The sequence below is a fragment of the Sphaerodactylus townsendi genome, linkage group LG17 (genome assembly GCF_021028975.2).
Source record: "Sphaerodactylus townsendi isolate TG3544 linkage group LG17, MPM_Stown_v2.3, whole genome shotgun sequence".
Taxonomy (NCBI): Eukaryota; Metazoa; Chordata; class Lepidosauria; order Squamata; family Sphaerodactylidae; genus Sphaerodactylus; species Sphaerodactylus townsendi.
This window is the reverse complement of record NC_059441.1, coordinates 2592706-2662632: the sequence shown is the minus strand read 5'-3', so window position 1 is coordinate 2662632 and position 69927 is coordinate 2592706. Positions and strand designations below refer to the sequence as shown.

Here is a 69927-nt window from a genome sequence, read left to right as displayed (position 1 = left end):
AAATGAACACCAGCAGGTCACTCTGCTCTTCCTGGCCAAGTCTCTTCTGCTGCTTTTATGCCTATTGCATTTGAATTTTGTGTTGTCCGCCGCCCAGAGCCCTTCGGGGGTTGGGCGGGATATAAATTTGAAAAATAAATAAATAAATAAATAAATAAATAAATAAATAGAAGAAGAAGAAGAAGAAGAAGAAGAAGAAGAAGAAGAAGAAGAAGAAGAAGAAGAAGAAGAAGAAGAAGAAGAAGAAGAAGAAGAAGAGTTTGGATTTATATCCCCCCTTTCTCTCCTGTAGGAGACTCAAAGGGGCTGACAATCTCCTTGCCCTTCCCCTCTCACAACACCCTGTGAGGTAGGTGGGGCTGAGAGAGCTCCGAGAAGCTGTGACTAGCCCAAGGTCACCCAGTTGGCGTGTGTGGGAGTGTACAGGCTAATCTGAATTCCCCAGATAAGCCTCCACAACTCAAGCGGCAGAGCGGGGAATCAAACCCGGTTCTTCCAGATCAGAGTGCACCTGCTCTTAGCCACTGCTCTTAGCCACTACGCCACTGCTACTACCAGATCCTTTGTAGCTGGGTATTGAACCTGGGACCGTTTGAATGCCATGTGGATGCTCTGGTGCTGAGCCACATCCCCTTCTCTGCCTGTCAGTGTTTGGGTCCCTGGTTTACAGAGGGAGTGGCTGTTGCCTGCCCTGCATGGGGCAAGGGGCAACCAATACCTGGTTCCTCCAGCAGAGCTTTGCCTGAGGACCTAAATTTGTTGAGGTTTTCCAGGACAAACAGCAGCCTGACTTGTTTTCACGGTCCGTTACTTCCAAGTAGTGTGCACTCTGTGCATGCTTTTGTATTTGTCTTCTTGTGGCACAAATATCTGCCTGCCCTAGGGCTTCAGCCCTGGGTACTGATCTCTGGAAACCGCAGCGCAGCAGACTTGAAGCTTCAGACATTCGTCTTTGACGGAAACAACACTGCAGTATCTTAAACTAGACGTGATGTTCCAAGAAACGACGTGGAGCCCTCAACAAGGACCGAAGTCGTCTGAAATGGATGAGTCTGGAAAGTAGCCGACAAAGGAGAGAAGAAAGCTTTCTTAGCGAGTGACAAACACCACTTTGTCGTATGTTTGTTATGGATGTGATGTTCCAAAACAAGTACAACTTAGCAAGCCGGGAACTCTGGCAGGAGATTTATTGGTGGCGTTATTTTTTCAAACAGATCACTTCATTTCAGCAAACAGTTGAGCAAATTCTATAGACACAGATCGGAGACTTGTGGGCCGCCAAAACAGAGTTTTCAAAGAACCGTTGTTCACCAGTGTTCAAGCTGTACAGACAAAAGCTCAATTTGTTTACCTCCAATTTGCTCTGAGACTCACTCGATTCATGGATTGATTTTTGCTTATTAACCACAATACCTCAGTCAAACATCCATGTACAGAGGCAGTATATCTCTGAATAGCATATGCTTGGGACAAGCAAGAGGAGACTTCTATTATGCTTGTGAGTTTCTCAGGGGCATTTGGAAACAATATTTGGAAATGCCCTTCTGGATTAGATGCAGTTTTATTCTGTTCCTTTTGTAGGGTACATCTTCAATGCACAGATCCTGCAGATCGGTACACTCTAAGAATATTGAAAAATATGGAGCAGAAGGGATTCTGACAGAAAAACTATTTACATTACCAAGGCCAAACTTGCTCCTGCTGCAAACTTGATCATTTTTATCACCTTGCCAAAGCTGTGGAATCGGACCCATTGCCCAGGACTGGCACAGTTATCTATAGTTGGCAATTTTCCTGCTTCTTGTTCCTCAGATTCCGTGCCACCTTTGTACATTTTTCTGTTTTATGCCAACCGCCCTGATTTCTTCCTTGGGGACATCTGATCTTGCTGCCCTTTCTCAGATGTATCTTCACAATGGGGCTAAGATAATGTTGGTTTGGTGTTCGATCCGTGCGAATGGGAACAAAGCCCTCAATGAAAAGAAGTTGACTGGGGTGCTGTGTGGTTTCCGGGCTGTAGAAGTTGACATTTCTAAGCAATTGCAGACATTTCGGTCATCGTGTAAGGCGAACCCCAAAAAGGTGATTTTAAAGGCCTCTCTGCTGAAGCTAAAACCTACAGAGTTAAAAACTCTGAAAACATTTATTTCTCTGAAAGCATTGTCCTTGCAAACGTGCCAAGATGCATGTAGCCCTAACCGCAAACTGATTGTCTTGTAGAAACCAAGATAAGCTATGTCCTGTACCCAAAAAGAACTTGCCAAAACCACCAAGGTTTCTCTGAGAAATACGCCTTGGTGTTATGTCCTTGTGATTCTCAGAAAAGCCACCTGCCTCTCTTCTCCTCCTGACCCCCTCCTCAGGTAGCTTTGCTTCATGGTTATCTGTGACATGTAACTACCTCAAACTATAGCTGGAGCCAACAAACTGGTCGTCAACCGCGTATACCGAAACGCATCCAAATTTAGACAAGACATAGACAGGAGGAAGGAGGAGGTGAAATATCAATTAACCAATCATTAATTCAATGCTGCTTGTTGACGTATCATAAAAATGAATGTATCGCTTGCAAAAGTCGTCCTGGACCCAGTTAAGTTTAACTGTTAAGAGCTCTGGTAATAAACTTTCACTGATTTTTCAACCATTTGCCTTTTTGCAACTGAATCGCGTGGTCTTGTGACTGATACTCAAGGGGCAGAGTTGTCAATCGTGGGCAGTGATCCCCAATATTGCTCTGGCAAATGGTTGACAATTTGGGGAGGGTGCTTGGGGAGGGTGGAGATTGGGGAGGATAGGATGTTACTTCCAGGTGACGCTCAAGGCTGCCTCCCCTCGTTTCTATGGTCAGCCATAGAAAGCAGGAGAAATTCCTAGAGCATCCCTATGGTGAAGCTTTCCTCTCCACCACCTCAGTTTCTCAGGGCAGGGAAATTGGGGCTGGGGTTGGGTAAGTCCCCATCCCAACAAAGTAAATAGGAGGCACCAGGGCACCCACTGACAGGTATCCTGGCCCCCATTTGCTTATTTCACAAAGCATCTCTTCTGCAAAGCAAAGAGTCAGTTCTAGCTTTCTTCTGCCTCAGTGGCACAGGAAATGTTTCCAAAGGGCCCAGGAAGCACCCATTCAGGAGCAGCGGCCTCAAGGATGGAAGCTTGGGCCTGGAACCTCCCAAAATTTTGTGACTGGCCCTACTGCTCTGGGGCAGCCATTTTGTGGTGTTCTCAAAATGGCCACATCCTCCAAACGGCCAAGAACCTCTGGGGTAGGAGATGGCTTTTCATGTGAAGAAGAAGAAGAAGAGTTTGGATTTATATCCCCCCTTTCTCTCCTGTAGGAGACTCAAAGGGGCTGACAATCTCCTTGCCCTTCCCCCCTCACAACAAACATCCTGTGAGGTAGGTGGGGCTGAGAGAGCTCTGAGAAGCTGTGACTAGCCCAAGGTCACCCAGTTGGCCTCCACAGCTCAGAAGGCAGACCTGGGAATCAAACCCAGTTCCTCCAGATTAGATACACGAGCTCTTAACCTCCTACGCCACTGCTGCTCTTTTCCTACCACCAGATTCTTGCTGTGAAGTGGCCTTGCGATAAGAGGAAGACGCAGGCGTTGCTGGAGGACGTTACTGCCTGCAGAGCCGATGTGTAGCTTGCTTTCTAGCAGCAGAATAATGTCTGAGGGTTAAGTGCTACGAAGGAATTCAAACAACCTGATCCTGGTGCGTTTATTGCAAAAAAACCCCCACATATTTACTGAATAAGTGCCACAGGCCCCTTCCGCACACGCAAAATAATGCGTTTTCAAACCACTTCCACAACTGTTTGCAAGTGGATTTTGCCATTCTGCACAGCTTCAAAGAGCACTGAAAGCAGTTTGAAAGTGCATTATTCTGCATGTGCGGAATGAGCCTCAGACTTCCATGGAACTTATTTCTTCAGCGCAGGGTAGATAGTCATTCTGATCCCAAACAACGCAGTATAGGAGAAAAGGGCCTAACATGATCGGGATACAGTGGAAAAGGGGAGAAGGAGATATCATTGTCTTTTAAAAACCACGCATACTGCCCGAAGAACCTTGTGATCTAAAGCAGGGGTTGGATCCACTCAAATAAATAAAATCAGGGTTCAACAGAGGGAAACAACCCATGCATTTATGCTGTTTTATCCCCCCCCCCTTTCTGCAAATAAGAAAAAAAATTCACAAGTCTCATCTGGTTGGAGAGATGTTGTAAATGTGTGCATTCCCAGCCACGGGTCTGCGCCAGCTTTCCCAAATTTGAGAGGTGGCATCTTTAATTTAGCTTTCAGAGGATCCAACTGCGCCCTTTTGGTTCTTTGTGCAACCAAAACAGTCGAAAGAGCTCTTGCCTCTTCTGATGCATCTTCCAGCTGTGTCAAATGAATTATGCAGATGTTAAGTTCAGCCCCGATTCCTCTCTCACACACATTTGAAAATCCCAATTTAATGTTTTCTTCAGTAACGGTCGGGGCGAGTCGATGGGATGGACGGCTGCCAACTCTGAATTAGAAAATTCCTGATGATTTCGGGATGGACCTTGGGGAAGGACCACGGCAAAACTTCCACCCTCCAAAACTGCCATTTTCTCCAGAGGAATTGGTCTCCAGAGTCCGGTGATGAGTTGTAATTTTGGGAAATCACCTGGAGTGTGGTAACCATGACAGCGGAAGTGTGTCTCAAGCCAGACTGATCCAGGCCCCTTCCGCATTGTAGGAGTCGACCTTAGATCAACTTGAGTCCAACCCGAGTCCTCCGCACAGACGTAGCGTCGGACTCGTGTCTGACTCGACTCATCCCCCTCTTGCCGTTGAATTTCTGAGCTCGACTGGGGGGTTGAGTCGATCGGCGTCTTGGTGCCGCGCTCGCATTTCAAAGCCGGGCGGAGTGTGGAAATCCGTCACACTTTGACTCTCTGCCATCTCCAGCCAATCACAACTCAGTATTTACCTGGCGCGCGAACGGGAGACTCGTGGCGGCGGCGATACGCTTTGGCTGCATGCGCAGAACGGGGACCTGCTGTAACCAATCGGAATTCAGCGCAAGGAGGTGGTCCCGCCCTCGTTTTCCTCCGCTCCGGTATGACGAGTCAGTTGCTGTGCGGAGAAATGCAGCGCATCAAGCTGCAATGATTCCGGCCACCTGAAGTTGAACCTGAGTCACCTCGTGTGTCCGGAAGGGGCCCCAGACTCAAATGTTGCACAAATGATCACGACAAAGCTTAGTTAGAGCAGCAACCCCCCAGATGAATGAAGGTCAGGTCGCGCAGGCAACAGAAATGTGTTAAATGAACCTGTGTTGCTAGTCCTGGTCGATTTCCCACTCACCATTTGATGCGGGTTACTCGCGGCAAATAACCCGGGGTCCCGCAGCACTCCCCACTACCCCAGCGGTGACAACGCAGTCACACCGATTCTGCTGCTCTCCCACCCCTTCATCGTGCATCATTTTGGATCCTGGTCGGAAGAGCACCTTTTTGGAAACCCCGTGCCGAGTGCGGAGCAGTGGGGAAGTCTGGGGGTGTGTGTGACTCTGGGTTTGGGTTTCCCGCCGCTGAGTGACGTGATTCTCCTGTCCAATCAGGCCACGGTGGGGTGCGCACGATCCTGTTTGCTCCACTATGAACAGGCAAGCAAGACGCGTGTGAAGGCTGATGGGAATTATAGTCCACGAACATCTGGACAGCTGTAGTTTGCAGACCCCTGGCCTAGAGAATATCCTACACCAGCAGACTCGTCTTCTGATGGCTTTCTGTTGCTGCCTGGAGTAAGATTCTTAGGGATTTATTTTCCACACATTTCTGGCACTGCTTTGGGTTTAATGTGGTCTGTTGCTCTCCTGAACTTTTGTGCTGGAAAAAAAAATTGCATCCAGAACTCTGGACTAGACAGGGAATCAGAGCAAATTTACACAGTGGGCTTAAGATGGTGACCGTAGGATGCCATGCCAAGTGGCAATTTTTTCCCTGAAGGACTGGGTTCCGGATCAAACTGGGGAAACGATTCACCCTGGAGTAGCCAGAGGAGTAACCAGGAACTGACTTTCACTGGTTCTCTGGATTACCCGTGTGGCGTAGTAGTTAAAAGCAGTTAAAAGACTCTAATCTGGAGAACCTGGTTTGATTCCCCCTCTTCCACATGAGCGGCAGACTCTTATCTGGGGGACCAGATTTGTTTCCCCGCCACTCCTACACATGAAGCCTGCTGGGTGACCTTGGGCCAGTCATAGTTCTCTCCAAACTTTCTCAGCCTCAGCGATCTCACAAGGAATGTGTTTTGGGGAGTGGAAGGGAAAGGAATTTGTAAGCCGTCTTGAGTCTCCTTACAGAAGAGAAAGGCGGAGTATAAAGCAAACTCGTGACTCTCTGAACATGCTAACCCTTACTGAGACATTTGCCCTCATCAAAGAGCGGCTACTAGCAATGGATTATCAACAACTGCAGAGCTTGGCCAACAAATCCTGCTCGCCAATGAACGTGGCAATTCCATTTGTGCAGGGAAACCCAGCCTAATATATTGCAGCGCTTACCAACCCTATATATAGGAGAGCCTACATGCTGGCTAGATTTAACATTATGCCATCCCCGCTCCATAGAGGTAGACTCGAGGGTCTACCAAACGATAAGAGGCTTTGCCCCTGCAGTCCAGGGCAGCTGGATTCCATTGCGCCCATTCTCCTCCACTGCCCACTTTACCAGAATCCAAGATCCAGCTTATTAGTACAAATCATTGACTCTATGAAAACCCTGACAGAGCTTGATAAAGTAAACATGCTCTTAAACTGTAATGACCTTGACTGTTGTCTCGCAGTGGCAAAGTTTCTGGCTGAGGTTTGCGAACTGAACTTATGATCCAGTGTGAAGTTTTATCTAGTAATTTAAACTGTATTCATATTGTATGTTCTGTATGCCAATGAAGGCTTATTGAAATTGAAATTGATAAAGCAAACTCTTCTTCTACCAGCTCTGGCTTGGGAAATTCGTGGAGATTTGAAGGCAACGCTTAGAGAGGGTGGCGTTTGGAGAGGAGAGGAAGATCAGCTGGGATCCACTGCCCCAAACTGCTATTTGCTCCAGGAGAATTGATCTCTGGGGTCTGGAGAGCAGACGTAAACTCCAGGCCCCGGCTGGAGGTTGGCAACTCCATTGAGAATGAGCTGCAGCAACATTTCCCACCTTATTGCCCTCCCCCTCCTCCTTCCCTTTTCCTGCATATTACTGTAACATCCTTCTTGGATTCTCTATTCCCTACCTCACAGGGTGTTTGTTGTGAGGGGGGAAGGGAAAGGACTTTGTAAGCCCCTTTGAGTCTCCTGCAGGAGAGAAAGGGGGGATATAAATCCAAACTCCTCCTCCTCCTCCTCCTCCTCCTCCTCCTCCTTCTTCTTAATTGAGCTCCTCGCTGCGTTTGGTGCCGTTCAGTTTTTAGTTCTGGCTTTTATCATTGGGTTTTTCCATGTATCTATATATTTAAATGATGTATTGTTGCATTGTTGGAAGCCCTCTGGAGCCAGACTTGTCGGGACAGGCCAATTTATAGATCTATTAAACGAATAAATAAATAGGTTACCATAAGTATCTTTTGTTTTCTCAAAAAAAAACCTTTTGTCCATAATCAGCTCCGAGGCTTTGAGAAGGAAACATCTGAACTGTACCCAACTGCGCTGCAAAGAAGGAGAGCTATGAAGTCATCTACCTGGGAGGCCTCTCTCTGGCTCCAGCTCGTTCCACACGAATGCAAATGTATATATGCTACTTCCATGATTTTGCAAGCTGAACATAAACACTCTCCTCAGAGTGGCTGGCCGTGGGAAAAGAATATTTCTTCCAAAGCATAATTGAATCGCAGTTGCTTTTCTCTGCTGCAGAACGGCCAAATGTCCCCCCTCTTATGACCACACATGTGCAGAGATAATTGGCGAAATCTGATTATCGAGAAGGCCGGCGATAAATATGCCCCCCACCAATGTTTTAATTCCCCCCCCCCAGGTAGGTCAAAGAGAAGTGACTCACACTCAGAGGTGGGATCGAGCAGGTTCTCACCAGTTCCCGAGAGTGGGTTACTAATTATTTGTGTGTGCCGAGAGGGGGTTACTAATTGGGTCTGCTTTTCCGTTAGAAATTCCATTCGGTCCAAAAATCATAAAGTCCTGTTGTTTCCTATGTGGCTGGTTAGTGAAGGTAGAAAACGGGATCATTCTCCCTGTTGGGCTGTTTTAAAAACATGATTTAGAAATATGGTAAAGTTCCTTGTTTAAGGAAAGTATCCTTCTTTTGATTTCTAGAAACAAAATTAAGTATTTGAAAGTATTAAGTATTTGACAGGCAGTCAATTAGAGGAGAAGTAGTTGTTTCTGTTGGCAGTGGACGACAGGACTTGCTATAATGAGTTTAAATTATGGACAGAAAGATACCAGCTGGAAATTAGGAACTTTGTTTTTTACAGTAACAGAGAAATTATTAATGCCCCGCCCCCGGAATGCCCGGCCATGCCCCCATCGTGCCCCGCCCAGCCCCATTGGCGCTACACCACTGTTTGAATCCCACCACCATGGGAACCTGTAACTAAAATTGTTGGATCCCACCACTGTTCACACTCTTGGGTCAGAAGGAATGCCTCAAACAATACCCAATGGTGTATAGCAGATAAGTTCCAACACAAAAACCTCCTGCTAATACACGAGCCTCAATATACAGTGCACAGTGCGTTTACTGGGCTCATGTGATACCTAAACATCCACTTATCACTGTACCTAACAGACTACCACTATATTCTACTGCCTAATTCTAACACATAACAAATACCTATCGCCAAACATACAATCACACAACTCTTATTCATAACATACAATTAACTATCCAAGAATCATTAAAGATGTTGAGGTTGGGGGTGTTGCATCTTGGACCATGAGAACAATTGTCCAGAACAAAGTAGCAATTAGGTAAAAGCCTTGGAGGTCTCCCCCCCAAAATAGGCTTCTCTTATCTCTCCGCCTGATCATCTAAAACGAGCTGCGCGTGTACTCCATGTTTTCCAAAGGAATCTTCTTCAGTAGAAGCTCAGGATAAAGTAGGTAGTCAATCATTTGATAAGGGTATCATGGGCAGCCAAACTACCTTTCCCTCTTGACTCGAATCCGAGTTACCAGAAGAAGACGAAGAAGAAGAGTTTGGATTTATATCCCCCCTTTCTCTCCTGCAGGAGACTCAAAGGGGCTTACAATCTCCTTGCTCATGTATCTAATCTGGAGGAACCGGGTTTGATTCCCAGCTCTGCCACCTGAGCTGTGGAGGCTTCTCTGGGGAATTCAGGTTTGCCTGTACGCTCCCACACATGCCAGCTGGGTGACCTTGGGCGAGTCACAGCTCTTCTGAGCTCTCTCAGTCCCACCCACCTCACAGGGTGTTTGTTTTGAGGGGGGAAGGGCAAGGAGATTGTCAGCCCCTTTGAGTCTCCTGCAGGAGAGAAAGGGGGGATATAAATCCAAACTCTTCTTCTTCTTCTTCTTCTTCTTCTTCTTCTTCTCTTCTTCTTTCTCATACCAGATTCAGATTTTGAGCTTCAATCTGTAGGTCTTTGCACCTACCTACCTACCTACCTACCTAGGCCTTTACTGGCATCAAAAATATAATCCATTATAATAATTAAAAAGGTCTTTGCAGAGGGGAAAAGCAAGTATTGCCAGCTCGGGGTGGGGGGATTCTTGGAGTTTTTTGGGGGGGTGAAACCTGGGGAAGACAACGTTTGGAAACAGGAGAGAGTGAGATATAATACCTAGAGTCCACCCTCCAAAGCAGCCATTTTGTCCAGGAGAAGTGATGTTCATAGTCTGGAAATCAGTGGTAATTCCAGAAATAGGGGCCATGTACGGCAAGCCCAAGACTCACATCAGGGGACCCCATTTCCCCTTTTAGTTGGGTTCAGTGGCACCTCTAGCCGAACACTGTAATTTCCTGTCTGAGGGCCAGTAAACAAACGACTCTGCAGTTACACTTTTAATGCCAAGGAGCTTTAAGAAACACTCTCGTTTTTGTCCTCGCAATGACATGTTCATGATCTCATCTGTTTTTGTTCTTTTCCTCAGCAAACATAAATCGAGCGCGAGGCGGTCGGAGGACGGTTGTTATTTGTGCGACAACGTAGCAAACAATTTTTTGTCTCTTTGCTTTGGCCCTGTCCTCTACCAAGAGTCGGACGAGCTTTGAACTCTCAACCTCCCGGGCCTTCAGAATCCGGGCTTGCTGCCTCCTCCTCGAGTCCAAATGCCGCTCTTCAGGTAGCGCCTCAATTAATTCCCCAGAATTAAAGCTGATTTTCAGAGCAGAGAGATAAACTCCCCTAGAGAAAACGACAACCCCACCTGAGGTTAGCAACCCAGGAACCCCTCCTTGTTCTGACCATTTATTGTCCCGGCAAGGCTTGCTTGAGTTCAAGGTGGTTTTAGATGAGTTGGCTGGGCATCTGGAGCACATCTGGAACCAGGCAGCAGCAGCAGCAGCTGTAACACAGGAAGAGACAACAACGTACCTTGGAAGGCTTGGGGTTGCCAGCTATCTGGAAACAGCCTTATGCCGACTGCTCTTTACTAGTGGGGCCCCCCACGCCCATCTGTGGATGGGGGTGGGGGTGGGGAATCAATTTATCTTTAGTGGTTCCAGTAATTGTGATGGAGCTTTGGGGCAACAGATGGTAATGATGAAATTCATCCAATTATATCTGAATCTAGTAGCACTTTAGAGACCGGAAAAGTTTCCAGGATAGGAGCTTCTTGGGCCCTTTCCACCGGGGCGGAGCAAGGGGAAACTGCGCCTAGGGCAGTGGTGGCGAACCTATGGCACTCCAGACGTTCATGGACTACAATCCCCATCAGCCAATTGGCCATGCTGGCAGGGGCTGATGGGAATTGTAGTCGGTGAACATCTGGAGTGCCATAGGTTCGCCATCACTGCATAACACCATCAAATCTTAGAGAGTGTCAATGTGGTATAGTGGTTAGGGTCAGTGGTGGGATTCAGCCTATTTGCACTGGTCCGGCTAATTTTTTGTCAAGTTCAGAGAACTGATTGTAATCCCACCACTGAGTCCTTTCGGAACCGGTTGTTACATTATTTGAATCCTGATGGGAATTGTAGTCCATGAACATCTGGAGTGCCATAGGTTCGCCACCACTGCCCTAGGGCATGCCTGCATCCTCCACCCCTGCCACGCCCCCGCCCACCATGCCTTCACACAGGCACGTGCCCGGGGTGTCGCGCCCCACCCTGTCCCATTGGCGCTACGCCACTGCTTTCTGCACAGCAAATTCTGAGCGGGTTGCAGGTCTGTTAAACAAACCCAATATAACCCCAACCCCTTTACATGGGTGGCTGTCCTGTGGATGGCCAGCGCATCTTTCGGGGCGTGCGCCTTCTCATGGAGGCGCTTTTTAAAAAAACCGTTTACAAAACTTACCTCTTCGAAGCGTAGCTATGCAGGCAAGCGCACGGGCTCCCCCAGAGCCTTGCTGAGGTCATTAGTGCCTGCGTGGCTCTGCATTTGGAGCCAGGAGGGTTCAGAAGAAAACAAAACATAGCCGTGCAACGTTCCTTCCAGCCGCAGCCCTTTGCAAAGCGACATAAAACAAAAGAATCGCACAAACGAAAGAATCGCACAATCCCCCTATGTCCCATATAGGCCGCTGCGATTGATGGTGGCAGACATGCTAGTGATCCCTGGCCCTGCAACAATGTGGCTGGCCTCAACCCGGGCCAGGGCCTTTACGGCTCTGGCCCCTGCCTGGTGGAATGCCCTACCTCCAGCTGTCCAGGCCCTGCGGGACCTTGGTGAGTTCCGCAGGGCCTGTAAGACGGAGCTATTCCACCGGGCTTTTGGAGGGGCTGGCCGTGGTTCTACTGCCCCCCATTGAAACTAAAGCTGCTTGTTTTTTCCCATCTTGGTTGGGCCCTGACTCCATCTTGGGCTTTGCCTATTCCCTCCCCTTTCTTTTGGCCTTTAGATCAGGCGCCTGTGTGTGTGTTTTTACACAACCTTGTTTTAATCTATATTTATTGTTGAGTTTTAATGGGTTAAGTTTTAATGTTGTATTAATTTGCTGTCTTGGAAAACAGCCATGTTGTGAGCCGCCTCGAGCCCTTCGGGGATGAGGCGGCCTATAAATTTAATAAATAAACAGATAGATAGATAGATAGATAGATAGATAGATAGATAGATAGATAGATAGATAGATAGATAGATAGATAGATAGATAGATAGATAGATAGATAGATAGATAGATAGATAGATAGATAGATAAAATATTGCGATTGTTGAAAAACCCAGGTTGAGGGGAGAAACTCAGAGTGGATCTGCATTAGGATCAGGATCCATGAGAAGTTCTCCCCCAACCCTGTTTTTTTACTAGTGGGGTCCCGGTTTAACTGGCCCATCCGGAAAGGGCCCGAGAGTCAAAACCTTGAGAATCAAAACCTTGACTCTCAGAAGTTCATGCCGCAACAATCTCCTTGGTCTCTAAGGTGCAACAAGAGTGGAACCTAAGTGTTCCACTGCAGATTGACATTGCTACCATAATCCAAATCCGCTTACGAATCTCTCAAAGTCTAAAAAAGGTCCTGCAATTGAAATAACGGGATCTGGTCGTACAGAGGGAACCCAATTCCGCCTGGACTGAAATATTTTGGAGGCTTTTTGATTTACACAGAGCTCGTACTCAGTTTAAAAATATGTCACCCCTCCTGTATGGAAATGGGGAGTGCGTTGGCAGGACCCTCCGCGGGAGGCTTTGGAGAATGTTTCTCGAGTAACAGCTCCTCACCCCTTTGACCAAAAGGCAAACCAATTTTGGAGAGGACGTTTGAAAGTAATTTGCGAGATGACCGTGGGAGTCTGCCATAAATAGGCGTATCCAAAAGTCACAAATGTCGGCTGACTAATGTCCTTGGCCTATATTTCTTGTTGATGCCAGATTCCTAATTGCTAAGAGGAAGGACCGATGTCTACTTACTTGTTCCTCCTTTTTCTCCATGATGGAGACCCAAATCACCTTCCATCTTCATTCTTTTTCCTCTTATCCTCACAACAACATCTCTGGAAGGCAAGTTAAAGGCGTATTGTAAATCTGGCTCAAGGCAACCCAGCAAGCTTCCATGGAAGAACAGGGATTTGAACCCAGGTCTGGCAAATCCTAACAGAACACCCTAATCAGGGGTAAGAACATAAGAGCAGAAGAACAAGCCAGATGGATCAGACCAGAGTCCATCTAGTCCAGCTTTCTGCTACTCGCAGTAGGATTCAAATAATGTAACAACCGGTTCCGAAAGGACTCAGTGGCGGGATTACAATCAGTTCTCTGAACTTGACAAAAAAATTAGCCGGACTAGTGCAAATAGGCTGAATCCCACCACTGACCCTAACCACTAACCACACTGACACTCTCTAAGATTTGATGGTGTTATGCTGTGGTGGCGAACCTATGGCACTCCAGATGTTCACCGACTACAATTCTCATCAGCCCCTGCCAGCATGGCCAATTGGCTGATGGGAATTGTAGTCCGTGAACCCACCCCCCCCCGCCCCCCCCCCCCCCCCCCCCCACCCCCCCCCCCCCCCACCAACCCCCCCCCCCTCCCTCCCCCCCCCCCCCCCCCCCCCCACCCTTTACCCCCTCCCCCCCCCCCCCCCCCCCCCCCCCCCCCCCCCCCCCCCCCCCCCCCCCCCCCCCACCCGCCCCCCCTCTCCCCACCCCGGCCCCCCCCCCCACCCCTCCCCCCCCCCCCCCACCCCCCCCCCCACCCCCAGCCCCCCCCCCCCCCCGCACCCCCCCCGCCCCCCCCCCCCCCCACCCCCCCCCCCCCCCACCCCCCCCCCCCCCCACCCCCCCCCCCCCCCACCCCCCCCCCCCCCCACCCCCCCCCCCCCCCACCCCCCCCCCCCCCCACCCCCCCCCCCCCCCACCCCCCCCCCCCCCCACCCCCCCCCCCCCCCACCCCCCCCCCCCCCCACCCCCCCCCCCCCCCACCCCCCCCCCCCCCCACCCCCCCCCCCCCCCACCCCCCCCCCCCCCCACCCCCCCCCCCCCCCACCCCCCCCCCCCCCCACCCCCCCCCCCCCCCACCCCCCCCCCCCCCCACCCCCCCCCCCCCCCACCCCCCCCCCCCCCCACCCCCCCCCCCCCCCACCCCCCCCCCCCCCCACCCCCCCCCCCCCCCACCCCCCCCCCCCCCCACCCCCCCCCCCCCCCACCCCCCCCCCCCCCCACCCCCCCCCCCCCCCACCCCCCCCCCCCCCCACCCCCCCCCCCCCCCACCCCCCCCCCCCCCCACCCCCCCCCCCCCCCACCCCCCCCCCCCCCCACCCCCCCCCCCCCCCACCCCCCCCCCCCCCCACCCCCCCCCCCCCCCACCCCCCCCCCCCCCCACCCCCCCCCCCCCCCACCCCCCCCCCCCCCCACCCCCCCCCCCCCCCACCCCCCCCCCCCCCCACCCCCCCCCCCCCCCACCCCCCCCCCCCCCCACCCCCCCCCCCCCCCACCCCCCCCCCCCCCCACCCCCCCCCCCCCCCACCCCCCCCCCCCCCCACCCCCCCCCCCCCCCACCCCCCCCCCCCCCCACCCCCCCCCCCCCCCACCCCCCCCCCCCCCCACCCCCCCCCCCCCCCACCCCCCCCCCCCCCCACCCCCCCCCCCCCCCACCCCCCCCCCCCCCCACCCCCCCCCCCCCCCACCCCCCCCCCCCCCCACCCCCCCCCCCCCCCACCCCCCCCCCCCCCCACCCCCCCCCCCCCCCACCCCCCCCCCCCCCCACCCCCCCCCCCCCCCACCCCCCCCCCCCCCCACCCCCCCCCCCCCCCACCCCCCCCCCCCCCCACCCCCCCCCCCCCCCACCCCCCCCCCCCCCCACCCCCCCCCCCCCCCACCCCCCCCCCCCCCCACCCCCCCCCCCCCCCACCCCCCCCCCCCCCCACCCCCCCCCCCCCCCACCCCCCCCCCCCCCCACCCCCCCCCCCCCCCACCCCCCCCCCCCCCCACCCCCCCCCCCCCCCACCCCCCCCCCCCCCCACCCCCCCCCCCCCCCACCCCCCCCCCCCCCCACCCCCCCCCCCCCCCACCCCCCCCCCCCCCCACCCCCCCCCCCCCCCACCCCCCCCCCCCCCCACCCCCCCCCCCCCCCACCCCCCCCCCCCCCCACCCCCCCCCCCCCCCACCCCCCCCCCCCCCCACCCCCCCCCCCCCCCACCCCCCCCCCCCCCCACCCCCCCCCCCCCCCACCCCCCCCCCCCCCCACCCCCCCCCCCCCCCACCCCCCCCCCCCCCCACCCCCCCCCCCCCCCACCCCCCCCCCCCCCCACCCCCCCCCCCCCCCACCCCCCCCCCCCCCCACCCCCCCCCCCCCCCACCCCCCCCCCCCCCCACCCCCCCCCCCCCCCACCCCCCCCCCCCCCCACCCCCCCCCCCCCCCACCCCCCCCCCCCCCCACCCCCCCCCCCCCCCACCCCCCCCCCCCCCCACCCCCCCCCCCCCCCACCCCCCCCCCCCCCCACCCCCCCCCCCCCCCACCCCCCCCCCCCCCCACCCCCCCCCCCCCCCACCCCCCCCCCCCCCCACCCCCCCCCCCCCCCACCCCCCCCCCCCCCCACCCCCCCCCCCCCCCACCCCCCCCCCCCCCCACCCCCCCCCCCCCCCACCCCCCCCCCCCCCCACCCCCCCCCCCCCCCACCCCCCCCCCCCCCCACCCCCCCCCCCCCCCACCCCCCCCCCCCCCCACCCCCCCCCCCCCCCACCCCCCCCCCCCCCCACCCCCCCCCCCCCCCACCCCCCCCCCCCCCCACCCCCCCCCCCCCCCACCCCCCCCCCCCCCCACCCCCCCCCCCCCCCACCCCCCCCCCCCCCCACCCCCCCCCCCCCCCACCCCCCCCCCCCCCCACCCCCCCCCCCCCCCACCCCCCCCCCCCCCCACCCCCCCCCCCCCCCACCCCCCCCCCCCCCCACCCCCCCCCCCCCCCACCCCCCCCCCCCCCCACCCCCCCCCCCCCCCACCCCCCCCCCCCCCCACCCCCCCCCCCCCCCACCCCCCCCCCCCCCCACCCCCCCCCCCCCCCACCCCCCCCCCCCCCCACCCCCCCCCCCCCCCACCCCCCCCCCCCCCCACCCCCCCCCCCCCCCACCCCCCCCCCCCCCCACCCCCCCCCCCCCCCACCCCCCCCCCCCCCCACCCCCCCCCCCCCCCACCCCCCCCCCCCCCCACCCCCCCCCCCCCCCACCCCCCCCCCCCCCCACCCCCCCCCCCCCCCACCCCCCCCCCCCCCCACCCCCCCCCCCCCCCACCCCCCCCCCCCCCCACCCCCCCCCCCCCCCACCCCCCCCCCCCCCCACCCCCCCCCCCCCCCACCCCCCCCCCCCCCCACCCCCCCCCCCCCCCACCCCCCCCCCCCCCCACCCCCCCCCCCCCCCACCCCCCCCCCCCCCCACCCCCCCCCCCCCCCACCCCCCCCCCCCCCCACCCCCCCCCCCCCCCACCCCCCCCCCCCCCCACCCCCCCCCCCCCCCACCCCCCCCCCCCCCCACCCCCCCCCCCCCCCACCCCCCCCCCCCCCCACCCCCCCCCCCCCCCACCCCCCCCCCCCCCCACCCCCCCCCCCCCCCACCCCCCCCCCCCCCCACCCCCCCCCCCCCCCACCCCCCCCCCCCCCCACCCCCCCCCCCCCCCACCCCCCCCCCCCCCCACCCCCCCCCCCCCCCACCCCCCCCCCCCCCCACCCCCCCCCCCCCCCACCCCCCCCCCCCCCCACCCCCCCCCCCCCCCACCCCCCCCCCCCCCCACCCCCCCCCCCCCCCACCCCCCCCCCCCCCCACCCCCCCCCCCCCCCACCCCCCCCCCCCCCCACCCCCCCCCCCCCCCACCCCCCCCCCCCCCCACCCCCCCCCCCCCCCACCCCCCCCCCCCCCCACCCCCCCCCCCCCCCACCCCCCCCCCCCCCCACCCCCCCCCCCCCCCACCCCCCCCCCCCCCCACCCCCCCCCCCCCCCACCCCCCCCCCCCCCCACCCCCCCCCCCCCCCACCCCCCCCCCCCCCCACCCCCCCCCCCCCCCACCCCCCCCCCCCCCCACCCCCCCCCCCCCCCACCCCCCCCCCCCCCCACCCCCCCCCCCCCCCACCCCCCCCCCCCCCCACCCCCCCCCCCCCCCACCCCCCCCCCCCCCCACCCCCCCCCCCCCCCACCCCCCCCCCCCCCCACCCCCCCCCCCCCCCACCCCCCCCCCCCCCCACCCCCCCCCCCCCCCACCCCCCCCCCCCCCCACCCCCCCCCCCCCCCACCCCCCCCCCCCCCCACCCCCCCCCCCCCCCACCCCCCCCCCCCCCCACCCCCCCCCCCCCCCACCCCCCCCCCCCCCCACCCCCCCCCCCCCCCACCCCCCCCCCCCCCCACCCCCCCCCCCCCCCACCCCCCCCCCCCCCCACCCCCCCCCCCCCCCACCCCCCCCCCCCCCCACCCCCCCCCCCCCCCACCCCCCCCCCCCCCCACCCCCCCCCCCCCCCACCCCCCCCCCCCCCCACCCCCCCCCCCCCCCACCCCCCCCCCCCCCCACCCCCCCCCCCCCCCACCCCCCCCCCCCCCCACCCCCCCCCCCCCCCACCCCCCCCCCCCCCCACCCCCCCCCCCCCCCACCCCCCCCCCCCCCCACCCCCCCCCCCCCCCACCCCCCCCCCCCCCCACCCCCCCCCCCCCCCACCCCCCCCCCCCCCCACCCCCCCCCCCCCCCACCCCCCCCCCCCCCCACCCCCCCCCCCCCCCACCCCCCCCCCCCCCCACCCCCCCCCCCCCCCACCCCCCCCCCCCCCCACCCCCCCCCCCCCCCACCCCCCCCCCCCCCCACCCCCCCCCCCCCCCACCCCCCCCCCCCCCCACCCCCCCCCCCCCCCACCCCCCCCCCCCCCCACCCCCCCCCCCCCCCACCCCCCCCCCCCCCCACCCCCCCCCCCCCCCACCCCCCCCCCCCCCCACCCCCCCCCCCCCCCACCCCCCCCCCCCCCCACCCCCCCCCCCCCCCACCCCCCCCCCCCCCCACCCCCCCCCCCCCCCACCCCCCCCCCCCCCCACCCCCCCCCCCCCCCACCCCCCCCCCCCCCCACCCCCCCCCCCCCCCACCCCCCCCCCCCCCCACCCCCCCCCCCCCCCACCCCCCCCCCCCCCCACCCCCCCCCCCCCCCACCCCCCCCCCCCCCCACCCCCCCCCCCCCCCACCCCCCCCCCCCCCCACCCCCCCCCCCCCCCACCCCCCCCCCCCCCCACCCCCCCCCCCCCCCACCCCCCCCCCCCCCCACCCCCCCCCCCCCCCACCCCCCCCCCCCCCCACCCCCCCCCCCCCCCACCCCCCCCCCCCCCCACCCCCCCCCCCCCCCACCCCCCCCCCCCCCCACCCCCCCCCCCCCCCACCCCCCCCCCCCCCCACCCCCCCCCCCCCCCACCCCCCCCCCCCCCCACCCCCCCCCCCCCCCACCCCCCCCCCCCCCCACCCCCCCCCCCCCCCACCCCCCCCCCCCCCCACCCCCCCCCCCCCCCACCCCCCCCCCCCCCCACCCCCCCCCCCCCCCACCCCCCCCCCCCCCCACCCCCCCCCCCCCCCACCCCCCCCCCCCCCCACCCCCCCCCCCCCCCACCCCCCCCCCCCCCCACCCCCCCCCCCCCCCACCCCCCCCCCCCCCCACCCCCCCCCCCCCCCACCCCCCCCCCCCCCCACCCCCCCCCCCCCCCACCCCCCCCCCCCCCCACCCCCCCCCCCCCCCACCCCCCCCCCCCCCCACCCCCCCCCCCCCCCACCCCCCCCCCCCCCCACCCCCCCCCCCCCCCACCCCCCCCCCCCCCCACCCCCCCCCCCCCCCACCCCCCCCCCCCCCCACCCCCCCCCCCCCCCACCCCCCCCCCCCCCCACCCCCCCCCCCCCCCACCCCCCCCCCCCCCCACCCCCCCCCCCCCCCACCCCCCCCCCCCCCCACCCCCCCCCCCCCCCACCCCCCCCCCCCCCCACCCCCCCCCCCCCCCACCCCCCCCCCCCCCCACCCCCCCCCCCCCCCACCCCCCCCCCCCCCCACCCCCCCCCCCCCCCACCCCCCCCCCCCCCCACCCCCCCCCCCCCCCACCCCCCCCCCCCCCCACCCCCCCCCCCCCCCACCCCCCCCCCCCCCCACCCCCCCCCCCCCCCACCCCCCCCCCCCCCCACCCCCCCCCCCCCCCACCCCCCCCCCCCCCCACCCCCCCCCCCCCCCACCCCCCCCCCCCCCCACCCCCCCCCCCCCCCACCCCCCCCCCCCCCCACCCCCCCCCCCCCCCACCCCCCCCCCCCCCCACCCCCCCCCCCCCCCACCCCCCCCCCCCCCCACCCCCCCCCCCCCCCACCCCCCCCCCCCCCCACCCCCCCCCCCCCCCACCCCCCCCCCCCCCCACCCCCCCCCCCCCCCACCCCCCCCCCCCCCCACCCCCCCCCCCCCCCACCCCCCCCCCCCCCCACCCCCCCCCCCCCCCACCCCCCCCCCCCCCCACCCCCCCCCCCCCCCACCCCCCCCCCCCCCCACCCCCCCCCCCCCCCACCCCCCCCCCCCCCCACCCCCCCCCCCCCCCACCCCCCCCCCCCCCCACCCCCCCCCCCCCCCACCCCCCCCCCCCCCCACCCCCCCCCCCCCCCACCCCCCCCCCCCCCCACCCCCCCCCCCCCCCACCCCCCCCCCCCCCCACCCCCCCCCCCCCCCACCCCCCCCCCCCCCCACCCCCCCCCCCCCCCACCCCCCCCCCCCCCCACCCCCCCCCCCCCCCACCCCCCCCCCCCCCCACCCCCCCCCCCCCCCACCCCCCCCCCCCCCCACCCCCCCCCCCCCCCACCCCCCCCCCCCCCCACCCCCCCCCCCCCCCACCCCCCCCCCCCCCCACCCCCCCCCCCCCCCACCCCCCCCCCCCCCCACCCCCCCCCCCCCCCACCCCCCCCCCCCCCCACCCCCCCCCCCCCCCACCCCCCCCCCCCCCCACCCCCCCCCCCCCCCACCCCCCCCCCCCCCCACCCCCCCCCCCCCCCACCCCCCCCCCCCCCCACCCCCCCCCCCCCCCACCCCCCCCCCCCCCCACCCCCCCCCCCCCCCACCCCCCCCCCCCCCCACCCCCCCCCCCCCCCACCCCCCCCCCCCCCCACCCCCCCCCCCCCCCACCCCCCCCCCCCCCCACCCCCCCCCCCCCCCACCCCCCCCCCCCCCCACCCCCCCCCCCCCCCACCCCCCCCCCCCCCCACCCCCCCCCCCCCCCACCCCCCCCCCCCCCCACCCCCCCCCCCCCCCACCCCCCCCCCCCCCCACCCCCCCCCCCCCCCACCCCCCCCCCCCCCCACCCCCCCCCCCCCCCACCCCCCCCCCCCCCCACCCCCCCCCCCCCCCACCCCCCCCCCCCCCCACCCCCCCCCCCCCCCACCCCCCCCCCCCCCCACCCCCCCCCCCCCCCACCCCCCCCCCCCCCCACCCCCCCCCCCCCCCACCCCCCCCCCCCCCCACCCCCCCCCCCCCCCACCCCCCCCCCCCCCCACCCCCCCCCCCCCCCACCCCCCCCCCCCCCCACCCCCCCCCCCCCCCACCCCCCCCCCCCCCCACCCCCCCCCCCCCCCACCCCCCCCCCCCCCCACCCCCCCCCCCCCCCACCCCCCCCCCCCCCCACCCCCCCCCCCCCCCACCCCCCCCCCCCCCCACCCCCCCCCCCCCCCACCCCCCCCCCCCCCCACCCCCCCCCCCCCCCACCCCCCCCCCCCCCCACCCCCCCCCCCCCCCACCCCCCCCCCCCCCCACCCCCCCCCCCCCCCACCCCCCCCCCCCCCCACCCCCCCCCCCCCCCACCCCCCCCCCCCCCCACCCCCCCCCCCCCCCACCCCCCCCCCCCCCCACCCCCCCCCCCCCCCACCCCCCCCCCCCCCCACCCCCCCCCCCCCCCACCCCCCCCCCCCCCCACCCCCCCCCCCCCCCACCCCCCCCCCCCCCCACCCCCCCCCCCCCCCACCCCCCCCCCCCCCCACCCCCCCCCCCCCCCACCCCCCCCCCCCCCCACCCCCCCCCCCCCCCACCCCCCCCCCCCCCCACCCCCCCCCCCCCCCACCCCCCCCCCCCCCCACCCCCCCCCCCCCCCACCCCCCCCCCCCCCCACCCCCCCCCCCCCCCACCCCCCCCCCCCCCCACCCCCCCCCCCCCCCACCCCCCCCCCCCCCCACCCCCCCCCCCCCCCACCCCCCCCCCCCCCCACCCCCCCCCCCCCCCACCCCCCCCCCCCCCCACCCCCCCCCCCCCCCACCCCCCCCCCCCCCCACCCCCCCCCCCCCCCACCCCCCCCCCCCCCCACCCCCCCCCCCCCCCACCCCCCCCCCCCCCCACCCCCCCCCCCCCCCACCCCCCCCCCCCCCCACCCCCCCCCCCCCCCACCCCCCCCCCCCCCCACCCCCCCCCCCCCCCACCCCCCCCCCCCCCCACCCCCCCCCCCCCCCACCCCCCCCCCCCCCCACCCCCCCCCCCCCCCACCCCCCCCCCCCCCCACCCCCCCCCCCCCCCACCCCCCCCCCCCCCCACCCCCCCCCCCCCCCACCCCCCCCCCCCCCCACCCCCCCCCCCCCCCACCCCCCCCCCCCCCCACCCCCCCCCCCCCCCACCCCCCCCCCCCCCCACCCCCCCCCCCCCCCACCCCCCCCCCCCCCCACCCCCCCCCCCCCCCACCCCCCCCCCCCCCCACCCCCCCCCCCCCCCACCCCCCCCCCCCCCCACCCCCCCCCCCCCCCACCCCCCCCCCCCCCCACCCCCCCCCCCCCCCACCCCCCCCCCCCCCCACCCCCCCCCCCCCCCACCCCCCCCCCCCCCCACCCCCCCCCCCCCCCACCCCCCCCCCCCCCCACCCCCCCCCCCCCCCACCCCCCCCCCCCCCCACCCCCCCCCCCCCCCACCCCCCCCCCCCCCCACCCCCCCCCCCCCCCACCCCCCCCCCCCCCCACCCCCCCCCCCCCCCACCCCCCCCCCCCCCCACCCCCCCCCCCCCCCACCCCCCCCCCCCCCCACCCCCCCCCCCCCCCACCCCCCCCCCCCCCCACCCCCCCCCCCCCCCACCCCCCCCCCCCCCCACCCCCCCCCCCCCCCACCCCCCCCCCCCCCCACCCCCCCCCCCCCCCACCCCCCCCCCCCCCCACCCCCCCCCCCCCCCACCCCCCCCCCCCCCCACCCCCCCCCCCCCCCACCCCCCCCCCCCCCCACCCCCCCCCCCCCCCACCCCCCCCCCCCCCCACCCCCCCCCCCCCCCACCCCCCCCCCCCCCCACCCCCCCCCCCCCCCACCCCCCCCCCCCCCCACCCCCCCCCCCCCCCACCCCCCCCCCCCCCCACCCCCCCCCCCCCCCACCCCCCCCCCCCCCCACCCCCCCCCCCCCCCACCCCCCCCCCCCCCCACCCCCCCCCCCCCCCACCCCCCCCCCCCCCCACCCCCCCCCCCCCCCACCCCCCCCCCCCCCCACCCCCCCCCCCCCCCACCCCCCCCCCCCCCCACCCCCCCCCCCCCCCACCCCCCCCCCCCCCCACCCCCCCCCCCCCCCACCCCCCCCCCCCCCCACCCCCCCCCCCCCCCACCCCCCCCCCCCCCCACCCCCCCCCCCCCCCACCCCCCCCCCCCCCCACCCCCCCCCCCCCCCACCCCCCCCCCCCCCCACCCCCCCCCCCCCCCACCCCCCCCCCCCCCCACCCCCCCCCCCCCCCACCCCCCCCCCCCCCCACCCCCCCCCCCCCCCACCCCCCCCCCCCCCCACCCCCCCCCCCCCCCACCCCCCCCCCCCCCCACCCCCCCCCCCCCCCACCCCCCCCCCCCCCCACCCCCCCCCCCCCCCACCCCCCCCCCCCCCCACCCCCCCCCCCCCCCACCCCCCCCCCCCCCCACCCCCCCCCCCCCCCACCCCCCCCCCCCCCCACCCCCCCCCCCCCCCACCCCCCCCCCCCCCCACCCCCCCCCCCCCCCACCCCCCCCCCCCCCCACCCCCCCCCCCCCCCACCCCCCCCCCCCCCCACCCCCCCCCCCCCCCACCCCCCCCCCCCCCCACCCCCCCCCCCCCCCACCCCCCCCCCCCCCCACCCCCCCCCCCCCCCACCCCCCCCCCCCCCCACCCCCCCCCCCCCCCACCCCCCCCCCCCCCCACCCCCCCCCCCCCCCACCCCCCCCCCCCCCCACCCCCCCCCCCCCCCACCCCCCCCCCCCCCCACCCCCCCCCCCCCCCACCCCCCCCCCCCCCCACCCCCCCCCCCCCCCACCCCCCCCCCCCCCCACCCCCCCCCCCCCCCACCCCCCCCCCCCCCCACCCCCCCCCCCCCCCACCCCCCCCCCCCCCCACCCCCCCCCCCCCCCACCCCCCCCCCCCCCCACCCCCCCCCCCCCCCACCCCCCCCCCCCCCCACCCCCCCCCCCCCCCACCCCCCCCCCCCCCCACCCCCCCCCCCCCCCACCCCCCCCCCCCCCCACCCCCCCCCCCCCCCACCCCCCCCCCCCCCCACCCCCCCCCCCCCCCACCCCCCCCCCCCCCCACCCCCCCCCCCCCCCACCCCCCCCCCCCCCCACCCCCCCCCCCCCCCACCCCCCCCCCCCCCCACCCCCCCCCCCCCCCACCCCCCCCCCCCCCCACCCCCCCCCCCCCCCACCCCCCCCCCCCCCCACCCCCCCCCCCCCCCACCCCCCCCCCCCCCCACCCCCCCCCCCCCCCACCCCCCCCCCCCCCCACCCCCCCCCCCCCCCACCCCCCCCCCCCCCCACCCCCCCCCCCCCCCACCCCCCCCCCCCCCCACCCCCCCCCCCCCCCACCCCCCCCCCCCCCCACCCCCCCCCCCCCCCACCCCCCCCCCCCCCCACCCCCCCCCCCCCCCACCCCCCCCCCCCCCCACCCCCCCCCCCCCCCACCCCCCCCCCCCCCCACCCCCCCCCCCCCCCACCCCCCCCCCCCCCCACCCCCCCCCCCCCCCACCCCCCCCCCCCCCCACCCCCCCCCCCCCCCACCCCCCCCCCCCCCCACCCCCCCCCCCCCCCACCCCCCCCCCCCCCCACCCCCCCCCCCCCCCACCCCCCCCCCCCCCCACCCCCCCCCCCCCCCACCCCCCCCCCCCCCCACCCCCCCCCCCCCCCACCCCCCCCCCCCCCCACCCCCCCCCCCCCCCACCCCCCCCCCCCCCCACCCCCCCCCCCCCCCACCCCCCCCCCCCCCCACCCCCCCCCCCCCCCACCCCCCCCCCCCCCCACCCCCCCCCCCCCCCACCCCCCCCCCCCCCCACCCCCCCCCCCCCCCACCCCCCCCCCCCCCCACCCCCCCCCCCCCCCACCCCCCCCCCCCCCCACCCCCCCCCCCCCCCACCCCCCCCCCCCCCCACCCCCCCCCCCCCCCACCCCCCCCCCCCCCCACCCCCCCCCCCCCCCACCCCCCCCCCCCCCCACCCCCCCCCCCCCCCACCCCCCCCCCCCCCCACCCCCCCCCCCCCCCACCCCCCCCCCCCCCCACCCCCCCCCCCCCCCACCCCCCCCCCCCCCCACCCCCCCCCCCCCCCACCCCCCCCCCCCCCCACCCCCCCCCCCCCCCACCCCCCCCCCCCCCCACCCCCCCCCCCCCCCACCCCCCCCCCCCCCCACCCCCCCCCCCCCCCACCCCCCCCCCCCCCCACCCCCCCCCCCCCCCACCCCCCCCCCCCCCCACCCCCCCCCCCCCCCACCCCCCCCCCCCCCCACCCCCCCCCCCCCCCACCCCCCCCCCCCCCCACCCCCCCCCCCCCCCACCCCCCCCCCCCCCCACCCCCCCCCCCCCCCACCCCCCCCCCCCCCCACCCCCCCCCCCCCCCACCCCCCCCCCCCCCCACCCCCCCCCCCCCCCACCCCCCCCCCCCCCCACCCCCCCCCCCCCCCACCCCCCCCCCCCCCCACCCCCCCCCCCCCCCACCCCCCCCCCCCCCCACCCCCCCCCCCCCCCACCCCCCCCCCCCCCCACCCCCCCCCCCCCCCACCCCCCCCCCCCCCCACCCCCCCCCCCCCCCACCCCCCCCCCCCCCCACCCCCCCCCCCCCCCACCCCCCCCCCCCCCCACCCCCCCCCCCCCCCACCCCCCCCCCCCCCCACCCCCCCCCCCCCCCACCCCCCCCCCCCCCCACCCCCCCCCCCCCCCACCCCCCCCCCCCCCCACCCCCCCCCCCCCCCACCCCCCCCCCCCCCCACCCCCCCCCCCCCCCACCCCCCCCCCCCCCCACCCCCCCCCCCCCCCACCCCCCCCCCCCCCCACCCCCCCCCCCCCCCACCCCCCCCCCCCCCCACCCCCCCCCCCCCCCACCCCCCCCCCCCCCCACCCCCCCCCCCCCCCACCCCCCCCCCCCCCCACCCCCCCCCCCCCCCACCCCCCCCCCCCCCCACCCCCCCCCCCCCCCACCCCCCCCCCCCCCCACCCCCCCCCCCCCCCACCCCCCCCCCCCCCCACCCCCCCCCCCCCCCACCCCCCCCCCCCCCCACCCCCCCCCCCCCCCACCCCCCCCCCCCCCCACCCCCCCCCCCCCCCACCCCCCCCCCCCCCCACCCCCCCCCCCCCCCACCCCCCCCCCCCCCCACCCCCCCCCCCCCCCACCCCCCCCCCCCCCCACCCCCCCCCCCCCCCACCCCCCCCCCCCCCCACCCCCCCCCCCCCCCACCCCCCCCCCCCCCCACCCCCCCCCCCCCCCACCCCCCCCCCCCCCCACCCCCCCCCCCCCCCACCCCCCCCCCCCCCCACCCCCCCCCCCCCCCACCCCCCCCCCCCCCCACCCCCCCCCCCCCCCACCCCCCCCCCCCCCCACCCCCCCCCCCCCCCACCCCCCCCCCCCCCCACCCCCCCCCCCCCCCACCCCCCCCCCCCCCCACCCCCCCCCCCCCCCACCCCCCCCCCCCCCCACCCCCCCCCCCCCCCACCCCCCCCCCCCCCCACCCCCCCCCCCCCCCACCCCCCCCCCCCCCCACCCCCCCCCCCCCCCACCCCCCCCCCCCCCCACCCCCCCCCCCCCCCACCCCCCCCCCCCCCCACCCCCCCCCCCCCCCACCCCCCCCCCCCCCCACCCCCCCCCCCCCCCACCCCCCCCCCCCCCCACCCCCCCCCCCCCCCACCCCCCCCCCCCCCCACCCCCCCCCCCCCCCACCCCCCCCCCCCCCCACCCCCCCCCCCCCCCACCCCCCCCCCCCCCCACCCCCCCCCCCCCCCACCCCCCCCCCCCCCCACCCCCCCCCCCCCCCACCCCCCCCCCCCCCCACCCCCCCCCCCCCCCACCCCCCCCCCCCCCCACCCCCCCCCCCCCCCACCCCCCCCCCCCCCCACCCCCCCCCCCCCCCACCCCCCCCCCCCCCCACCCCCCCCCCCCCCCACCCCCCCCCCCCCCCACCCCCCCCCCCCCCCACCCCCCCCCCCCCCCACCCCCCCCCCCCCCCACCCCCCCCCCCCCCCACCCCCCCCCCCCCCCACCCCCCCCCCCCCCCACCCCCCCCCCCCCCCACCCCCCCCCCCCCCCACCCCCCCCCCCCCCCACCCCCCCCCCCCCCCACCCCCCCCCCCCCCCACCCCCCCCCCCCCCCACCCCCCCCCCCCCCCACCCCCCCCCCCCCCCACCCCCCCCCCCCCCCACCCCCCCCCCCCCCCACCCCCCCCCCCCCCCACCCCCCCCCCCCCCCACCCCCCCCCCCCCCCACCCCCCCCCCCCCCCACCCCCCCCCCCCCCCACCCCCCCCCCCCCCCACCCCCCCCCCCCCCCACCCCCCCCCCCCCCCACCCCCCCCCCCCCCCACCCCCCCCCCCCCCCACCCCCCCCCCCCCCCACCCCCCCCCCCCCCCACCCCCCCCCCCCCCCACCCCCCCCCCCCCCCACCCCCCCCCCCCCCCACCCCCCCCCCCCCCCACCCCCCCCCCCCCCCACCCCCCCCCCCCCCCACCCCCCCCCCCCCCCACCCCCCCCCCCCCCCACCCCCCCCCCCCCCCACCCCCCCCCCCCCCCACCCCCCCCCCCCCCCACCCCCCCCCCCCCCCACCCCCCCCCCCCCCCACCCCCCCCCCCCCCCACCCCCCCCCCCCCCCACCCCCCCCCCCCCCCACCCCCCCCCCCCCCCACCCCCCCCCCCCCCCACCCCCCCCCCCCCCCACCCCCCCCCCCCCCCACCCCCCCCCCCCCCCACCCCCCCCCCCCCCCACCCCCCCCCCCCCCCACCCCCCCCCCCCCCCACCCCCCCCCCCCCCCACCCCCCCCCCCCCCCACCCCCCCCCCCCCCCACCCCCCCCCCCCCCCACCCCCCCCCCCCCCCACCCCCCCCCCCCCCCACCCCCCCCCCCCCCCACCCCCCCCCCCCCCCACCCCCCCCCCCCCCCACCCCCCCCCCCCCCCACCCCCCCCCCCCCCCACCCCCCCCCCCCCCCACCCCCCCCCCCCCCCACCCCCCCCCCCCCCCACCCCCCCCCCCCCCCACCCCCCCCCCCCCCCACCCCCCCCCCCCCCCACCCCCCCCCCCCCCCACCCCCCCCCCCCCCCACCCCCCCCCCCCCCCACCCCCCCCCCCCCCCACCCCCCCCCCCCCCCACCCCCCCCCCCCCCCACCCCCCCCCCCCCCCACCCCCCCCCCCCCCCACCCCCCCCCCCCCCCACCCCCCCCCCCCCCCACCCCCCCCCCCCCCCACCCCCCCCCCCCCCCACCCCCCCCCCCCCCCACCCCCCCCCCCCCCCACCCCCCCCCCCCCCCACCCCCCCCCCCCCCCACCCCCCCCCCCCCCCACCCCCCCCCCCCCCCACCCCCCCCCCCCCCCACCCCCCCCCCCCCCCACCCCCCCCCCCCCCCACCCCCCCCCCCCCCCACCCCCCCCCCCCCCCACCCCCCCCCCCCCCCACCCCCCCCCCCCCCCACCCCCCCCCCCCCCCACCCCCCCCCCCCCCCACCCCCCCCCCCCCCCACCCCCCCCCCCCCCCACCCCCCCCCCCCCCCACCCCCCCCCCCCCCCACCCCCCCCCCCCCCCACCCCCCCCCCCCCCCACCCCCCCCCCCCCCCACCCCCCCCCCCCCCCACCCCCCCCCCCCCCCACCCCCCCCCCCCCCCACCCCCCCCCCCCCCCACCCCCCCCCCCCCCCACCCCCCCCCCCCCCCACCCCCCCCCCCCCCCACCCCCCCCCCCCCCCACCCCCCCCCCCCCCCACCCCCCCCCCCCCCCACCCCCCCCCCCCCCCACCCCCCCCCCCCCCCACCCCCCCCCCCCCCCACCCCCCCCCCCCCCCACCCCCCCCCCCCCCCACCCCCCCCCCCCCCCACCCCCCCCCCCCCCCACCCCCCCCCCCCCCCACCCCCCCCCCCCCCCACCCCCCCCCCCCCCCACCCCCCCCCCCCCCCACCCCCCCCCCCCCCCACCCCCCCCCCCCCCCACCCCCCCCCCCCCCCACCCCCCCCCCCCCCCACCCCCCCCCCCCCCCACCCCCCCCCCCCCCCACCCCCCCCCCCCCCCACCCCCCCCCCCCCCCACCCCCCCCCCCCCCCACCCCCCCCCCCCCCCACCCCCCCCCCCCCCCACCCCCCCCCCCCCCCACCCCCCCCCCCCCCCACCCCCCCCCCCCCCCACCCCCCCCCCCCCCCACCCCCCCCCCCCCCCACCCCCCCCCCCCCCCACCCCCCCCCCCCCCCACCCCCCCCCCCCCCCACCCCCCCCCCCCCCCACCCCCCCCCCCCCCCACCCCCCCCCCCCCCCACCCCCCCCCCCCCCCACCCCCCCCCCCCCCCACCCCCCCCCCCCCCCACCCCCCCCCCCCCCCACCCCCCCCCCCCCCCACCCCCCCCCCCCCCCACCCCCCCCCCCCCCCACCCCCCCCCCCCCCCACCCCCCCCCCCCCCCACCCCCCCCCCCCCCCACCCCCCCCCCCCCCCACCCCCCCCCCCCCCCACCCCCCCCCCCCCCCACCCCCCCCCCCCCCCACCCCCCCCCCCCCCCACCCCCCCCCCCCCCCACCCCCCCCCCCCCCCACCCCCCCCCCCCCCCACCCCCCCCCCCCCCCACCCCCCCCCCCCCCCACCCCCCCCCCCCCCCACCCCCCCCCCCCCCCACCCCCCCCCCCCCCCACCCCCCCCCCCCCCCACCCCCCCCCCCCCCCACCCCCCCCCCCCCCCACCCCCCCCCCCCCCCACCCCCCCCCCCCCCCACCCCCCCCCCCCCCCACCCCCCCCCCCCCCCACCCCCCCCCCCCCCCACCCCCCCCCCCCCCCACCCCCCCCCCCCCCCACCCCCCCCCCCCCCCACCCCCCCCCCCCCCCACCCCCCCCCCCCCCCACCCCCCCCCCCCCCCACCCCCCCCCCCCCCCACCCCCCCCCCCCCCCACCCCCCCCCCCCCCCACCCCCCCCCCCCCCCACCCCCCCCCCCCCCCACCCCCCCCCCCCCCCACCCCCCCCCCCCCCCACCCCCCCCCCCCCCCACCCCCCCCCCCCCCCACCCCCCCCCCCCCCCACCCCCCCCCCCCCCCACCCCCCCCCCCCCCCACCCCCCCCCCCCCCCACCCCCCCCCCCCCCCACCCCCCCCCCCCCCCACCCCCCCCCCCCCCCACCCCCCCCCCCCCCCACCCCCCCCCCCCCCCACCCCCCCCCCCCCCCACCCCCCCCCCCCCCCACCCCCCCCCCCCCCCACCCCCCCCCCCCCCCACCCCCCCCCCCCCCCACCCCCCCCCCCCCCCACCCCCCCCCCCCCCCACCCCCCCCCCCCCCCACCCCCCCCCCCCCCCACCCCCCCCCCCCCCCACCCCCCCCCCCCCCCACCCCCCCCCCCCCCCACCCCCCCCCCCCCCCACCCCCCCCCCCCCCCACCCCCCCCCCCCCCCACCCCCCCCCCCCCCCACCCCCCCCCCCCCCCACCCCCCCCCCCCCCCACCCCCCCCCCCCCCCACCCCCCCCCCCCCCCACCCCCCCCCCCCCCCACCCCCCCCCCCCCCCACCCCCCCCCCCCCCCACCCCCCCCCCCCCCCACCCCCCCCCCCCCCCACCCCCCCCCCCCCCCACCCCCCCCCCCCCCCACCCCCCCCCCCCCCCACCCCCCCCCCCCCCCACCCCCCCCCCCCCCCACCCCCCCCCCCCCCCACCCCCCCCCCCCCCCACCCCCCCCCCCCCCCACCCCCCCCCCCCCCCACCCCCCCCCCCCCCCACCCCCCCCCCCCCCCACCCCCCCCCCCCCCCACCCCCCCCCCCCCCCACCCCCCCCCCCCCCCACCCCCCCCCCCCCCCACCCCCCCCCCCCCCCACCCCCCCCCCCCCCCACCCCCCCCCCCCCCCACCCCCCCCCCCCCCCACCCCCCCCCCCCCCCACCCCCCCCCCCCCCCACCCCCCCCCCCCCCCACCCCCCCCCCCCCCCACCCCCCCCCCCCCCCACCCCCCCCCCCCCCCACCCCCCCCCCCCCCCACCCCCCCCCCCCCCCACCCCCCCCCCCCCCCACCCCCCCCCCCCCCCACCCCCCCCCCCCCCCACCCCCCCCCCCCCCCACCCCCCCCCCCCCCCACCCCCCCCCCCCCCCACCCCCCCCCCCCCCCACCCCCCCCCCCCCCCACCCCCCCCCCCCCCCACCCCCCCCCCCCCCCACCCCCCCCCCCCCCCACCCCCCCCCCCCCCCACCCCCCCCCCCCCCCACCCCCCCCCCCCCCCACCCCCCCCCCCCCCCACCCCCCCCCCCCCCCACCCCCCCCCCCCCCCACCCCCCCCCCCCCCCACCCCCCCCCCCCCCCACCCCCCCCCCCCCCCACCCCCCCCCCCCCCCACCCCCCCCCCCCCCCACCCCCCCCCCCCCCCACCCCCCCCCCCCCCCACCCCCCCCCCCCCCCACCCCCCCCCCCCCCCACCCCCCCCCCCCCCCACCCCCCCCCCCCCCCACCCCCCCCCCCCCCCACCCCCCCCCCCCCCCACCCCCCCCCCCCCCCACCCCCCCCCCCCCCCACCCCCCCCCCCCCCCACCCCCCCCCCCCCCCACCCCCCCCCCCCCCCACCCCCCCCCCCCCCCACCCCCCCCCCCCCCCACCCCCCCCCCCCCCCACCCCCCCCCCCCCCCACCCCCCCCCCCCCCCACCCCCCCCCCCCCCCACCCCCCCCCCCCCCCACCCCCCCCCCCCCCCACCCCCCCCCCCCCCCACCCCCCCCCCCCCCCACCCCCCCCCCCCCCCACCCCCCCCCCCCCCCACCCCCCCCCCCCCCCACCCCCCCCCCCCCCCACCCCCCCCCCCCCCCACCCCCCCCCCCCCCCACCCCCCCCCCCCCCCACCCCCCCCCCCCCCCACCCCCCCCCCCCCCCACCCCCCCCCCCCCCCACCCCCCCCCCCCCCCACCCCCCCCCCCCCCCACCCCCCCCCCCCCCCACCCCCCCCCCCCCCCACCCCCCCCCCCCCCCACCCCCCCCCCCCCCCACCCCCCCCCCCCCCCACCCCCCCCCCCCCCCACCCCCCCCCCCCCCCACCCCCCCCCCCCCCCACCCCCCCCCCCCCCCACCCCCCCCCCCCCCCACCCCCCCCCCCCCCCACCCCCCCCCCCCCCCACCCCCCCCCCCCCCCACCCCCCCCCCCCCCCACCCCCCCCCCCCCCCACCCCCCCCCCCCCCCACCCCCCCCCCCCCCCACCCCCCCCCCCCCCCACCCCCCCCCCCCCCCACCCCCCCCCCCCCCCACCCCCCCCCCCCCCCACCCCCCCCCCCCCCCACCCCCCCCCCCCCCCACCCCCCCCCCCCCCCACCCCCCCCCCCCCCCACCCCCCCCCCCCCCCACCCCCCCCCCCCCCCACCCCCCCCCCCCCCCACCCCCCCCCCCCCCCACCCCCCCCCCCCCCCACCCCCCCCCCCCCCCACCCCCCCCCCCCCCCACCCCCCCCCCCCCCCACCCCCCCCCCCCCCCACCCCCCCCCCCCCCCACCCCCCCCCCCCCCCACCCCCCCCCCCCCCCACCCCCCCCCCCCCCCACCCCCCCCCCCCCCCACCCCCCCCCCCCCCCACCCCCCCCCCCCCCCACCCCCCCCCCCCCCCACCCCCCCCCCCCCCCACCCCCCCCCCCCCCCACCCCCCCCCCCCCCCACCCCCCCCCCCCCCCACCCCCCCCCCCCCCCACCCCCCCCCCCCCCCACCCCCCCCCCCCCCCACCCCCCCCCCCCCCCACCCCCCCCCCCCCCCACCCCCCCCCCCCCCCACCCCCCCCCCCCCCCACCCCCCCCCCCCCCCACCCCCCCCCCCCCCCACCCCCCCCCCCCCCCACCCCCCCCCCCCCCCACCCCCCCCCCCCCCCACCCCCCCCCCCCCCCACCCCCCCCCCCCCCCACCCCCCCCCCCCCCCACCCCCCCCCCCCCCCACCCCCCCCCCCCCCCACCCCCCCCCCCCCCCACCCCCCCCCCCCCCCACCCCCCCCCCCCCCCACCCCCCCCCCCCCCCACCCCCCCCCCCCCCCACCCCCCCCCCCCCCCACCCCCCCCCCCCCCCACCCCCCCCCCCCCCCACCCCCCCCCCCCCCCACCCCCCCCCCCCCCCACCCCCCCCCCCCCCCACCCCCCCCCCCCCCCACCCCCCCCCCCCCCCACCCCCCCCCCCCCCCACCCCCCCCCCCCCCCACCCCCCCCCCCCCCCACCCCCCCCCCCCCCCACCCCCCCCCCCCCCCACCCCCCCCCCCCCCCACCCCCCCCCCCCCCCACCCCCCCCCCCCCCCACCCCCCCCCCCCCCCACCCCCCCCCCCCCCCACCCCCCCCCCCCCCCACCCCCCCCCCCCCCCACCCCCCCCCCCCCCCACCCCCCCCCCCCCCCACCCCCCCCCCCCCCCACCCCCCCCCCCCCCCACCCCCCCCCCCCCCCACCCCCCCCCCCCCCCACCCCCCCCCCCCCCCACCCCCCCCCCCCCCCACCCCCCCCCCCCCCCACCCCCCCCCCCCCCCACCCCCCCCCCCCCCCACCCCCCCCCCCCCCCACCCCCCCCCCCCCCCACCCCCCCCCCCCCCCACCCCCCCCCCCCCCCACCCCCCCCCCCCCCCACCCCCCCCCCCCCCCACCCCCCCCCCCCCCCACCCCCCCCCCCCCCCACCCCCCCCCCCCCCCACCCCCCCCCCCCCCCACCCCCCCCCCCCCCCACCCCCCCCCCCCCCCACCCCCCCCCCCCCCCACCCCCCCCCCCCCCCACCCCCCCCCCCCCCCACCCCCCCCCCCCCCCACCCCCCCCCCCCCCCACCCCCCCCCCCCCCCACCCCCCCCCCCCCCCACCCCCCCCCCCCCCCACCCCCCCCCCCCCCCACCCCCCCCCCCCCCCACCCCCCCCCCCCCCCACCCCCCCCCCCCCCCACCCCCCCCCCCCCCCACCCCCCCCCCCCCCCACCCCCCCCCCCCCCCACCCCCCCCCCCCCCCACCCCCCCCCCCCCCCACCCCCCCCCCCCCCCACCCCCCCCCCCCCCCACCCCCCCCCCCCCCCACCCCCCCCCCCCCCCACCCCCCCCCCCCCCCACCCCCCCCCCCCCCCACCCCCCCCCCCCCCCACCCCCCCCCCCCCCCACCCCCCCCCCCCCCCACCCCCCCCCCCCCCCACCCCCCCCCCCCCCCACCCCCCCCCCCCCCCACCCCCCCCCCCCCCCACCCCCCCCCCCCCCCACCCCCCCCCCCCCCCACCCCCCCCCCCCCCCACCCCCCCCCCCCCCCACCCCCCCCCCCCCCCACCCCCCCCCCCCCCCACCCCCCCCCCCCCCCACCCCCCCCCCCCCCCACCCCCCCCCCCCCCCACCCCCCCCCCCCCCCACCCCCCCCCCCCCCCACCCCCCCCCCCCCCCACCCCCCCCCCCCCCCACCCCCCCCCCCCCCCACCCCCCCCCCCCCCCACCCCCCCCCCCCCCCACCCCCCCCCCCCCCCACCCCCCCCCCCCCCCACCCCCCCCCCCCCCCACCCCCCCCCCCCCCCACCCCCCCCCCCCCCCACCCCCCCCCCCCCCCACCCCCCCCCCCCCCCACCCCCCCCCCCCCCCACCCCCCCCCCCCCCCACCCCCCCCCCCCCCCACCCCCCCCCCCCCCCACCCCCCCCCCCCCCCACCCCCCCCCCCCCCCACCCCCCCCCCCCCCCACCCCCCCCCCCCCCCACCCCCCCCCCCCCCCACCCCCCCCCCCCCCCACCCCCCCCCCCCCCCACCCCCCCCCCCCCCCACCCCCCCCCCCCCCCACCCCCCCCCCCCCCCACCCCCCCCCCCCCCCACCCCCCCCCCCCCCCACCCCCCCCCCCCCCCACCCCCCCCCCCCCCCACCCCCCCCCCCCCCCACCCCCCCCCCCCCCCACCCCCCCCCCCCCCCACCCCCCCCCCCCCCCACCCCCCCCCCCCCCCACCCCCCCCCCCCCCCACCCCCCCCCCCCCCCACCCCCCCCCCCCCCCACCCCCCCCCCCCCCCACCCCCCCCCCCCCCCACCCCCCCCCCCCCCCACCCCCCCCCCCCCCCACCCCCCCCCCCCCCCACCCCCCCCCCCCCCCACCCCCCCCCCCCCCCACCCCCCCCCCCCCCCACCCCCCCCCCCCCCCACCCCCCCCCCCCCCCACCCCCCCCCCCCCCCACCCCCCCCCCCCCCCACCCCCCCCCCCCCCCACCCCCCCCCCCCCCCACCCCCCCCCCCCCCCACCCCCCCCCCCCCCCACCCCCCCCCCCCCCCACCCCCCCCCCCCCCCACCCCCCCCCCCCCCCACCCCCCCCCCCCCCCACCCCCCCCCCCCCCCACCCCCCCCCCCCCCCACCCCCCCCCCCCCCCACCCCCCCCCCCCCCCACCCCCCCCCCCCCCCACCCCCCCCCCCCCCCACCCCCCCCCCCCCCCACCCCCCCCCCCCCCCACCCCCCCCCCCCCCCACCCCCCCCCCCCCCCACCCCCCCCCCCCCCCACCCCCCCCCCCCCCCACCCCCCCCCCCCCCCACCCCCCCCCCCCCCCACCCCCCCCCCCCCCCACCCCCCCCCCCCCCCACCCCCCCCCCCCCCCACCCCCCCCCCCCCCCACCCCCCCCCCCCCCCACCCCCCCCCCCCCCCACCCCCCCCCCCCCCCACCCCCCCCCCCCCCCACCCCCCCCCCCCCCCACCCCCCCCCCCCCCCACCCCCCCCCCCCCCCACCCCCCCCCCCCCCCACCCCCCCCCCCCCCCACCCCCCCCCCCCCCCACCCCCCCCCCCCCCCACCCCCCCCCCCCCCCACCCCCCCCCCCCCCCACCCCCCCCCCCCCCCACCCCCCCCCCCCCCCACCCCCCCCCCCCCCCACCCCCCCCCCCCCCCACCCCCCCCCCCCCCCACCCCCCCCCCCCCCCACCCCCCCCCCCCCCCACCCCCCCCCCCCCCCACCCCCCCCCCCCCCCACCCCCCCCCCCCCCCACCCCCCCCCCCCCCCACCCCCCCCCCCCCCCACCCCCCCCCCCCCCCACCCCCCCCCCCCCCCACCCCCCCCCCCCCCCACCCCCCCCCCCCCCCACCCCCCCCCCCCCCCACCCCCCCCCCCCCCCACCCCCCCCCCCCCCCACCCCCCCCCCCCCCCACCCCCCCCCCCCCCCACCCCCCCCCCCCCCCACCCCCCCCCCCCCCCACCCCCCCCCCCCCCCACCCCCCCCCCCCCCCACCCCCCCCCCCCCCCACCCCCCCCCCCCCCCACCCCCCCCCCCCCCCACCCCCCCCCCCCCCCACCCCCCCCCCCCCCCACCCCCCCCCCCCCCCACCCCCCCCCCCCCCCACCCCCCCCCCCCCCCACCCCCCCCCCCCCCCACCCCCCCCCCCCCCCACCCCCCCCCCCCCCCACCCCCCCCCCCCCCCACCCCCCCCCCCCCCCACCCCCCCCCCCCCCCACCCCCCCCCCCCCCCACCCCCCCCCCCCCCCACCCCCCCCCCCCCCCACCCCCCCCCCCCCCCACCCCCCCCCCCCCCCACCCCCCCCCCCCCCCACCCCCCCCCCCCCCCACCCCCCCCCCCCCCCACCCCCCCCCCCCCCCACCCCCCCCCCCCCCCACCCCCCCCCCCCCCCACCCCCCCCCCCCCCCACCCCCCCCCCCCCCCACCCCCCCCCCCCCCCACCCCCCCCCCCCCCCACCCCCCCCCCCCCCCACCCCCCCCCCCCCCCACCCCCCCCCCCCCCCACCCCCCCCCCCCCCCACCCCCCCCCCCCCCCACCCCCCCCCCCCCCCACCCCCCCCCCCCCCCACCCCCCCCCCCCCCCACCCCCCCCCCCCCCCACCCCCCCCCCCCCCCACCCCCCCCCCCCCCCACCCCCCCCCCCCCCCACCCCCCCCCCCCCCCACCCCCCCCCCCCCCCACCCCCCCCCCCCCCCACCCCCCCCCCCCCCCACCCCCCCCCCCCCCCACCCCCCCCCCCCCCCACCCCCCCCCCCCCCCACCCCCCCCCCCCCCCACCCCCCCCCCCCCCCACCCCCCCCCCCCCCCACCCCCCCCCCCCCCCACCCCCCCCCCCCCCCACCCCCCCCCCCCCCCACCCCCCCCCCCCCCCACCCCCCCCCCCCCCCACCCCCCCCCCCCCCCACCCCCCCCCCCCCCCACCCCCCCCCCCCCCCACCCCCCCCCCCCCCCACCCCCCCCCCCCCCCACCCCCCCCCCCCCCCACCCCCCCCCCCCCCCACCCCCCCCCCCCCCCACCCCCCCCCCCCCCCACCCCCCCCCCCCCCCACCCCCCCCCCCCCCCACCCCCCCCCCCCCCCACCCCCCCCCCCCCCCACCCCCCCCCCCCCCCACCCCCCCCCCCCCCCACCCCCCCCCCCCCCCACCCCCCCCCCCCCCCACCCCCCCCCCCCCCCACCCCCCCCCCCCCCCACCCCCCCCCCCCCCCACCCCCCCCCCCCCCCACCCCCCCCCCCCCCCACCCCCCCCCCCCCCCACCCCCCCCCCCCCCCACCCCCCCCCCCCCCCACCCCCCCCCCCCCCCACCCCCCCCCCCCCCCACCCCCCCCCCCCCCCACCCCCCCCCCCCCCCACCCCCCCCCCCCCCCACCCCCCCCCCCCCCCACCCCCCCCCCCCCCCACCCCCCCCCCCCCCCACCCCCCCCCCCCCCCACCCCCCCCCCCCCCCACCCCCCCCCCCCCCCACCCCCCCCCCCCCCCACCCCCCCCCCCCCCCACCCCCCCCCCCCCCCACCCCCCCCCCCCCCCACCCCCCCCCCCCCCCACCCCCCCCCCCCCCCACCCCCCCCCCCCCCCACCCCCCCCCCCCCCCACCCCCCCCCCCCCCCACCCCCCCCCCCCCCCACCCCCCCCCCCCCCCACCCCCCCCCCCCCCCACCCCCCCCCCCCCCCACCCCCCCCCCCCCCCACCCCCCCCCCCCCCCACCCCCCCCCCCCCCCACCCCCCCCCCCCCCCACCCCCCCCCCCCCCCACCCCCCCCCCCCCCCACCCCCCCCCCCCCCCACCCCCCCCCCCCCCCACCCCCCCCCCCCCCCACCCCCCCCCCCCCCCACCCCCCCCCCCCCCCACCCCCCCCCCCCCCCACCCCCCCCCCCCCCCACCCCCCCCCCCCCCCACCCCCCCCCCCCCCCACCCCCCCCCCCCCCCACCCCCCCCCCCCCCCACCCCCCCCCCCCCCCACCCCCCCCCCCCCCCACCCCCCCCCCCCCCCACCCCCCCCCCCCCCCACCCCCCCCCCCCCCCACCCCCCCCCCCCCCCACCCCCCCCCCCCCCCACCCCCCCCCCCCCCCACCCCCCCCCCCCCCCACCCCCCCCCCCCCCCACCCCCCCCCCCCCCCACCCCCCCCCCCCCCCACCCCCCCCCCCCCCCACCCCCCCCCCCCCCCACCCCCCCCCCCCCCCACCCCCCCCCCCCCCCACCCCCCCCCCCCCCCACCCCCCCCCCCCCCCACCCCCCCCCCCCCCCACCCCCCCCCCCCCCCACCCCCCCCCCCCCCCACCCCCCCCCCCCCCCACCCCCCCCCCCCCCCACCCCCCCCCCCCCCCACCCCCCCCCCCCCCCACCCCCCCCCCCCCCCACCCCCCCCCCCCCCCACCCCCCCCCCCCCCCACCCCCCCCCCCCCCCACCCCCCCCCCCCCCCACCCCCCCCCCCCCCCACCCCCCCCCCCCCCCACCCCCCCCCCCCCCCACCCCCCCCCCCCCCCACCCCCCCCCCCCCCCACCCCCCCCCCCCCCCACCCCCCCCCCCCCCCACCCCCCCCCCCCCCCACCCCCCCCCCCCCCCACCCCCCCCCCCCCCCACCCCCCCCCCCCCCCACCCCCCCCCCCCCCCACCCCCCCCCCCCCCCACCCCCCCCCCCCCCCACCCCCCCCCCCCCCCACCCCCCCCCCCCCCCACCCCCCCCCCCCCCCACCCCCCCCCCCCCCCACCCCCCCCCCCCCCCACCCCCCCCCCCCCCCACCCCCCCCCCCCCCCACCCCCCCCCCCCCCCACCCCCCCCCCCCCCCACCCCCCCCCCCCCCCACCCCCCCCCCCCCCCACCCCCCCCCCCCCCCACCCCCCCCCCCCCCCACCCCCCCCCCCCCCCACCCCCCCCCCCCCCCACCCCCCCCCCCCCCCACCCCCCCCCCCCCCCACCCCCCCCCCCCCCCACCCCCCCCCCCCCCCACCCCCCCCCCCCCCCACCCCCCCCCCCCCCCACCCCCCCCCCCCCCCACCCCCCCCCCCCCCCACCCCCCCCCCCCCCCACCCCCCCCCCCCCCCACCCCCCCCCCCCCCCACCCCCCCCCCCCCCCACCCCCCCCCCCCCCCACCCCCCCCCCCCCCCACCCCCCCCCCCCCCCACCCCCCCCCCCCCCCACCCCCCCCCCCCCCCACCCCCCCCCCCCCCCACCCCCCCCCCCCCCCACCCCCCCCCCCCCCCACCCCCCCCCCCCCCCACCCCCCCCCCCCCCCACCCCCCCCCCCCCCCACCCCCCCCCCCCCCCACCCCCCCCCCCCCCCACCCCCCCCCCCCCCCACCCCCCCCCCCCCCCACCCCCCCCCCCCCCCACCCCCCCCCCCCCCCACCCCCCCCCCCCCCCACCCCCCCCCCCCCCCACCCCCCCCCCCCCCCACCCCCCCCCCCCCCCACCCCCCCCCCCCCCCACCCCCCCCCCCCCCCACCCCCCCCCCCCCCCACCCCCCCCCCCCCCCACCCCCCCCCCCCCCCACCCCCCCCCCCCCCCACCCCCCCCCCCCCCCACCCCCCCCCCCCCCCACCCCCCCCCCCCCCCACCCCCCCCCCCCCCCACCCCCCCCCCCCCCCACCCCCCCCCCCCCCCACCCCCCCCCCCCCCCACCCCCCCCCCCCCCCACCCCCCCCCCCCCCCACCCCCCCCCCCCCCCACCCCCCCCCCCCCCCACCCCCCCCCCCCCCCACCCCCCCCCCCCCCCACCCCCCCCCCCCCCCACCCCCCCCCCCCCCCACCCCCCCCCCCCCCCACCCCCCCCCCCCCCCACCCCCCCCCCCCCCCACCCCCCCCCCCCCCCACCCCCCCCCCCCCCCACCCCCCCCCCCCCCCACCCCCCCCCCCCCCCACCCCCCCCCCCCCCCACCCCCCCCCCCCCCCACCCCCCCCCCCCCCCACCCCCCCCCCCCCCCACCCCCCCCCCCCCCCACCCCCCCCCCCCCCCACCCCCCCCCCCCCCCACCCCCCCCCCCCCCCACCCCCCCCCCCCCCCACCCCCCCCCCCCCCCACCCCCCCCCCCCCCCACCCCCCCCCCCCCCCACCCCCCCCCCCCCCCACCCCCCCCCCCCCCCACCCCCCCCCCCCCCCACCCCCCCCCCCCCCCACCCCCCCCCCCCCCCACCCCCCCCCCCCCCCACCCCCCCCCCCCCCCACCCCCCCCCCCCCCCACCCCCCCCCCCCCCCACCCCCCCCCCCCCCCACCCCCCCCCCCCCCCACCCCCCCCCCCCCCCACCCCCCCCCCCCCCCACCCCCCCCCCCCCCCACCCCCCCCCCCCCCCACCCCCCCCCCCCCCCACCCCCCCCCCCCCCCACCCCCCCCCCCCCCCACCCCCCCCCCCCCCCACCCCCCCCCCCCCCCACCCCCCCCCCCCCCCACCCCCCCCCCCCCCCACCCCCCCCCCCCCCCACCCCCCCCCCCCCCCACCCCCCCCCCCCCCCACCCCCCCCCCCCCCCACCCCCCCCCCCCCCCACCCCCCCCCCCCCCCACCCCCCCCCCCCCCCACCCCCCCCCCCCCCCACCCCCCCCCCCCCCCACCCCCCCCCCCCCCCACCCCCCCCCCCCCCCACCCCCCCCCCCCCCCACCCCCCCCCCCCCCCACCCCCCCCCCCCCCCACCCCCCCCCCCCCCCACCCCCCCCCCCCCCCACCCCCCCCCCCCCCCACCCCCCCCCCCCCCCACCCCCCCCCCCCCCCACCCCCCCCCCCCCCCACCCCCCCCCCCCCCCACCCCCCCCCCCCCCCACCCCCCCCCCCCCCCACCCCCCCCCCCCCCCACCCCCCCCCCCCCCCACCCCCCCCCCCCCCCACCCCCCCCCCCCCCCACCCCCCCCCCCCCCCACCCCCCCCCCCCCCCACCCCCCCCCCCCCCCACCCCCCCCCCCCCCCACCCCCCCCCCCCCCCACCCCCCCCCCCCCCCACCCCCCCCCCCCCCCACCCCCCCCCCCCCCCACCCCCCCCCCCCCCCACCCCCCCCCCCCCCCACCCCCCCCCCCCCCCACCCCCCCCCCCCCCCACCCCCCCCCCCCCCCACCCCCCCCCCCCCCCACCCCCCCCCCCCCCCACCCCCCCCCCCCCCCACCCCCCCCCCCCCCCACCCCCCCCCCCCCCCACCCCCCCCCCCCCCCACCCCCCCCCCCCCCCACCCCCCCCCCCCCCCACCCCCCCCCCCCCCCACCCCCCCCCCCCCCCACCCCCCCCCCCCCCCACCCCCCCCCCCCCCCACCCCCCCCCCCCCCCACCCCCCCCCCCCCCCACCCCCCCCCCCCCCCACCCCCCCCCCCCCCCACCCCCCCCCCCCCCCACCCCCCCCCCCCCCCACCCCCCCCCCCCCCCACCCCCCCCCCCCCCCACCCCCCCCCCCCCCCACCCCCCCCCCCCCCCACCCCCCCCCCCCCCCACCCCCCCCCCCCCCCACCCCCCCCCCCCCCCACCCCCCCCCCCCCCCACCCCCCCCCCCCCCCACCCCCCCCCCCCCCCACCCCCCCCCCCCCCCACCCCCCCCCCCCCCCACCCCCCCCCCCCCCCACCCCCCCCCCCCCCCACCCCCCCCCCCCCCCACCCCCCCCCCCCCCCACCCCCCCCCCCCCCCACCCCCCCCCCCCCCCACCCCCCCCCCCCCCCACCCCCCCCCCCCCCCACCCCCCCCCCCCCCCACCCCCCCCCCCCCCCACCCCCCCCCCCCCCCACCCCCCCCCCCCCCCACCCCCCCCCCCCCCCACCCCCCCCCCCCCCCACCCCCCCCCCCCCCCACCCCCCCCCCCCCCCACCCCCCCCCCCCCCCACCCCCCCCCCCCCCCACCCCCCCCCCCCCCCACCCCCCCCCCCCCCCACCCCCCCCCCCCCCCACCCCCCCCCCCCCCCACCCCCCCCCCCCCCCACCCCCCCCCCCCCCCACCCCCCCCCCCCCCCACCCCCCCCCCCCCCCACCCCCCCCCCCCCCCACCCCCCCCCCCCCCCACCCCCCCCCCCCCCCACCCCCCCCCCCCCCCACCCCCCCCCCCCCCCACCCCCCCCCCCCCCCACCCCCCCCCCCCCCCACCCCCCCCCCCCCCCACCCCCCCCCCCCCCCACCCCCCCCCCCCCCCACCCCCCCCCCCCCCCACCCCCCCCCCCCCCCACCCCCCCCCCCCCCCACCCCCCCCCCCCCCCACCCCCCCCCCCCCCCACCCCCCCCCCCCCCCACCCCCCCCCCCCCCCACCCCCCCCCCCCCCCACCCCCCCCCCCCCCCACCCCCCCCCCCCCCCACCCCCCCCCCCCCCCACCCCCCCCCCCCCCCACCCCCCCCCCCCCCCACCCCCCCCCCCCCCCACCCCCCCCCCCCCCCACCCCCCCCCCCCCCCACCCCCCCCCCCCCCCACCCCCCCCCCCCCCCACCCCCCCCCCCCCCCACCCCCCCCCCCCCCCACCCCCCCCCCCCCCCACCCCCCCCCCCCCCCACCCCCCCCCCCCCCCACCCCCCCCCCCCCCCACCCCCCCCCCCCCCCACCCCCCCCCCCCCCCACCCCCCCCCCCCCCCACCCCCCCCCCCCCCCACCCCCCCCCCCCCCCACCCCCCCCCCCCCCCACCCCCCCCCCCCCCCACCCCCCCCCCCCCCCACCCCCCCCCCCCCCCACCCCCCCCCCCCCCCACCCCCCCCCCCCCCCACCCCCCCCCCCCCCCACCCCCCCCCCCCCCCACCCCCCCCCCCCCCCACCCCCCCCCCCCCCCACCCCCCCCCCCCCCCACCCCCCCCCCCCCCCACCCCCCCCCCCCCCCACCCCCCCCCCCCCCCACCCCCCCCCCCCCCCACCCCCCCCCCCCCCCACCCCCCCCCCCCCCCACCCCCCCCCCCCCCCACCCCCCCCCCCCCCCACCCCCCCCCCCCCCCACCCCCCCCCCCCCCCACCCCCCCCCCCCCCCACCCCCCCCCCCCCCCACCCCCCCCCCCCCCCACCCCCCCCCCCCCCCACCCCCCCCCCCCCCCACCCCCCCCCCCCCCCACCCCCCCCCCCCCCCACCCCCCCCCCCCCCCACCCCCCCCCCCCCCCACCCCCCCCCCCCCCCACCCCCCCCCCCCCCCACCCCCCCCCCCCCCCACCCCCCCCCCCCCCCACCCCCCCCCCCCCCCACCCCCCCCCCCCCCCACCCCCCCCCCCCCCCACCCCCCCCCCCCCCCACCCCCCCCCCCCCCCACCCCCCCCCCCCCCCACCCCCCCCCCCCCCCACCCCCCCCCCCCCCCACCCCCCCCCCCCCCCACCCCCCCCCCCCCCCACCCCCCCCCCCCCCCACCCCCCCCCCCCCCCACCCCCCCCCCCCCCCACCCCCCCCCCCCCCCACCCCCCCCCCCCCCCACCCCCCCCCCCCCCCACCCCCCCCCCCCCCCACCCCCCCCCCCCCCCACCCCCCCCCCCCCCCACCCCCCCCCCCCCCCACCCCCCCCCCCCCCCACCCCCCCCCCCCCCCACCCCCCCCCCCCCCCACCCCCCCCCCCCCCCACCCCCCCCCCCCCCCACCCCCCCCCCCCCCCACCCCCCCCCCCCCCCACCCCCCCCCCCCCCCACCCCCCCCCCCCCCCACCCCCCCCCCCCCCCACCCCCCCCCCCCCCCCCCCCCCCCCCCCCCCCCCCCCCCCCCCCCCCACCACCTCCCCCCCCCACCCCCCCCCACCTCTCCCCCCCCCCACCCCCCCCCCCCCCCACCCCCCCCCCCCCCCCCCCCCCTCCCCACCCCCCCCCCCCCCCAACCCCCCCCCCCACCACACAACCCCCCCCCCCCACACCCCCCCCCCCCCCCCCACCCCCCCCCACCCAACCCAACCCCACCCCACCACCACCCCCACCCACCCCCCCCCCCCCCCTCTCCCCCCCCCCCCCTCCCCCTCCCACCCCCGCCCCCTACACCCCCCCCCCCCACCCCCCCCCCCCATACAGCCCGGAAACCACACAGCACCCAACTCACTGATTGGTTCCCCACCCTGGGACATGGACAATATATACCCCACTAAACATTCCCTTCTCACTAGACACAGACTTCCCTCTGTGATACACCTCTGAAGACGCCAGCCACAGATGCAGGCAAAACGTTAGGAACAAGATCTACCAGACCACGGCCAAACGGCCCGGAAAACCCACCAGAACCAATCTAGACCAGGGCTCGTTCCCCGGCTGTTTCCGATTCTGCCTTTCGGACAAGCTTTCCAGCACGTGCTTGCAGAAACAAACAAGCTGGATGAAATCTTAGAAATGCAGGGATATGAGCAGCCGTGGGGGGTATGCACAGTTATTTGGTTCTCTTTACAGACTCCAGAAGCAACTAATATGTACAATTGATCAAGTTCAATGCCAGTCATTTCCTTGCTCACAATAAGACAGAGCAGCGAAGCCAAGGAGCAAACCTACCTTGCAACAAACCATCAACGTCTGCAACCGCTTATGGTAGACCACTGATCCAGGGGTTGCTCCATGTTCAGCTGCTAAACGATCTGAATGCAAAAAGCACAGGTTCTATGCGCTGCTTTTCACTACCAGGCAATCATTAAGTTATTTCCACCTGCCTCCAATTTAGCCACCTAAAGTCATCCCAGAGGAAAAGATCGGGCGACGCTTCCAAAAAGCTGTGGTTTGGGGCAGCTCTCCAAGGAAGCAACTCAGAAGTATGCAGTTTGGAGACTAAGCCTCGAAAATGATTCCCCACTGAGCCTGAATAATCCAAATTTATTTCAGAGGGCAAACCCAAGAGGACATTTTATATTGCATTTGTAGTGTGGGGCCTTAAGTATCATGGCGGGGCCCAATAGCACTTATGCAAGTTTGCGTACTAACCCTTCCAAGAGCTTACAGACTCCTTAATGATCTGATCCTGAATCTTTCCTGGTATTGCTGTCAAGAAGACTGGGGTGGTAGTTGTTGGGGTCCTCTTCCCCCCCCCCTTTTTGAAGATGGGGACAACATTAGCTCTCCCCCAGTCCGCTGGGACTTCTCCTGTTCTGTCTCCACTGGGACTTCTCCTGTTCTCCTGCTCTGTCATAGGGAGGGGGTCCAGCATCTGGACATGGCCCACCCACCCTAGTGGAGGGAGAGGGAAGGGTGGCATGCAAGGGAAGGGCCGAGAGGGAGGGGAGGGGATGGAATGAGGGGTGGCATGCAAAGGAGGGGAGGGAGGGGGAGGGGGCCAGGCATCTGGACATGGCCCACCCACATTAGCAGAGGGAGAGGGAGGGGTGGTATGCAAGGGAAGGGGAGAGACACAGGGGATGGAGTTAGGAGTGGCATCAAGGGAGGGGAGGGAAGGGGGCCCCCCCGGCATCTGGACATCTCAGTACGCAAGTTTGATCCCTTGCTCATCATTTCAAAAAAGCCTCCGGCACATCAAAGGCATTGCCCGGAGTTGTGCTGAAAGGCAGTAGGGAGCCAACTCAAAAGAAATCCTCATGAAAACATGAAAAGCAAGTGAAGGGCAAAAGGCCCTTTCGTTTTATCTAACCTCCTCCAGAGCTCTGCTTAACCACCTGCTGCACAACACCTTGACGCTTGTGTGCCAACTGCGTTGTTCAGGCTACCTCCGGGGATGCGCATCGAAAAAAAATCAGGGCTTCCCGCTTCTTTTTAAGATTTGGATTTTGGGAAGGTGCTACCTAAATGCTGGTAGTTAGGTTCCCCAATACCATTCTGGGATTTGGGTTCAGGTTTTTGGAGGGGGAGTTCTGGATATACTTGTGTTCCATGATTCCCCACGGATGACTCTTTTCAGGCCTAGCTGTTCTGCCAGGCACATGCTTGAAGACAGCAACGGTGCCGTCTCGTTGGCCTGCCTTTCCCCTTCCTTCCTTTCCCCGTCTCTAGTACGGAATGACTGAGTCGTATAACAACCACAACATCAGAAGATCTTTATGAGGCACACGTATCCAGGATAAAATCCCAAGAGAAAGCAAATATAGCAAGACGTATTGGGTTTCTCTTGCCAAGAAAACCAGCAGCAAATATTGGGCTATGTTCCCAAGCATCAAGGGTTCGTTGCTGTTGAGTAGTTTTAAGGTAAGAACATAAGAACATAAGAACTAGCCTGCTGGATCAGACCAGAGTCCATCTAGTCCAGCTCTCTGCTACTCGCATTGACCCACCAGGTGCCTTTGGGAGCTCACAGGCAGGATGTGAAAGCAATGGCCTTCTGCTGCTGCTGCTCCTGAGCACCTGGTCTGCTAAGGCATTTGCAATCTCAGATCAAGGAGGATCAAGATTGGTAGCCATAGATCGACTTCTCCTCCATAAATCTGTCCAAGCCCTTTTAAAAGCTATCCAGGTTAGTGGCCACCACCACCTCCTGTGGCAGCATATTCCAAACACCAATCACACGTTGCGTGAAGAAGTGTTTCCTTTTATTAGTCCTAATTCTTCCCCCCAGCATTTTCAATGAATGCCCCCTGGTTCTAGTATTGTGAGAAAGAGAGAAAAATTTCTCTCTGTCCACATTTTCTACCCCTGCATAATTTTATAGACTTCAATCATATCCCCCCTCAGACGTCTCCTCTCCAAACTAAAGAGTCCCAAACGCTGCAGCCTCTCCTCATAAGGAAGGTGCTGCAATCCCTCAATCATCCTCGTTGCCCTTCTCTGTACTTTTTCTATCTCTTTGATATCCCTTTTGAGATGTGGCGACCAGAACTGAACACAGGACTCCAAGTGCGGTCGCACCACGGCTTTGTATAAGGGCATGACAATCTTTGCAGTTTTATTCTCAATTCCTTTCCTAATGATCCCCAGCATGGAGTTTGCCTTTTTCACAGCTGCCATGCATTGAGTTGACATTCCCATGGAACTATCAACTAAGACGCCCAAATCCCTTTCCTGGTCTGTGACTGATAGCACTGATCCTTGTAGTGTGTATGTGAAGTTTGGATTTGGTGCTAGCTTTAGGCGTATAAACCGAGACAATAAGGCTCCCCTGCGAGGCTTATATTTTGGGCAGTGGAACAAGATGTGTTTCGATGCAAGTTGGGCAATGTGGACATACACTGCCCAAAAGCGGGGAATTCCAAACCGACCCTGTAGCAAGGCTGGAGAGAAAACGTTGCATCGGGCTCCTGCGAGGACCCGGCGTTGCCTAGGATCGGCAAGATGCAATAGGTATGTGGCCATCTTGCCAGCCGCTGGATCGATACCGAGGAACAAAGGGGAGCGTGGTGTTCTTGCTTGACGACTGAGTCGTGTGTTCGTATTGGCGAATGGTGTGGAGTACTTATCCCTCAAATTTTGTTCTATTAAGGTTAGGCAATGTATGTGATTTAGGTTATTAAGACATGTCACGTTAGTATATGTTCACCTTATTTTACATTTATATGATAGGAAGAACAGAGCTGCACATTCAAGAAATGCCTAAGTTCGGAATGTATTAATAATTCGTGGTGCGACCGCACTTGGAGTCCTGTGTTCAGTTCTGGTTGCCACATCTCAAAAAGGATACCGAAGAGATAGAAAAAGTGCAGAGAAGGGCAACGAGGATGATTGAGGGACTGGAGCACCTTCCTTATGAGGAGAGGCTGCAGCGTTTGGGACTCTTTAGTTTGGAGAGGAGACGTCTGAGGGGGGATATGATTGAAGTCTATAAAATTATGCATGGGGTAGAAAATGTTGACAGAGAGAAATTTTTCTCTCTTTCTCACAATACTAGAACCAGGGGGCATCCATTCAAAATGCTGGGGGGAAGAATTAGGACTCATAAAAGGAAACACTGCTTCACGCAACGTGTGATTGGTGTTTGGAATATGCTGCCACAGGAGGTGGTGATGGCCACTAACCTGGATAGCTTTAAAAGGGGCTTGGACAGATTTATGGAGGAGAAGTCAATCTATGGCTACCAATCTTGATCCTCTTTGATCTGAGATTGCAAATGCCTTAGCAGACCAGGTGCTCGGGAGCAGCAGCAGCAGCAGAAGGCCATTGCTTTCACATCCTGCACGTGAGCTCCCAAAGGCACCTGGTGGGCTACTGCGAGTAGCAGAGAGCTGGACTAGATGGACTCTGGTCTGATCCAGCAGACTAGTTCTTATGTTCTTATGTTCTTAATTCAATTGTAGATATAAGGAAATAGAAAGTAGTAACTGTGAACTAGATATAAAGGTAATGAGATGTGCGAGCTTAATGATTAAATGGTGTGTGTTATGTGTTGATTGTAATTGTTATATATACTAATAAAATTATACTTTTTTTAAAAAGGAAAAAAAATTAAGGGGCACCAGGACTTTTATTGGACTTGGTTCTGTATTTTATGGAACGTTTTTAATTAATTAATTAATTAATTAATTAATTAATTAATTTGATTGATTGATTGATTGATTGATTGATTGATTGATTGATTGATTGATTTGGTAAACCGCCCTACCCCCAAAGGGCTCAGGGCGGTGCACAACAACAACAAATCGAATAACCCCAGTCAAAATACAAAGCCATAAAACTATAAAACTATAAACTACAGCAGCAGTAATACTTGCAATAAATAATTGAATTAATAATAGAAGACGTCTGGCACCCAACCCCAGTGGTCAAACCCTGGGATGGGAGGGGATTGGCAGATGGTCCAACAGATAGCCAGTGTGCAGGACAGTACGAGGGGCGGACTCAGCGGCCGGCTCCCTCAAAAGCCCGGTGGAACAGCACCGTTTTACAGGCCCTGCGGAACTCTCCAAGGTCCCGCAGGGCCCTAATTGGTGGAGGGAGGGCGTTCCACCAGGCAGGGGCCAGGGCAGTAAACGCCCTGGCCCGTGTGGAGGCCAGCCGCATCATGGAGGGGCCGGGAACCACCAGTAAATTCGCCTCCGCAGAGCGGAGGGCACGACTCGGGACATAAGGGGTGAGACGGTCCCGTAGGTATGAGGGCCCCAGACCGTAAAGGGCCTTAAAGGTCAAAACCAACACCTTGAAGATGATCCGGAATTCCACTGGGAGCCAATGCAGACGGCACAACACGGGGGTGATATGATCTCTGACTGAGACCCCCGTGAGAAGACGAGCCGCTGCGTTTTGGACCAGCTTCAATTTCCGGATCAACCGCAAGGGAAGGCCCGCGTAGAGCGAATTACAATAATCCAGTCTGGAGGTGACCGTTGCATGGATCACCGTGGCCAGGTCGGTCTGGGAAAGGTAGGGGGCCAGCCGCCGGGCTTGACGGAGATGGAAGAAAGCAACCCGGGTTACATGTGCCACCTGGGTCTCCATGGACAAGGATGAATCCAGGTGGACACCCAGGTTGCGAACGGAAGGGGTCGGTGTCAAAGAGACCCCCTCCAGCACCGGCGGCCGAAGACCCTCAGCCCCCCCTTCACGACCCAGCCAGAGGACCTCCGTCTTCGTTGGATTAAGTTTTAACCTGCTCTGCTTCAACCAACCAGCAACCGCCTCCAAACAATGCTGTAGAGCCGCAGGGGCGGCGGCCGTCCCCGCCTCCATCAACAGAATGAGCTGAGTGTCATCAGCATATTGGTGACAGGTCAGCCCAAAGCTCCGCACCAGCCGAGCAAGGGGTCGCATATAGATATTAAATAATAGCGGGGACAACAAAGCTCCCTGAGGTACACCACAAGTGAGTGGGCACCGTTGGGAAGCCCGGTCCCCGCACCACACTTGCTGACTACGTTCCCGGAGAAACGAGGCAAGCCATTGAAGGGCTATGCCCCGCACTCCGGCAACAGCCAGGCGGTGGGTCAAAAGATCGTGATCGACCACATCAAACGCTGCGGTGAGATCCAAAAGCACCAGCAGCGCCGATCCGCCTCGGTCAAGCTGGATGCGGAGCATATCTGTGACGGCAACAAGGACGGTCTCCGTCCCATGCCCAGCACGGAAGCCGGACTGGAAGGGATCGAGGGCCGATGTGTCCTCCAGGAAGCCCTGAAGCTGCTCCAACACCACTCTCTCAATTACCTTCCCCAGAAACGAAAGATTCGAAACGGGGCGGTAATTGGCCAGATCACTAGGATCTAAGGATGGTCTTTTCAAGAGTGGGCGGACCACTGCCTCCTTCAACCCACCAGGAAACACTCCTTGCTCAAGGGAGCAGTTGATAATATTCAACAGGTGGGACCGTAATTCCTCACGGCAAGTTTTAATCAGCCATGAGGGGCACGGATCCAGAGGACAGGTAGTAGGTCTAACAGCAGCTAGGACCCTGTCAACATCAGCCTCAGCGAGCAGGGAAAACTGGTCCAAGAAAGGACCTGAAGACGGCCACGGGGCCTCCAGTTCATTTATTGTATCAAGAGTGGCAGGAAGGTCATGGCGGAGCGACGTGACTTTATCCGCGAAGAAGCTCATAAAAGCCTCACAGCCAAGAGCCAATTGAGGATGTTTAGAGCCCTCATTTAATGAGGACAAGGATCGAATGATACGGAACAATTGGGCTGGGCGAGAGCTAGCGGATGCGAGAGAGGAGGAAAAATAATCTCTCTTTGCCCCCTTCGTCGCCATCTCATAGGCTTTCATAAACGTCCTATAAGATGCTCGCGCAGCTTCGTCACGAGACTTCCTCCACATTCGCTCTAGCCGTCTAAGCTCTCGCTTCATACGGCGCAGCTCCTCGGTGTACCAAGGAGCAAGCCGAGTGCGACAGCGTAGAGGGCGCCGGGGAGCAACCACCTCGATAGCATCGGAAAGCCTGGAATTCCAGTCTTTCACTTGCTCATCAAGGGTGCTTGTGGGTTCAGGATCCCGCAGAGCATTCAGGAAACCAATAGGATCCATTAGTCTCCATGGGCGGGCATAAATCAGCCCGTCGCCTAGACGGGGTTGGCGCGGTAGGTCAACCCGAAACTTCAGGGCATAGTGGTCGGACCATGGCACTCTGGTAACAGAGGATACGACCACATCAACTCCCGACCCAAAGACCAAATCCAGAGTGTGACCGGCTTCATGAGTAAATAGAGTTCATTATGCAGCCCAGTGTCGCCATGGATGACACCAGGTCCACAGCCGCTGAACATGAGGCGGTATCAACATGGACGTTGAAATCCCCCAAGACAATAAGCCTGGGGAACCGCAGTGCCCAGTCAGCCACCGCCTCCAGCAGCTGTGGCAGGCTTTCCTCCTGGTAGCTAGAAGCATCGGGTACACCAGGAAGACAGCCAACTTCTCCTTGGCCATCCACTCTAGACCAACACACTCCAGACCAATGATCCTCGGGATGGGGACAGCCCTGAAGGGGATCGAATCACGGATTAACACAGCCGCACCGCCTCGAAGTTCCCACCTTGGTGGGTTCACTTCCAAACCCGGGGGCTAGGCTTCACCCAAGGCCACAGTCTCTACCTCACGAACCCAGGTGGTTTCGGGTGGGATACAAGCCAGGTCCACCTGCTGGGCTCCGAGATAATCTCGGAGCTGCTAATGGCCCTATTGTTTATGGACCTGGCATTGATCAACACCAAGGACCTAAGTAGGGTTTGCAAAGCCTGAACCCCACAGCCTCCCTCATCCTTTGGGATAGATCGGATGTCTGAAGGTGGGCGAAGCAGATTTACCTCTCCCCCACCATCTCTCATATTGCCTCCTCGCTCTACCTGCATCTACCCCGTCCCATCAGTACTGGGATCCCCTGCCCCACAGTATCCGCCCCAATGTCCACACAGTCCCCTCCCATTTCAACCTAGTGTGGACCAATAAATGGTTAGCACTATCTAATCCCACCCTAACCCCACTAAACTATTCTAATCTAGAGGCCACCCCCGGCCAGACCCACTACAACTACCCAGCCTAGCCACCAATTAATTAATTAATTGCTGTAAGCTGCATTGCCTAGCCACCAATTAATTAATTAATTGCTGTAAGCTGCACTGAGCCCTTTGAGGAAGGGGGATCTAACAATTGAATGAATGAATGAATGAATGAATGAATGAATGAATGAATGAATGAATGAATGAATGAATGTTAAAATACTCAGGTAAATACCTGGAAGTCCAGTGTCCACGTCCACCAAATCCAGCAACTTGACAACAGTGCCCATCCACAGGGTTTGCAGGGGCATCTGAAAAAGGAGCACATGAACACACACGAACCTGTCGTGAGCACAATCACAATCCTTTCCAGCACACCAAACAAACGCACAGTGCAGTCCAATGGACATCCAGACTAGATTAAAGTTCTAATTTTAATGAAACAAAAGCTGTAACAAGGTAAAACGATCAAACAGAATCAAATCAAAAAGCTGTAAGAAGTCACCCCAAAACCTTATGTGGGCACCATCTTACAGGACGATATAAAAATTCTGCGATAGTTTCCCTTATTTCAGAAGTGCAAGTTCAAGAGGAAAGATACTTTAAGAGAGCCCAGAAGTTCTTCCTGGCTTATTGAAAGAGGGTTGAATAAGTTAGTCCGAATAAAAGGGCAATGAAAAAACATACCATTCATCTTGGCAGGGAGATTCCTTTCTAAATAGGGATTTTTTTGGAATCTCCCAGACAGGATAGCTCAGTGATGGCGAACCTTTTCGAGCCTGAGTGCCCAAATTGCAACCCAAAACCCACTTATTTATCGCAAAGTGCCAACACGGCAATTTAACCTGCATTCTGATGTTTTGGTTTAGAAAAAAACGGTTGGCTCAGAGGCATGCGTTAAGCTTCGTGATAGTCGGTGGCTTTGCTTTGAAGCAACCATGCAACTCTTCCAACGGGTGAATCACGACCCTAGGAGGGTTTATTCAGAAGCAAGCCCCATTGCCAGCAACCAAGCTTACTCCCAGGTAAAGGATCGTGCTTTAGTTCTTCGCATGAAAATCAGTGGGGTTTAACAGCGCTTATCAGGGTTACCCTACACTGCTTCCCCAAAACTAGGTCTTAGGTTTAATGCTAATAATCGAGCCCAGCAGCCCAGGCCCGCCTAGATGAGGGGGAGGGCATTCTGTTTGCACGTGCCCACAGAGAGGGCTCTGAGTGCCACCTCTGGCACCCGTGCCATACGTTCGCCACCACTGGGATAGCTGATAACGAAACATTGCAACTGCCAAGAGAGAATGCTCAGATTGGCAGCTCACACATCCACACCAAGGTCACAGATGGCTCTGCCATTATCATCATCTGAGGCTAAGGAGGTCTCCCCCTGCTTGTACGTAACTAGTCAACAGAGCTTAAACGTTCACTCTTATCTGCCTTCCTCCGAAGGAGTGGACCGTCTGTCCTAAAAAATCCTTCTGTTCCCACCGTCCTTTCTAATGCTGATATTATGGGAGTGCGAGGGTGGGGGGATTATGAGTTGAACCTTTCTGTAACGTACAGGTATATACCGAGGCCAGAGAGCCAAACTTTAGTTTCGGCTATCTGAACCTTGGGCTGACACGGTTCCAATAAAGCTCTTGAAGCCTTCTTGAGTCTCGTTTGACGACCGGAGTAGCAGACCCTTACAACCTCACTGGTGAGGTATGGTTAGCTGACAAAAATAGGGTGCCAACTGATTTGCATTTTGAGGGTTCCCCAACTTCAGGGGGGAACAGGTGTTAGGAAACTGCTTGATACTGAGTCAGACCATCAGTCCATCAAGGTTGGTATTGTCTACTGTGGTGGCGGCGAACCTTTGGCACTCCAGATGTTATGGACTACAATTCCCATCAGCCCCTGCCAGCATGGCCAATTGGGGATGATGGGAATCATAGTCCATAACATCTGGAGTGCCAAAGGTTCGCCACCACTGGTCTACTCAGATTGGCAGCTGCACTTGAGGGTCTCAGGCAGAGATCTTTCACATCAGCGGCTGCCTGGTCTTTTTAACTGGAGATGCTAGGAATTAAATCTGGGATCTTTCACTGAGCCATAGCCCTCCCCTACAAGGCAGCAATGGATAAGTTACCCAGGGAACCTACATTCCATCTCAGTCAAACTAATCCAGATTCACAACTATTTCCTGGTTCCACGCTTAGATGGTGGTTTCCATATTTTACTGATGGGACTCTGGAGATATTTATTGGCAGAAAGCAACACCATCAGAGCCAAGTATGACGAGGGAGTGAGAAGAGAGACAGTTTCAGCATGGCGGAAAAGTCAACAGAAGCCAGATGAAGATTTCCTAGAAACCGGCTCAGCCGTGAAGAAGAGTTGGATTTATATCCTCCCTTTCTCTCCTGTAGGAGACTCAAAGGGGCTTACAATCTTCTTGCCCTTCCCCCCTGCTCTCAAACACCACCTGTGAGTGCAAGTTAGCAGCTGAGAGAGTTCCAAGGAGCTTTAAGCTGACTAGCCCAAGGTCACCCAGCTGGCGTGTGTGGGAGTGCACAGGCTAATCTGAATTCCCCAGATAAGCCTCCACAGCTCAAAAGGCGGCAGAGCTGGGGAATCAAACCCGGTTCCTCCAGATTAGAATGCACCTGCTCTTAACCACTACGCCACTGATGCTATGTTAAGTGACATAGTTCTCCCGTTGCCTAAAGGTCATCCTCCCATCCATTAACAAGAGGATGTACTACCACTGTTAGTCCCCCCAGGAATTGTGCAAGCATCATTCAAAAAGGTGTATCCATGGCGACATTACTCCAGGTAGGAGCAGAAAGGGGAAATGTGCAAAACCAGTAATGCATTGTTTTTCCACTGGAGGGCTCTATGTCCCTTCCACCTCGCCTCGCCTGAGGTACGGCAACCTTGTGTCCTTGTCCCTGCAGACTCATAAAACCAAGAAGTAAAAGGGATGTTTATTGCATTGGCATGCACCACCTGTCCATGCCCGCTGGAACCGGGCTAGTCTGGACTATTAGGTTGCTATATCAGTATGAATCTAGCTCTTTTAAAAAAGAGGTTGGATTTTTTCTCATAACTCCCGAGTGTCTTTGCCGGTCTCGTCTTACCATAGCTCCTAAGGCACGATGCATCTGCAGGACTTGCTCAGAGGTCTGTTCTTCCCATTGGACGTAGCTCATCGAAACAGTGACTTTAGGAGCTTTCAAAACAGAACCGAGAGACATCAAACAGCCACCGTTTGGAGCCTGCATCTCTAATGTTACCTGACAGCTTTGTTTTAAACTAAGCCTACAGTCCAAAGAATCGCACTGTCAGTATTTATTCTCTGCAGGGCACTGTGGAAGAATCGATTGCTTCAGATGGCCCCCCAAATAAAGGGATGATGAATTAATTTAATTAATTCAATTAATTTAAATTATTGTATTTATAAACCGCCATCCCCCAAAGGGCTCTTCTTCTGAAGAAGAAGAGTTGGATTTATATCCCCCCTTTCTTTCCTGTAAGGTGATTCAAAAGGGCTTACAAAGTCCTTTCCCTCCCCCCACCAACAACAAACACCCTGTGAGGTGGGTGGGGCTGAGAGAGCTCTGAAGGACTGTGACTAGCCCAAGGTCACCCAGTTGGAATGTTGGAGTGCACAAGCTAATCTAGTGCACCAGATAAGCCTCCACAGCTCAAGTGGCTGAGTGGGGAATCACTCAGTTCTCCAGGTTAGAGTGCACCTGCTCTTAACCGCTCCGCCGCGCTGGCTCTCAGCCCTTTCCCATTCCCCAGGCAAGTGTCCTGAGGTGATTTATTAGAATGATCAGCAGCTGAACTTCTCACGGGCAGGGAGGCAGGGGAGGGGTAACAGATGAAAAATGGCAGAATTGATTCTGGAGAAACCCAATCGGAATTGAACCGCAAAATCACGTCGCAACTGTACGTTCACTAACTTTACTTAGCAGCTGGCACATACCCAACGTCACTCCTTCCTTTAGCTGTTCTTTCTTATTCCGCAAGCATTCTGGTAAATTCTGCAGGACTGCAACGAGCTGTGAGAGGGAAAAAAGTGCCCCCCCGCCCCATTACTGTCTGCGAAGGAGCCCAGCGGCGCAGAGTGGTGGGCTGCAGAACTGCATTCAAAGCTCTGCTCCCAACCTGAGTTCGATCCTGACGGAAGTCAGTTTCAGGAGGTTGACTCAAGGTTAACTCAGCCTTCCAATCTTCCCAGGTTGGTAAAATGAGTACCCAGCTTGCTAGGGGGTAAACTAGCAGTGGGGGCGAACCTTTGGCACTCCAGATGTTATGGACTACAATTCCCATCAGCCCCTGCCAGCATGGCCAATTGGCCATGCTGGCAGGGGCTGATGGGAATTGTAGTCCATAACATCCGGAGTGCCAAAGGTTCACCACCATGGGGGTAAAGCGTAGAAAGCTGGAGAAGGCAATCACAAACCACGTGTAAGCACAGTCTGCCTAGTACAGGGGTAGGGAACCTGTGGCTCGAGAGCCGCATGCGGCTCTTCTGCCCTTGCACTGTGGCTCCACAGGCACCGAAGAGCCGCTGACCCCATACGCCCGCACGCCCTGCGAGGCAGCAGAGGCGAGGCGCATAACTGCCCACGGTTGGCTGGGCTGCGCCGCGGGCTTCCCCTCTAAGCCATAAGCCCGTTGGAGCGGGGCAGAAGCGCTTTCCTGGCTGACGGCGGTCGAGCTGCAACTTCATCGCGCCCACGCCCTGCAGTGAACCAGCAGAGGCCGGAACGCAAGTCGGAATGCGCTTCTCAAGAATGAGAAATGGAGTAAAAGGTAAAAAAAACCCCTATATATATAGTGTAATCTTTATTTTAAATGTCAAAAATTATTTGCGGCTCCAAGTGTTTTCTTTTCCCGTGGAAAACGGGTTCAAATGGCTCTTTGAGTGTTAAAGGTTCCCTACCCCATGCCTAGTAAGTGATCTGCAACATCACCCCATGGGTCAGTAATCACCCAGTAATTACCTTCACCTGGGTGCTGTGTGGTTTCCGGGCTGTATGGCCGTGTTCTAGCAGCATTCTCTCCTGACGTTTCGCCTGCATCTGTGGCTGGCATCTTCAGAGGATCATAGAAGAAATAGAGGCAAATGAGCCAGGAGATGAGGCTCCCTGGAGAAATCCGGTTTGGTTCCCTGGTGTGCAGAGTGATAGTGAAATAGAAGAGGAAGAAGAGTTTGGATTTATATCCCCCCCCTTTCTCTCCTGTAGGAGACTCAAAGGGGCTTACAATCTCCTTGCCCTTCCCCCCTCACAACAAACGCCCTGTGAGGTGGGTGGGGCTGAGTGAGCTCCAAAGAACTGTGACTAGCCCTCTGAAGATGCCAGCCACAGATCCTCTGAAGATGCCAGCCACAGATGCAGGCGAAACGTCAGGAGAGAATGCTGCTAGAACACGGCCATACAGCCCGGAAACCACACAGCACCCAAGTGATTCCGGCCGTGAAAGCCTTTGACAATACAATTACCTTCACCATCACAAAGCAAGCTTGATGTACTGCAATTACTACTCTCCCCCCCCCCCCCATTATATCTTTTGATTGATCAGCAATTAGGTGTCTGGGACTTCCAACTCTTGGCTCATGGATGTGTAACTAGCCTGGAACAGTTCTCCCGGCAAAAAATTCTGGCGACCCTTCAGGAAGAAAAGGAACCGCGACTCACCATGTCTGCTCCCAGTTTAGACAACAGCGACTCCAGTTCTTTTGCTGAGCAACGCGCCGGGACAGCAAAGGTTTCCTGTCTGATAATGGGACCTACATCAAACCTTGAAATAAAACACATGGGTATTAAATGTTTATGTTTATTCAGGATCAAGGTATGGCTTCACAACAGAATGTGAGGACTAAGACAAATGACGCAATCAGGAAGTAACACACTATGTAACAGGCGAAACGTTAGGAACAAGATCTACCAGACCATGGCCACGTGCAGCCCCGAAAACCCACAACACCCAAATGTACAGTTTATTTTCCATTTTCAGTACCGGTAAAGGAAGTGCATTATTGAACAATGGGCTATTTCTAATCTGGAGGAACCGGGTTTGATTCCCAGCTCTGCCGCCTGAGCTGTGGAGGCTTATCTGGGGAATTCAGATTAGCTGTGCACTCCCACACACGCCAGCTGGGTGACCTTGGGCTAGTCACAGCTTCTCGGAGCTCTCTCAGCCCCACCTACCTCACAGGGTGTTTGTTGGGGGAAGGAGATTGTCAGCCCCTTTGAGTCTCCTACAGGAGAGAAAGGGGGGATATAAATCCAAACTCTTCTTCCTCTTCTATTTCACTATTACTCTGCACACCAGGGAAGCGAACCGAATTTCTCCAGGGAGCCTCCTCTCCTGGCTCATTTGCCTCCACTTTTTTTTGCTCCATGACCACTAAGGAAAGAAACTGACTCTCCCCTCCCAGCCCAGTTTGAAAACCCCTGGTTTCAAAAATTGTGGATTATTGTGAAATAATTTGTGAATTCTTGTGAAATAATAAAACTCTCGAGCAATTGATGGCAGCTCCTCAACTAGGCTGGTCTCACATTTGGGAGAGTGGTGGCTTCTTGAAGAAGAAGAAGAGTTTGGATTTATATCCCCCCTTTCTCTCCTGTAAGGAGACTCAAAGGGGCTTACAATCTCCTTGCCCTTCCCCGCAAGCCGCATGCGCATGCTCGCAAGCCGCATGCGGCTCCTTCCCGCTTGTACTGTGGCTCCTGGCACGGCTGCCCCTTCCAGAGGCGTACCAGGTCCAAATGATGTCTCCGGGCACCCCCCCCCCCGTGGAGCCCCACTTACTCACGAGTAAGCGCGGCACCTTACTCACGAGTAAGCACTGCAGCGCTTACTCGTGCAGCCTGGCCTCCTCAGCAGCCACCCCAACTTACCCAGGCTAGCTCCAAGCTCCCGCTCCAGGCAGCCAGCCAGCATCTATGACTTTCTTAAAGAGGCAATTTCCCAAAAGATTGCTGAAAGGGGAAAGCAATCTTTAATCAATCTTTGGAGAACTGCCCTTTTAAGAAAGTCACATAGAGGCTGGCTGCCAGAAGCCGAGCCTCAGAGCCTGCCGTGGGAGGGTGAGGGGAGGAGGGGAATGGCCCGGCTGGCAGTTGGGAACCAGCTGGTGGGCAGGCAGGAGGGTAAGGGTGGGGGGGGTAAGGTGAAGGAGCCAGTGGGGGGGTAAGGGTGGGGGCAGGAGCCTGCTGGGGAGGAGGCACTCTCCCCCTGTTCTGGAAGGGGGGAAGAGGTGCTCTGCCATCAGCGGCAGCTGGAGCTGCAGAGCTAGGGCTGGGTGGGTGTGGGGCAGGGTGGGGCAGCGCCGCGAGGCGGGGGTAAGGCTCCCCAGCTGCTGCCACCGGGTCCAAATGGCTCTTTGGGTAGCAAAGGTTCCCGACCCCTGGACTAGCCCAAGGTCCCCCAGCTGGCGTGTGTGGGAGTGCACAGGCTAATCTGAATTCCCCAGAGAAGCCTCCACAGCTCAGGCGGCAGAGCTGGGAATCAAACACGGTTCCTCCAGATCAGATACATGAGCTCTTAACCTCCTACGCCACCTGCTGCTCCTTTGAAAAGGAAAGTGCATCACTCTGAGCTTCGAGCCCATGTCAGTTTTTAAGAAACCAGGCATTAAAAGAAGCACAATGCAATTTAAAACACCAGGGGAGTCGCTAACAATCATTGGAGAGTCTGCATCACGGAATGAAAAGGCTGCGATACCTTTTAGGCCTGATCTGCATAATTGTCACCCCCGTAACTGGATCACCGTGGAGCACTGTGTGGACTATCGGTGCGGGGCCACGCCACCGTGGAAGGCAGCTGGGATGGACGTTCAGCACACCACTGAATCAGAACATTTGGAAATTAGAATAGGACCCGTAATTCTGCAACATACACAAGTGGGGATTACCCATTGGAGGGATTACTTTAAAAATAACGTCTTAGTATTCTCCATAAATCAAAAGACAAAGTAGTAAAGAAATAAAAGTTAATGCCAATCCCGATAAACCATAGGAAGTGCACAAAGAAGGATACTGAAGAAAAAGGGACAGAGCAAGAAAGCATTTGACAGGATGATTTTAAAACATTACATCTCAAGAAGGATATCGAAGAGATAGAAACAGTGCAGAGAAGGGCAACAAGGATGATTGAGGGACTGGAGCACCTTCCTTATGAGGAGAGGCTGCAGTATTTTGGACTCTTTAATTTGGAAAGGAGACGTCTGGGGGGGATATGATTGAAGTCTGTAAAATTATGCAATGGGGTAGGAAATGTCAACAGAGAGAAATTTTTCTCTCCTTCTCACAATACTAGAACCAGGCAGGGGGCATACATTGAAAATGCTGGGGGGAAGAATTAGGACTAATAAAAGGAAGCATTTCTTCACACAACGCATGATTGGTGTTTGAAATATGCTGCCACAGGAGGTGGTGATGGCCACTAACCTGGATAATTTATGGAGAAGTCAATCTTGATCCCCCTTGATCTGAGATGGCAAATGCCTTAGCAGACCAGGTGCTCGGGAGCAGCAACAGCAGCAGAAGGCCATTGCTTTCACCTCCTGCACGTGAGCTCCCAAAGGCACCTGGTGGGCCACTGCGAGTAGCAGAGTGCTGGACTAGACAGACTCTGGTCTGATCCAGCTGGCTCTTTCTTATGTCATTCTCCCCCATCAGTAAAATAACCTGATATGAGTATCAGCAGTGCTCACGGTCCCAGCCTTACTAGGGGAACTTCAGGATTAGGTCTTTGCTCAGCAGGCGCCCAAACGATGCCACCACACCGACGTCAAAATTCTCACAAGGTCCTGTCTCTGGCCAGAGGTAGACGGGGAGCAGAAACTGCTCTGCGTACTTCTTGACTGCATGGCCCTTCAGCGGGGGAGACTGCAGGGTCACTACCTCCAGGCGATCGACGAGTGGATCTGGTCCCAGGTCTCTGCAACAGAATATAACAGAGATCCCTATGGAAGGGCTTGAGCACACTCCCAATATTCACAATGCTGCCTGTTTTTTCCAGTTCCTCCTCTGTTTCTACCAGAATTGCCTCTCCTTTCCAATACCTGTCATCAGCGCCGCTGTTTTGGGGCAGTGACCTGTTTTCACAGGAGTGGTCACAATGCCAGAATAGAATTGCACAAATCCAGCTTCAAGCTGCTGCTCACTCACAGATCACTAGGGAGCCTTAGGCCCACTCCGCAGAGGCCAGGGAAGCGGCTTCCCACCGGAATATATGATGCTGGCGGAGCCCCGAGGCCGTTCGCATGCTCCCAAAGGCCCAGGAGTGGCCTTTGCATGGAGGTGCCTCCATTCTGTTTGTAAGCAGCAGTGGCATAGTGGCTAAGAGCAGAAGCTAAGAGCAGGTGCACTCTGATCTGGAGGAACCGGGGTTGATTCCCAGCTCTGCCGCTTGAGTTGTGGAGGCTTCTCTGGGGAATTCAGATTAGCCTGCGCACTCCCACACACGCCAGCTGGGTGACCTTGGGCTAGTCACAGCTTCTCGGAGCTCTCTCAGCCCCACCCGCCTCACAGGGTGTTTGTTGTGAGTGGGGAAGGGCAAGGTGATTGTAAGCCCCTTTGAGTCTCCTGCAGGAGAGAAAGGGGGGATATAAATCCAAACTCTTCTTCTTCTTCTCCAGCAGAGTTCTGCAGCGATGAGGGGACATGCCCCCCCCCCCACCGCCTCTGAGGTGTGGCTGTGGCCATGGGGGCATGTCCCCTTGTCCCTGCAGAACTCTGCCGGCGAAGAGAAGTTAAGTTTACAAACAGAATGGAGGCACCTAAAGGCGGCATGCGCCCACCCGGTGCCATTCCCTCGGCACCGGGTGCAAAATGTCATTTTTGAAAAGACACGTTCATTGAGCGAGTTTCAAAAATGTTTCCCCACCAATTTTTTTTTTGCGGGGGGGGGGGGGGCACGGCGCTGCCTCATTGTGGAGGCAGATGTGGGGACAGCGCCCCAGGAACGATGCTTTTAGCATTCCTGGGGCGCTGTCTTCGGCCCGTGCGGAGTGGGCCTTAGGCTGGTCAATATCTCCTTCAGCTTAACCTGAAAGTGGCGTAGGAGGTTAAGAGCTCATGTATCTAATCTGGAGGAACCGGGTTTGATTCCCCGCTCTGCCGCCTGAGCTGTGGAGGCTTCTCTGGGGAATTCAGATTAGCCTGTGCACTCCCACACACGCCAGCTGGGTGACCTTGGGCTAGTCACGGCTTCTCTGAGCTCTCTCAGCCCCACCCACCTCACAGGGTGATTGTTGTGAGGGGGGAAAGCAAGGAGATTGTAAGCCCCTTTGAGTCTCCTGCAGGAGAGAAAGGGGGGATAGAAATCCAAAAAAAAAAAACCCTGCCTCACAGGATTGCTGTGAGAATAAAATGAAGGAATGACACTGCAAGATGTTCTGGGTCCACACAGGGAAGATATGCAGGGTATAAGTATTTAAACGAGGACAATTCACATTTGACTCTTTTATGTGCCACTGATCACATGGCTGTTTTAAAGAATTCCCCAAATAGCTGTAGAATACATTTTTTAGTGAAGGTATGAAAGCCCCAGGTCACTACTGACCCTCAAGGTGTGGTCACATCACGACACTTACTAGGCAGACTATGTTTATGGTTTGCCATTGCCTTCCCCAGTTATCTACACATTTTTATTAGAAGAAGAAGAGTTTGCATTTATATCCCCCCTTTCTTTCCTGTAGGAGACTCAAAGCTCCTTTCCCTTCCCCCCTCACAACAAACACCCTGTGAGGTAGGTGGGGCTGAGAGAGCTCCGAGAAGCTGTGACTAGCCCAAGGTCACCCAGCTGGCGTGTGTGGGAGTGCACAGGCTAATCTGAATTCCCCAGATACGCCTCCACAGCTCAGGCGGCAGAGCTGGGAATCCAACCCGGTTCTCCAGATTAGAATGCACCTGCTCTTAATCTCGGTGAATTCCGCAGGGCCTGTCAGACCGAGTTGTTCCGCCGGGCCTTTGGAGCAACCAGCCGCTGAGTATGGCGCCCCTGTTCGATTATATCAAGTTACATCCTCCTATGGAGGAGTCCGGTCGCTCCCTAGGGGAGGGTTTTAAAGGAAAGGATTCACCGGGTGCCTTTTATTATGATGTTACCGCTGTTTTAATGTAATTTAGTATGTTTTAACGTAGAAGCTTTTATAGGTTGTTGTTGTTTTAATTGTATGGTTCGCCTTCTTATTTGTTTGCATTAATCTGTTGTACACCACCCGGAGCCCCTTGGGGATGGGGCGGTATAGAATTTGAAAGGATAAATAAATAAAATAAATAAAACCACTACGCCACTGCTGCTTCTAAGCCTAACCTAAATCACAAAGGAGCAAGGAAGCTTTGCAGTTCTTCAAAACTGTTCAACGTTAAAAAGAAAGGAAGGGCTGAACAGTGTATATGTGAGATGGAAGATTTAGGATACGTAGAAAAGCCACTAGGCATTCTGTAGCCTCCAAAAGGCACTTTGTAGCCTTAAAAACAGCACAGAGAACAGGCACACTTAAAGTTTTGCTTGCTCTGTTGATGTCAGTAAGACATTCTCTTTGGCTTGCAGGGAACTTGTTCAGGCTCCGGCTCTGAGGTCCGCATAGCACAGATGGTTGTGTCTAAAACAGGGGTAGGGAACCTGCGGCTCTCCAGATGTTCAGGAACTACAATTCCCATCAGCCTCTGTCAGCATGGCCAATTGGCCATGCTGGTAGGGGCTGATGGGAATTGTAGTTCCTGTACATCTGGAGAGCCGCAGGTTCCCTACCCCTGGTCTAAAACAACACACTGGAGAAGCAGCACCAGGGAGCTCACGCACCTGACAGTTCTAACAAGCAGACTTCAGTGGGGATTGCACCCCTGAGACTAGGAGAAGAGTTCGGATTTACACCCCACTTTTCTCTGCCTTTAAGGAGCTTGCAAACCCCTTCCTCTCCCCACGATGTAGGTGGGTTTGAGAGAGTTTGGAGAGAACCGTAGCTGGCAGAAGGTCACCTGGCTGGCTTTATACGGAGCAGGGAAACAAAGCTGATTCTCCAGATCCAAGTCTGCTGCTCCTAATCACCAACACGAGCAAACGTCAATCTGTTCCATTGCAGTACAGCATAGTCCAGTGATGGCGAACCTATGGCTCGGGTGCCAGAGGTGGCACTCAGAGCCCTCTCTGTGGGCACACGCACACAGAGTTCGTCATGTGGGGGACAGAAAATCACCCCCGCACACACACACATCTAGGCTGGCCTGGGCCACTGAGCATGACGTGCGAACACCACGGTGAGCAGGGAGGACTTGGCTGATGGGCCTGGTGCCTGTGCTCCAGGTGGCTGCTGCCCAAGGGGGGGGGGGCGCCCAGAGGAAGCAGAGATTCTAGAGAGGCACAGAGCGGTGCGCACGGGGCTTGCTGGAGGCTAGAGCAGGCTGCCCCCTGCTTGAGCGGGTGGGGCGGAGGAAGAGGGAGCCAACCGTTTTTTTCTAAACTAAAACCTCAGCATTCAGGTTAAGTTGCCGGGTTGGCACTTTGAGATAAATAAGTGGGGTTTGGGTTGCAATTTGGGCACTCGGTCTCTAAAAGGTTCGCCATCACTGGCATAGTCAGCCTTGACTCCCTGAAAAAGCAGCTTCCCAAGAGCCTTTCCTGTCAATTTCTATCGCTCTCTCCCTCTTTTTTAACTGGGGCTGCCAGAGGTCCAACTTGGGACCCTCCGCATACAACGGGGATGCTCATCTGTGAGGCACAGCCTTTCCTTGAATTCCTGTGCTCAGCTGGGGCGAAAGGTATTGCCAGGTCAAGTTTGGGAAATGCCTGGAGATTTGGGGGCTAAGTCTGGGGTTTGGGAAGGGACCTCAGCAAGGTACAATGCCACAGAGCCCACCTTCCAAAGCTGCCATTTTCTCCAGGGAAACTGGTTTCTGTAGTCTACAAATGACCTGTAATTCTGGGGAATCCAAAGGTCTCCCTGGAGGCTGGAATCCTGGGCCCCACCAAGCCCCTTGGGGCACAGTTTCATCTATTTGGGCCTGTGACACTAACCATTTTGATGCCAGAGTCGATCAGGGTTGCCAACTCCAGCTTGGGAGGTTCCTGGAGATTTGAGAAGGATGGCATTTGGGGGAAAAGACAGACCTCGAGAGGAATGTGACGTTATAGAGTCCACTCTCCGAAACTGCCAGTTTCTCCAGGGGATTTCGCTCACCAGGCTATTAACTGCAATAGCGAGAGATCTCCAGGTACTACCTGGAGATTGGGAACCTGGGGTACAAAGGTGGTCCCAAGGCCTCTCGTCTTCGACCTGGGGGTCGCCATAGTTAATAATAACCAGAATAACCCCTCCCCCACAATTTCGCAGTTAATAATAACCAGTTAATAATAACCAGAATAACCCCTCCCCCACAATTTCGCAGCCTTCCTGTTGACCTCTGACCCCGAGGCTCCCACTTCCGGCCCTCCCCGAGCAACCCACCGGGCAACCCGGAGAGCTCGGAGGATCTCTGCCGCGAAGCCGTCGGTGCCGAAGAACAGGACTCTCCAGGGAGGCTTCTCCCGCCTTTGGGCCTCTCCGGCTACCGTTGCCCGGCCCCGCCCGCAGCTCCACCCTCCCCGCCAGGCACGCAGGAGACGTCCCCTCATCGCCCCTCCACCGGCTGCCGCCACCGCTCGCCGCTTCCGGGAACCACCGTCGCCGGCGTCGTGACGCCACTTACGGGAACCACCGACGTCATCTTTTCGCGGCGTGTGGGCGGGGCGATGGAGGAGCGCGGCCGCGGGCGAGCTCGCCGCGTGGCCTTCTGGGATAGCTGCGAGGCGAAGGGCGCCTGTCGCCATGGCAACTGCTGGGGCGTTCAGAATTCAGCCGGGGAGGTTTCCTGGGTTCGGAGGAGCGTCACAGGTTGAACCTCGGCCTGAGCTCTTCCGGGGAAAATTAAAGAATAAAACTGTCTGCGTCCCGCTTTATTCAAAATGGTTTCTAAAGAGGCACAAATGCGACAGGAAAAAAAGCAGCAGCAGCAGCAGCAGCAGCAGCAATAATAATAATAATAATAATAATAATAATAATAATAAAAATAAATAAATAAATAAATAAATACTTTTCTCAGCCTCTTATTCCTTTCTCTTTTAAAAAATCTGGGTTCTTGATTGTCTGACTCATCGTACCAGCTGCCCATGTGCTTGCAGGAGCAAAAAATACAATTAAAGTGGGCGAAAACTGGCAAAATACCAGGGTGTCTGTATTCCTCTTCTAGACACCTCTCAGTGCTTCGTTATTTGTTAGCTGTTCTGTTATGAGCTGGCGCAAGGCTTGAGTAGTAGTAGTAGTAGTAATAGCAGTAGTAATAATGTAGGTGCAAAAGGCATAAGAGGAATATACTCTGAAAAAGCAAAGGTGTTCTTTTTGTCCCCCATTACTTTCTTTCTGTAATGAGGAGTTGGCAACCATAATGCAGCTGAGCAAAGAAAAGATGCAGGCCTGAAAGTCTATTCTCTTTCTGTTACTAGGCAAGCTTGACAGTTTAAGCAGAGTGCCCTTTGTCCAGAGTTATACAGAATGTGCAGATTCAACTGTTTTAAGGTCTTAGATGCCTTGAATTTGCCCTTCCCCTAGAGCCAGAAGCATAAAGATGTTTAGGCTCTCTTTCTGAGAAGAAGGACAACAAAAGGCAATAGAGATAGGAAAGAAACAGGTCCTAGTTCATCTTGACGTCGAGGATAAGTTGCTCCCATGTTTCGGCGGGGCTTAGAATACTGATGTTTTAGGGAAAGGGAAAATCTCCACCTTTCTTTATGACTGATTGATGATGATGAACTTTAGGGTGTATTCTTTTTACTGCTATTCTGATGTAACCTATAAAAGTAAGAACACACTGTCATCTTGTGTGGTTCTCCTGATGCTGTTTGCCCGGTTGTTGGCGTGAATAAAATATTAAATTTTATTCCTTTGTTGGCTTAAGCTTTTTGGCTTAAATATTTTGAACCTGTTACCCTGCTGTAACAATAATACTAGAAATAATCGTAGTAGTAGTACTCTCAGTGCTCTGTTATTTGTTAATTGTTATTCATAACACAAGCCTTTATTGGCATATAAAACAGGACAAAATTTTAAAACAAAACAAGGTTAAGAAATGCAGTTAACACTACTAATTTCCAGTATAAAATTTGCAACCGTTTCACAAAAGAGCACATCAGAGCTGTTCAGGAGATTGGGGATCTTATAACACTCGTGCCACTGAGAACATTGCAAGAAAATGGAATTCATGTATTTCATGCGTATCTTATTGTATTTAGGGCATAGAAACAGAAGGGAATGAGGTCAAGATGATGTTTCAACGCGTGAGTCCTATCACATGAATACACTCTTTTAGCACGTTCCATATTCTTAATTCTTCCCTCCAGCAGAGCTGAAGGCAGCACGATGACATCTTTGCAGTAGCCAGGGAGGCTCTCACTCTGGAGTGGGGTTAATCCAGCAGACGAAGATATGCTGCCATAATTCCACGCTCGCATGGGATTAATAATGTAGTCGGAGAACAGGTTGTCTTGGCAGCAAGAGTCAAATTATGAAAATCAAGATCCAAGAGCCTATTCTTGACTAGTCTGAAGGCTTCCACCTTTGTGAGCATAAGGAGTGATTCCAATTGTTATGAATTGCTACAAGGCTGTAGTAGTGGTAAAATTCTTGCATTTAGCCAAAAGCCATTATGACACAAAACAGAAACTACAAATAAAACACCCCCCGAGAGAGCACAATCTATCACAAAAATAAAATTGGTCGGCCACCCAGAGTTGAAGTTTCCCTTGCAAGCACTTTGGCTCTTGATCTTTGCGGCTTCGAGGGCAAAAAGAGCCGTTTTACGAACCATAAGAATCAACATCAGTTAAAAAATAAATTATTTTTTTCAAAGCGACACACTGGAGGTTCATTATTTTCTGACTCATTGCCCCAGATGCCCCGCACTCGGCGTAATATTAAATACAATTAAAGTGGTCAAAAATTGGCAAAATACCGGGGTTTGTTTATTTCTCTTTTAGTAGACGCCTCTCAGTGCTTTGTTATTTGTTACAAACTGCTGTAAAGTTGGAGAAAATCTGTAGATTTGTTATGCAGTTGGTACCTTTTTTCCAACCTCAGCCATTATTTCTGAGATGAAAAGTCAGAGTGCCATAATGCCTCTATAGACATCTCCTGAATTTAATTATTATGTGATTCAGGATAATCCTGTAGAGGTTAACAACCAGCGGTATAACTGCACTAGTTAAAATATCTAAGCAAATGTAGTTAGAACAGAGTGCAGAATGTTTCTGCTCAATGGACTCTAAAGAATTTTGAGACCTGTACAGGGTCTGTCAGGCCAGACCCTGTACAGTTACATTTAGAAAGACTGGTAAGGAAAAATACCAAAGAATCAGGCTTTAAACAGAAATACATGTTTTTACTATGCAGAACACGGGGTGTCTCTTTAAGATAGGCTGACCAGCCGTCCCGCTTTTGGCGGGACCGGCCCACCTTTGGACAATTTGTCCTGCGTCCCGCGGGTTCAATAAATTGTCCCAATTGTGGGGAGGCTGCTGCACTGCCTTGGGGGCAGAAGGCAGTGTTGACGGCGTATAGCCTCCGACATGGGACGCACAACTTTCTGGGGCTTGCGTTTGCCTTAACGCCCTGTCACAGGGTGGCAAACGGCGAGCCCCAGAAGCCCGTGAGCTCCTGCGGCCGTGCGCGCGCCCCGTCCCGGATCAAAAAGGTGACCATCTGGTCACCTTACTTTAAGAGAGTCACCCATAACCAGACAAAGACTTCATCTTTTATAGGTACAAAGAATACATATGTCATAATTCATAATCATACTCGCATGCATAACCCATATAATCATATTTCTCCCACATATGTTTTCTTCCTTAACATTAAAATCAAACTGGCTAGTCTGCTCCTTCCTTACATGAAAGCTGGAATTTTCCTCTGCTCTTCGGCTTCTGTGTTTGTCCCTCCCATAGGCGGGGCAATAAACTGAATTCTGTCTTTTTGGTTTTCAATCCAGATAACCAGTTCCCAACTTTCCTAAGGGTGGGTTAGAATTATAAAGCTCCCTCTACACAGGGTGAAAGATTTTGCATACATTCCAGAGATCATTTTAAAAAGTTAAAAATGATTTTGACAATTATAATATGCGATTCTGATAGAATACATGTTATTGTTATATATATATCATTATCATTTCAGTGTTCACTATCATTTCAATGTTCATTAAAATATAGAGAAACACATTTTCAATTATCTGATCAGATTAATCCCTCTTCTTAACCTTTGACCTTTTCATTTTTGTGTTTATTCATGCAACCCATCTTAATATAGCTAGTTGTGCCAAACAGGTCTATTAGATATGATCTCTCTCACATCTCTAAACCTGTTCCACGATGTTATAAATTCCTTAGTGATAAAATCTTCTCTACTGTGTAACTGCAGACCAGTTATTTTTACTACTGAGACTCCTTGATTTTCAGTTTATATAGATCCCTTATTCTTTAACATGAAATACAATTTTAGGCCTTGGTTCTCCTATCTTACACCTCAGTACCTTCCCCGATCCATTTTTATTGTTACAGCCAGAACAATGTTTTCGGTTTTAAGTCATAGGAATAGTTTATCCTTTTCTGTACACTGTACAGTGCTTGTATGAAGGGAAATGTTGGTATTAGGGGATGTAATAGATCATTTATACCAAGTAGCTGTACCAACATTGTATTAATATTAAGCAGCAGAGAATCGGCCACAGCACAGTTTAGCCCAAAGTGTAGGCACAGAACAGGGAAATTATTTTATATTAAGCCAAGTCAATGCCTTTTACATCTCTGTGCTGACAACCATAAGCTGCGAAGCAGGAGATCACGTTTAAGGTTTTCTGAGGCAAAATCATGTAGGCCTTAATCAAGCTCTCTGAAAAAGATTCTGGTAAAAATATAGCTTACAGTCATTGCACAGAATCATAAAAAGTGTCTTTGTTAAGAGAAAGCATTCAATGTTCCTGCATTCCATAAAAAGATACTTTTTTATGCTTGTGTGCAAGTCAAAGCTCATGAAAATAATATCTTCAACTAAAGCATATCTAAAAGCACAGACCCAGAAATTAGAAAATAGAAATTAAGCTTTTAAACATTTCAGCTAAAGCATACTTATATGTAACTTAAGCAAGTCTTTTTTGAAGACATGTTTAGTATTAAAATTCTTGCTTAAAAAATATAGCAAAAGGCACTTTGCTTTCCTAAACAACCCTATTGTTTCTTCCCACATTCCAAAGAAAAGATACTTTCACTTGGCAACTAGCTGAAAAAGTGTGTGTGTGTAGGAAAAGAACTGGTCAGCAAAATTAAAGCAAAGTGTGAGTCAAGCCATGTAAGAAATCATATTCTTAAGAATGCTATTTAACAATGTATCGCCATGATTAACAATGATGAGAATATCGAAACGTCATGAATTGACAGGATTTGGCTTTGCAACATTTATGGCTCATCAGCTGTTTTTACTCTATAAGAACTGTGACATTTGTATAATCAGCGCAACTCCTCTGATTCTAAACTGACCCTCTGTGGGTTTAAAATAAAAA

At 67.7% G+C, this 69927-nt stretch overlaps 1 protein-coding gene across 2 annotated transcripts; it reads right to left on the bottom strand.

Moving 5' to 3' along the window:
* Positions 1-10007: 10007 nt before the first annotated feature.
* MTFMT (mitochondrial methionyl-tRNA formyltransferase) lies at positions 10008-65037 on the bottom strand. 2 transcript variants are annotated; one of them, XM_048482210.1, is made up of 10 exons: positions 64794-65037; positions 60068-60280; positions 59063-59185; positions 57031-57133; positions 55311-55386; positions 54460-54551; positions 51582-51657; positions 44046-44128; positions 11462-11539; positions 10008-10508 (listed from the first exon to the last, which is right to left on the bottom strand). In XM_048482210.1, the coding sequence occupies exons 1-9, from the start codon at positions 64958-64960 to the stop codon at positions 11477-11479; spliced, it is 996 nt and encodes a 331-aa protein (XP_048338167.1). In that variant the 5' UTR covers positions 64961-65037; the 3' UTR covers positions 10008-10508; positions 11462-11476. The 2 variants fall into 2 exon arrangements, with proteins under 2 accessions (XP_048338167.1, XP_048338168.1); XM_048482211.1 differs by lacking the exon at positions 10008-10508 and adding an exon at positions 13011-13093 and having other exon boundaries at positions 11503-11610; positions 64794-65036.
* Positions 65038-69927: the final 4890 nt, after the last annotated feature.

Coding starts and splice junctions, on each gene's coding strand:
- MTFMT (XM_048482210.1), bottom strand. CDS start 64,960: ATGAGGGGACGTCTCCTGCGTGCCTGGCGGGGAGGGTGGAGCTGCGGG. Junction 44,129..51,581: donor CGTGGACACTGGACTTCCAG/GTATTTACCTGA, acceptor TTTTGCATTCAG/ATCGTTTAGCAGCTGAACAT. Junction 11,540..44,045: donor CGTTGATGGTTTGTTGCAAG/GTAGGTTTGCTC, acceptor CTCCAAATGCAG/AGCCACGCAGGCACTAATGA.